Source organism: Marmota monax, unplaced genomic scaffold (assembly GCF_021218885.2).
Source record: "Marmota monax isolate L192 unplaced genomic scaffold, Marmota_monax_Labrador192_F-V1.1 WCK01_AAM20220418_F8-fsc00101, whole genome shotgun sequence".
Taxonomy (NCBI): Eukaryota; Metazoa; Chordata; class Mammalia; order Rodentia; family Sciuridae; genus Marmota; species Marmota monax.
Genome location: NW_026692786.1, coordinates 318,215 through 376,101, shown reverse-complemented (window position 1 = coordinate 376,101; position 57,887 = coordinate 318,215). Strand labels below are relative to the sequence as shown.

Below are 57,887 nucleotides of genomic sequence, written 5' to 3'. Positions count from 1 at the left end.
GTGACACCATCAGCAAAAATACTCCAGCACTACCACAATTCGCTGTACCAACAGATAGTTCACAATGTATACAGGTGAGCTCACAATGTGTCCAGGCAAGTTCTGCAAGCAGTTCAGTGATGGCTATTGTAGAAGCTGTAGATTGGTTTTATCTTTCACTTCACCAGCACTGGGATGAAGATAGGAATTCTGGCAATAATGGCTAAAGAAAAAATTATGTAACACTACAGAAGGCACTAAAAGAAAACAATTTTCTTAACAATTTACATTATCTTTAAGAGAATTATTAAATATAATGAAAAGGAAAGGTAAAAGTAAACAAATAGATCTGTTAACCTTCTTTTTTGTTTACATATTAAAACAATCCTCAACAGTTGTTTACCCAATTTAAATTAAACCATATAAATCACGTGAAAAAAAAATATTTGGATCCATTTTATCATGAGCGCTCATCATATATGATATATGGACATACGTACATTCAAACATATAACACAAAACACAAGTGTGCACACATAATATAATACATACAACACATAACATTATAGTAAAGGCCTTATAACTTTTTACAGGTGAAATCTCCATTGCAATGTTTAAAAACTCTATAGTCAAAAAATAGAACTGATCAGCAAAACATTAACCTAGGTCTGTATGAGCTCAAAAAACAAAATAGAACTTCATGATATGGCAAAGGGCAATAATAAAATAGATATTGAAAAAAGCATCCTGGTTCTGTTGCAGATGTAAGAATAGCCAAACTGGAGTTTTGGATATCAGTTGTTATGGATTTGAGCCAAATCATCTTCTTTTTGGTCTGTAGAAATCGCTTTAGTTAATCTTTCTGGAATCCAAATCGGCTGCTGTTCTCCCTGTGGAAACACATAAACAGACCCCCGACTCCAGACAATCACTGGGTCAGGACCTTGGTTAATCTCTCTGGAATCCAAATCGGCTGCTGTTCTCCCTGTGGAAACACACAAACAGACCCCCGACTCCAGACAATTACTGGGTCAGGACCTTTCCATTGTCCTGTTAGAATATCCTTCCAAAGTACCTTGGGCTTATGTACATTTTTTGGACACATATGCCTTTCCGCAGCACTAAGTCCTGATGAATCCAAATTTAAAAAGTTTAGAGTAAAAAGGGTTATTTTAAGTTTATCTTTGGGGAATATATACCCCTTCCCAATTCCTTCTTTTTGCTTTAATAAGTACATTTTAATAGTTTGATGAGCTCTTTCAACTATGCCTTGTCCCTGTGGATTGTATGGGATTCCTGTTATATGAGTAATGCCAAATGTTGAGCAAAATTGTTTAAAAGAGGTAGAAGTATAACCAGGGGCATTATCTGTTTTTAACTGTTTTGGAACACCCACAGTGGCAAAATTTTGTAAGCAATGAGCTATAACATCTTTAGTTTTTTCTCCGGCATGAAGGGAGCCCATCAAAAATCCAGAAGAAGTATCAACTGTAACATGCAAATATTTTAATTTTCCAAATTCTGGCAAGTGTGTGACGTCCATCTGCCAAATATGGTTAGGTATCAATCCTCTAGGATTGACTCCAAGATTAACTTGTGGTAAAAAGGTCACACAATTTTGACATTGTTTTATTATTTGTCTAGCTTGTTCCTTAGTTATTTTAAAACGCTTTTGTAAAGTATTAGCATTGACATGGAACTTTTTATGAAAATTTATAGCTTCTTCTAGTGTAGAGAAAATATGTATGTCATGTGTAGTTTTATCTGCTAAATCATTGCCCAAACTAAGGGCTCCAGGCAATCCTGTATGTGCCCTGATATGTCCTATAAAGAATGGATCTTTTCTGTCCCAGATTAGACTTTGTATAGTGGAAAGCAAAGAGAAAACAGTAGAAGAAGGGGAAATCCTACCAGCATCTTCAAGAGATACTATAGCATTAACTACATACTGACTATCAGAAAATAAATTAAATACAGAATCTTTAAACATCACAAAAGCTTGTAAAACTGCATTAAGCTCTACCTTTTGAGCTGATTGTTTGGGTACTAAAAATGTAAAAGTTTGATCAGGGGTAACTACTGCTGCTGTACCATTATTTGACCCATCAGTGAATATATTTGGAGCATTCATGATAGGTGTTTTTCTTGTCATTTTTGGAAAAATTACAGGATGCAATGACCAAAAAGACAATAAAGGATTAGATGGTAAGTGGTTATCAAATGAAACATTAGATTTACACATGATTATTGCCCAAGTATTTAACTCATTAGCTAACTCATCAATTTGATTCATAGTATATGGAGTAATAATTTTATTGGGAGAAATTCCAAACACTCCCTTTGCTGCTTTTATTCCTTTGAGTATTAATTGTCCTACAGCCTCAGGATACCTAGTAAGAATAGTGTTAGGAGAATAAGATAAATGTATCCATAATAATGGACCTTCTTGCCAAAATACTCCTGTAGGAATATTTTTTGTTGGTAGTACAATAAATAATAAAGGCAAACTTATATCAATTCTATCCAAATGCATATTTTCCATATATGTTTCAATGATTTTTAATGCCTTTCTTGCTTCAGGCGTTAACATTCGGGGTGAATTTGGATCTGATGGACCTTGTAGGATATCAAATAAAGGTCCCAACTCTCCTGTTGGTATACCTAAATTAGGCCTTATCCAATTTATGTCTCCTAATAACTTTTGAAAGTCATTAAGTGATTTGAGTTGATCTACTCGTATTTGAATTTTTGGTGGACGGACCATGGTTGAGGATAATAGAACTCCTAAATAATTAATTGGAAAATTTAATTGTACTTTATCTATTGCTATCTCTAGATTATAATTTTTTAATAAGTTTGTAAGTGTGGCATAACATTCTAGCAATGTGTTTTTATCTTTGTGTGCTAATAATACATCATCCATATAGTGAAATATTTGTAGTTCAGGATTTTGATTTCTAAGTGGCTGGATTACTTTGTTAACATAAATTTGACACATAGTTGGGCTGTTAGCCATCCCTTGAGGGAGTACTTTCCATTCATATCTCTGATCAGGACCTTCATGATTCAGTGCAGGGATAGTAAATGCAAAACGTGGACTATCCTCAGGATGAATTGGAATTGAAAAAAAAACAATCTTTAATATCTATAACTAAAACATACCAGGTTTTTGGCAAAGCAGACAACTGAGGAATCCCTGATTGAGCAGGTCCCATAATAACCATCTCATTATTAATGGCTCTTAAATCTTGCAATAATCTCCATTTACCAGATTTCTTTTTGATGACAAAAATGGGAGTATTATGGGGAGATACAGAAGGTTGTATATGTCCTTCTGCTAATTGTTGTTTGACCAGGTCATGGGCTGCTTGTATCTTTTCTTTAGTCAGGGGCCACTGAGGAACCCATACTGGTCTTTCTGATTTCCAAGTAATTTTTATTGTCTCAGTGGCCCTTTCTGAAAATCCAACCCATGTCTGTCTGTTCCTTGATCTATTTGTATTGGTGCTGCTATACCTTGTTCTTGTTTTTCTAATCTTTTTCCTTTCCTAAAACCTTGTCTAGTCATAATAGTGGGTGCATTTTGGTTGATGTTATTTGTTAATGTCAAACCTAATTGATCTAGGACATCTCGTCCCCATAAATTTACGGGAAGATGATCCAATACATATGGCTGTATAGTTCCTTCACATCCTTCAGGATCCTTCCAATCTAATACCATTGCACTTCTATGGGGATTAGTCGCCACTCCTAGGCCTCGAAGCGTTTGAGTGGCTTGTTGTAATGGCCAATGTTTTGGCCATTCTTGACGAGAGATGATGCTAAGGTCTGCACCTGTATCCAGTAGCCCATTAAATTCATGTCCTTGAATATTTAGTTTTAGCATGGGGCGAGAATCTAAATTTAAAGAAAGCATAGCCCAATCTACACCTGTGGAGCCTAATCCCTTGGAACCTCTTTCTACAGTACGACTGGAAAATTTATCATGTAGGCTGGGTATTATTAGTAACTGTGCTATTCTATCTCCTGGTGAAATTACTGATATACCCTTTGGAGAACTGGCTATAATTTTTATTTCACCTTCATAATCGGGATCAATTACCCCAGGACTTATCATAAGTCCTTTTAGAGTAGAAGAGCTGCGTCCCAATAATAAGCCTACTGTTCCTTTGGGAAGAGGTCCTTTCACCCCTGTGGGAATGATTTGAACTCCCATCTCTGGAGTTAGTACTGCTCTGGCGGAGGCGCAGATGTCCAACCCTGCGCTCCCTCTGGTTTGTCTGATGAGGGATCTGATGGACAATGTGTCCTGGGCACTACCCTGATGGGGTTGCTGGGTTCCTCCAGTGCTCCGTATATTTGTGGTTTGGGGCCCCGGAGCATTGGGCCCCCCTGTCCGTTTTTTGGCAATGGAGCCCGATGCCTTTCTCCATGATATTGTGGATAAACACCTGGTCCTTGTTCGTTTTTTGATAATGGAGTACCCTCTATGGTGGTTTGAGAACGGCATTCATTAGCCCAATGTCTCCCTCTACGGCATCGTGGGCAAATACCTGGTATTCTACTCCTTTGATACCTAGTTTTGTTAAACCCTCCTACAATGGGGCAATTCCTTTTAAAATGTCCTGTTTGTTCACAATTGTAGCATGTTCTTGGCCTGGCATCTAAAGCCTGTTTTACTGCAGCTGCCACAATTTGCCCTTGTTCATTAATGTCTCTGGCATCTAAAGCCTGTTTTACTGCAGCTGCCACGACTTGCTCTTGTTCATTAATGTCTTTACATAATTTAATATATGTGTTTAAATCTTCATGTTTCCATGGTCTAATGATATCTCTGCACCAACGATTCACTTGCTCATAAGCCAGGTGTTTTAGTAATGGCATTGCTTGTTCTGTATTCCCCAAAACTCTGGTAGCTGTTTGAATAAGCCTATCTACAAATTCAGCATAAGGTTCATTAGCTCCTTGTATTACCTTAGATAATTGACCTTGTAAACCTCCATGTCCTTGTAAAGTCTTCCATGCCTTAATTGCATCTGCAGCAATTTGTGCGTATACGCCAGGATCATATGCAATTTGTTGCTGCTGATCCTCATAAGGTCCCTTTCCTAACAACATATCTAGATTTCTCTGAGGATAACCAGCTGCTGCATTTCGCCTAGCCGTCTCCTTGCAAAATTCCTCATTGGCAACCTTCCATAACAGGTATTGTCCTCCATTTAGCACAGCTTTACACATATTAGCCCAATCTGCTGGCGTCATGTTCAAGTTGTTAATGGATTCGACCAAGCTTACAGTGAAGGGTGCTTGAGGACCATAGGTTGTTACAGCCTCTTTTAGCTGCTTCACTGTTTTGAAATTTAAAACTTGGTAAAATCGCTGCCCTCCTGCCTCAAATACAGGGCATGTTAATATTTGAGACCTTGTCTCAGGATCCCAACTATCAACTGCGGGGGTTGGGGGCCTCCCAGCATATGGAGGTGGCGCTGTTGGTTGGACACTTACGCCCTCTGGTGATAGAAAGGTGTTAGTAGCAGTCTCCTGTAGAGGTGGTGCTGTTGGTTGGACACTTACACCCTCTGGTGATAGAAAGGTGTTAGTAGCAGTCTCCTGTTGTAACTTTCCCCCTGATGGCTTTTTCTGTTTTACACTTTCTTTCTCTGTCTGACTAGCTTGAGAGGCCTTCTCTTTTACTTGAATCTTTTCCTCTGTCTGACTAACTTGAGAGACCTTCTCTTTTACTTGAATCATTATGTCTTCTCCTTCCTCTACCATTGTCTGAACTGAAGGCTTTGGACTAAGCAAACAAGATACGAATGTCCACAATGGCAATGTGCCAACTGGCAGAGTCCCTGGGCTTTTCTTTTCTATTCTTTTTAAATCTTCACCATGATGGTTCCATTGTGATATATTTAACAACTCCTCCTTAAAAAGCCATGGGCTACATTTTTGTATTGTATCAACGTATGCCCTGATTGTTCTTGATTTTACTGAGATGCCTCCTTCCTCTAACAATTTACTTAACACTCTTTCAGTTTGTTTTTTACTAATTTCTGATCCCATATTTCTAGTATAATACAACCCAACAAGATGACGCCAAACAAAACCGAGACAGAATGAAATAAAAAGGGAACAACAAAAAGTCATTATAGCCTTTCTATCCTCCTGACATGTGCATCCGTCCTTTCTCCCTATCTGTTCCTCAGACGTAAATAGTTTTTCCTCAGATGTGAGCGGTTTTTCTTCCGTCTCACTCATCTCCAGGGACAGGCAACTTAAAACAAAAGTGAAGCAAAATAAAAGAGGAATCTTAAAATGGCTACCCATCCTCTCGCCCCGCCCTCAGGGGCGAGCAGTTTCACTTACCCTCAGTCGCTCCCCGTACGGGCCACCAAATGCCGCAGTCTGGCTGGGCACAATCAGGAGCCACTTGTCAAAAGAAACTAACTTTATTTTTAGAACCACACACGAAAAACAAAATAGCCTCTCAGGAAAAACCCTCAGAGCCTCAACTGCCACCACCGGCTTTCCACAAGCCTCTCTCTCCCACACAAGCTTCTCTCCACCTCCTACAATCCTCCTGCTCTTGAGGCCGATTGGCTGGGTCACGTGGGCGGAGCCAAAAAAGTCCCCCAATGAGCAGCTCCGTGGTCTGAAAGGGCAGGGAAACAGTCCAATGAGCATCACCGCAGAGGAGCCAATCAGCTAGATGTTGCTGGGGCCGAGGAGCCAATCAGCTAGATGTTGCTGGGGCCGCTGTGAGCCAATCATCAGCCAGCAAACCTCCTCATCTTACTCTCCTCCCCATCTCCTGGGGGACACCCTTTGTCTAAATCCTGATACTGCCCTTACCATCTGCTTCCCCAAATGTTGACGTTTAACATCAGAGAAGCGCTGAAGCAAGTGTAGAAAGCAAGAAATTTTATTCAAAGAATTGTAACACAGACTTCTCCCGGTAGGAAGAAGGGGACCCAGAGTTGGAATCCAAGGGAGAAGGAAGTGCTGTCCCTTTTATATATCTTAAGTTTTATTTGTTCTCCTGTGCTCTTCTCCCCTATCTTGTTCCTTTCCCGGATCCTGCATCCTGGGAGATGCAGGTTGGCTGGAAGGGCCAAGGTGGAGTGCCATGTAGGAAGGGAGCAGCAGCCCAGGGGACATTAATTAGCAGCTCCCTATCTGCTCAGGAGTTGCTTCATTAACAACCTTCTTCTGGCTGGGCTCAGGGGCACACACTTGTAATCCCAGTGGCTAGAGGGAGGCTGAGACAGAGGATCGCAAGTTCAAAGCCAGCCTCAGCAAAGGCAAAGCGCTAAGCAATTCAGTGAGACCCTGTCTCTAAATAAAACACAAAATAGGGTTAGGGATGTGGTTCAGTGGTTGAGTACCCCTGAGTTTAATGTCCATACCCCCTTGAAAAAACAAAGGGGCAATATAGGCAAGTAATCTTGGTAATCAAAGGGCTCTGGAGGCATTAACATTCCAATCTCCCAGGGGGCGGGTCTCTCCCAAACTGGCCTTCATTTTCTCCATCTGACCTGATCACCCAGCTACACTAACTGCCTGTCTTTAATTCTTGCTTCAATCCTACTGGAAGCCAGAGAGCGTGGGACAGGGGGCAACAGGGTCAGTACCCCAGGGCATGGAGCAGGGCTGAGCAGGTTAGAGAAGGGCATGGGAAAAATGATGCCTGGAATCATTTTCTTCCCAAATCCATTTTCAGAAGTAACACAGGAACCAGTTGCCCCAGGAGACTTGGTGGTGGGCATAGAGAACTGAGCACCTGAGAAGAAACAAAGCAGCCAGGAGCTGCGGCGACACCCGCGATCCCACTGACTCAGGAGCCTTAGGCAAAAAGATTGCAAGTTCTAGGCTAGCATAGGTAATTTAGTGAGACCCTTCCTCAAAATTTTAAAAAGTAGGGAGCAAAGGATGTAGCTCAGTGGTAAAGCACCACTAGGTTCAATCCACAGTACTGAAAACAGAAAGTAGCTCTTCCCCATCTGCTAGCCACCCTTTGTTGCAACTCACCAGTGTCGCACATCTACCCTTGGCCTCCCCAGTAACTGAAAGGCCAGGAAAACTCCAGCTCCTATGTACTGAGCTGTCAGACCTGCAAAAGGCACACCAGTCATGGTTGTATAAAATCCAGCAACTGTGATGTGGAGGTGCCACTTAAAACAGCATCAACCGGCTGGGCACACGCCTGTAATCCCAGCGGCTCAGAAGGCTGAGACAGGAGGATCGCGAGTTCAAAGCCAGTCTCGGCAATGGTGAGGCAGTAAGCAACTCAGTGAGACCTTATCTCTAAATAAAATACAAAAAAAGGGCTGGGGATGTGGCTCAGTGGTCGAATGCCCTTGAGTTCAATCCCCAGTACCCCAAAAACAAAAAACCAGCATCAACAGACCCACAGCCTTCCTGGCCACTTCACCCCTCAAGGCTTCTTAACCACCCCCACTAACACATCAGCCTCTGCCAGACCCCATGCTAAACACTCTGAATGTGATCTACTTGTGATCTACGGGGAATCTTCAACACAAATCACATCAGGGAGACTCCTTAGTCCCATATTCAGGATGAAGAAACTGAAAGTGAGAAAGCCCAGGTCCAGGAGATTAAATGGCAAAGCTTGATGCACAGACCCACAGTGATGAATCAGGAAGACTGACTCTCAGGGCATGTCGTTAGCACGAATGACAGAGGGCAGGAGGTGGGAAGCCCTTTATTCAGCAGCAGAATCAATGGGTCAAACATTCCATGTGGCTCATTTTGAGGATAGAAAATGGCAGCGGGATAAAATACAGGTCTGGGTTTTATGGGCTTCATTTAGGGTGGGTCAGGAGGGTAGTTCCTGGGGTTCACAATATTAGGGTCAGCTGATCCATTAGGGTAGGACGGGAGTGTGAACAGGGAATTTCTTGGGGCTTATTGTATTGGGGTTCAGCTGACCCATAGGATGAGGGGTCAGATGCCTGTTCAGTCCTTTTGTGTCCCTTCCTTTTGGCTGAGGCCTGGGATTTTAAATGACAAAAGCTTCAATTTTACCCCAGACAAAGCCATAGGGGAGACAGCTGCAGATAGGAGAGATGTTCTTGGACTTATTCTCCATATCCTTCAGATATTCCTTCTCACACTGCCAAGTCTTGGTAGAAGGCTCCCTCTGCCTGGAACACCCTTTCCCTTTCACCAGAAACATCTACTTTCAGGGATCACATCCAGGAAGCCATACCTGAATCCCCACACTTGATCAGGAGTCTCTTCTGGGAACCCCAAAGTCTTCCAGGATTTTTCTGTCACAGCTTGGATGGTTCTGCCTGTTCACTCTCTTCAGTTTATTTACTTATTTTACATTTATTTTTATTTATTTGTTGAACCCAGGACCTGCTAGAAATGCTAAAATATATAAAATAATAATAATAATAATAATAATAATAATAATAATACTGAGCTCCACCCCAGCCTTTTTCATTTGAGGCAGTCTGGTTAAATTGCCCAGGCTGACCTAGAATTTAACAATCCTCCTGCCTCGGCCTCCTGAGTAGCTGGGATTACAGGTGTGAGCCACCACATCTGGGTCCCCTTCACAGCCTTGAGCATCCTGAGCTGTCAATGCTTTATCTTCTGTGGACTTATATGTTCATTTTCAGTGCTGAGCTAGGTTCTGTCTCTAGTTAGAACTTAGAAAATTGTTGGTAAATAAATGAGAGAAAATAATTTCATGAGGAGTGTTCAAAATCCTCAATCCCAGTTCAGAAGTTAGAGAAGAACTGATGTAGAACAGAACCTGAATTTCTGGTAAGGTACAGGGAGCCCCTGGATGTATCAGGTGACCCCCTTTAGTTTCCAGACAGCGGGAAAGGGAAGTCACAGGAAATGATTTATTTAAAAAAAAAAAAAAGGTGTTTTAATGCCTGATACACCTGAATAGAGCTTCTGACTATATCAGCTTTGGGTCTCTGAAGATCAGAGAGGTAAAGCCTCCTTCCTACCTGAGGATGCACAGCCTAGACCTTTATTTTGTCCTTACCTATTGACTCTGCTGACTTCCCTACACCCTCCAGAGCAGGACAATCACAGCCACCCCTTCCCCTGCTTCCTCAGACAGCTGCTGTGATTTGAATAACCAAGCACGCTGTTGGATGTCCGGTGGTGACTGATTTGCCTGACAAACAATGCTCAACTCCTTCTTCCTGCCAGTCCTGGAGCCATGTTTCTCTCCTCTCACCATCCCCCAGAGATGCCTAGGCTCTTTTCCCCTTGCTTGATCCTCTGGGAGTTTTGTCTGTCCCCGAGGGTGCAGAGTACCCTCAGGAACCTGATCTAAAAGAAGGGGGATGAATGACAGGCCTAGGGTCGAGATTACTAGAGCCAGCAAAGTCTGCTCCCTGGGCTTGTCTCAAAATTTGCATAAAAAAGAGGTTCCTCCCCCACATCCCTCCCTTCCCACCTGGGATAGTGGTCCTGGGCTGAGGTCTGACAGCAGGTGGAGGAGGAAACTCTGCTTGTGAGCAACCACCTCTCCATTCCTGAGGTGATGCCTCGTGTCTTCCTGGTCAGGAGTCGGCGTCCACAACCACCTAACTGGGGCCACCTGCCTGACCAGCTCCGAGGAGATGCCTATATTCCAGGTGGGCCCCTCACTGAGCCTGGGGATGAGGGGCAGGGGAAGAGGCAAGGCATCACCACCGGCTTTCTCTCTTCAGACTGCAGCAGCCTGGCCGGGCTACCGGCACATCAGTCTTCCCGCCTTGGGGACCCCTGGGCAGCGGTGAGTCTGCAGCTGACCCTCAGGCCCCAGGTGTTTTGCCCCTTCCAAAAGCTGACAGCCCCTTACTCCTGGGCCTGTTTACACATGCCCTTCAGCCTCAAGACCTGTTTTCCCTGCTGGGAATGCCATTCCTGTCCTAGAAAGAGTTCAGTTAGGTCTCAATGAAGCCCCATATTCCTCGGGTAGGCAGCCGCAGATGTGCTCCAGATATCTCTACGTCCAGTGGGGCAGAGAAGGATCCCAGCAAAAGAGTGGATGGTGATTAATTTTTATGCCAGAACATGGAACAAGGTGATAAGAGCAGGATGGGGGATAAGGGTTACTGGGCCCTCTCAGAAGGGGTATTTCAGCTGTGCATGCAAGGGAAGAAGGAAAGCACTAGCCAGAATGCAAATGTGATCAAGGTTAGTTCACTATTTATTCTGAGCCAGGTGCTAAGCACTTAACAGTAGTAAGACAAAAATCCACACTGTAATCAATTTTTATTTCTGATTGGTGCTGAGGACAAACAATAAAACTAGAAAAATATGTGTTAGTATGTTGGAGGATGATACTTGCTATGGAGAAATGTCAAGCAAGGCAAGCATGATGGGGTTTGGTTAGGAAAGGCCCTGGAAAGAAGGTGGCATGTGTTTGCACTGATCAGACTCCAGCCTTCCTCATCCTGCATTCTGAGTTCTTTGTAAGTATTTTTATGCCAAGTATGGGCAGGGTCCAGATGGAGGGGCTAATTTCTGCATCCCCTTGGCAGCCCATGCAGGGAACCCTGGCCTCTGCTCCCAGGAGCCCTGGGACACTTGGCTGCCCTCTCTGCCCCAAGGCCTTCCCACTGCAGCGCATGCTGACACGACACCTCAAGTGCCACAGTCCAGCTCGCCGCCATGTGTGCCGCTGCTGTGGCAAAGGCTTTCACGATGCCTTCGATCTCAAGCGCCACATGAGGACTCACACTGGTGAGTTGTGGCAAGGACTGTGAGGGGCTTCTGGACCAGTTGGGATGGTGATGGTGCCCTGGATGTGGAATTTCCAGTGTCTGTGTACATAGGGCAGGGACACAGATAACAGGAGGCCTGAGACTTGATGTACCTCAGACCCCAGCAAATGGGTATAAGGTGATGCCATGGTAGTGGAGACAAGATGGACGCTGGCTACAGAACTCAGGTCCTAAATCGCAGGGTGCAAAGGAACATCTGCCACCATCTTCCCCAGGGGAAGGAATTTTCTAGTGAGGGACAGTGGTCACAGGGGTTTGGCCCATGTTTGTACTGGGTGGTGGGTAGCAAATGGGTCATAAATAGAAGTTTGATGAGTTTGGGATAGGGGCAGGAAATGCTCAATTTTGGAGAGGAAGGTGGCAAACCTTTAGTCAGAAGGCCATTTCCCTGCCCGACTCTGCACCCCTTCTTCACAGGAATCCGGCCATTCCGTTGTGGAGCTTGTGGTAAAGCATTTACCCAGCGATGCTCCCTGGAAGCACACCTTGCCAAGGTGCACGGGCAGCCGGCCAGCTATGCTTACCGTGAGCGCAGGGAGAAGCTGCACGTGTGTGAGGACTGTGGCTTCACCAGTTCACGGCCCGATGCCTATGCACAGCACCGCACCCTGCATGGGGCCACCTGAGACTGTACCAGCATCCTACCCATGAAGCAAATAAACACAGGAAACAAACAAACAAACAGAACCTGGCATTTATTAGGAGAAAGAGAGAGGGGTCACTCGGTCCAGCGGTGGCCACAGTGTGGGGCAGTACATACATAATACAGGCGCATGGCATCCTGGTAGAAAGGATAATTGGTTAGAAGGGTCTGGAGCCTCCAGAGCACAGCATAGGACCCTCCATCCAGCAGGGCCTCATCCCAAAAGAACAGCCAAGGAAACTTTCCCAATATTAATGATCCAATCCAGGATTCAGGGAAGGGCAAGATCACCCCGATATTTATATCTCCACCCATAGGGAAAGACCAAGCCCCAGGTTCCCAGGAAACTTCCCCCCCAACTCACTTCGGCCCGGGCACTATGTGACTGGAAGAACACCGCCTCCTTGTGGCCGCACCTGAAGGAAAGCCCCAGTCACCCAGTTTAATACACCTTTCCCACCTCTCTCCACCACCCAGTAGGACAAGCCATGCTCCCGCCCCATTGCTAGCTGCGAACTCACTTCTGGCATGGATGGTCCTCGGTCCGTGGTAACGTGGGGTCCTGGGACACATCAGCAATGATCTGGGTCAGTTCGCTGCAGGAATGGGGAGGTGAATAAATAAGCTCAGTCCCGGACTCCCAAGACAACACCCTTGCTTGCCCCAATCCCTGGTCACGACACTCACTCCACTTCGTGAGTGATTTTGTTGACGTAGATGCAGCTGTTATCGGCTTCCTGCTGATAATCACAATTCCGGCACTGTGAAAGGGCGAGTGTGGAGGGTCACCAAGAGACTAGGGGTCACCAATAGGAATGGGAGGGCAGGGAGATTCCCGGAGGGGATGACTACGGGCCGGATGGACAAGAAAGTGATAGGAGGTGAGATCAATACACTTCGGGAGCGAATAGGAAGTGTGCGTCACACTGAGTAGCATGCTGCCACGAGGGGATCCAGTGGGGCGGCTGGAGGCCACGGGGAGGCCTGCGAGCTCGCACTCACCGCATAAAGCAGAATGCGGTTCTCCTTGTCTTCCTTGGGGTACAACATGTTGTTACTGTAGGGAGGAGGAAGTCAGAGGTCAGCCCTTGAGCAAGTCCTTGCTCCCCTTCCGCACCTGCTTCCCTTCTCACCATTCCTGGCAGAATCGAATGCCCACGAAGCCCGGTTCGTAGGTCCCATCTGGTTCCATAGCGACGAACTGCCTGTCAAGCCTTCCGCACTTGCTCCGCCGCGCTACAGGTCGCGGGAAGGGTCAGGCCAAGCAGCGGCGCCAAAGAGGGACGGAGCCGCGCACGTGTATAAGCTGACGGTAGCCCTGTGCTCGGCTCTCTCCACGCTTAGGTTTGGCTGATTGCTTCCCTTGATTTAATTTTTTAAAAATATTCTATGGTAATTGCTTCCAATTTCGGCACTTCGCCTCCCCATTTTACAGAATGGGATGGATATAGTGCAAAATCCGGGAATATGATGCACAAAGTGACCCCCTAGGTGCTGGACATAAATAGAAGCAGCCATTACTCTCTGTTTGGATCCACGCCAGTGCACACGCGCCACGCTTACCCTTCGCGGACCGGGATAACTCCTGCCAGTTCTTCCTCCCAGCTTCAGCTTAGGCCCGACCCGGCCGTTTCCGGTGTGGCTATTGGAAGAATTGTGAACTATGGAAGGCCTCTCGGGATTGGCTGGGTCTAAGAAGAGGGCGAGTCCTTTTCCCGGCAGTGGAGAAGGGACGGCGGCGATTGGTGGATCCTAAAAGTGAGAGCGCGTGGATTGGTCTGGTCAGGGAGTGGGGGCGGGGCTGGTATCCCAGAAGCAGCGGCGGCGGAGCCGGCGTGAGACGGCTGTATCGGGCTGCGGGCCACGGCAAGGCGCGGCGAAATGGAGGTGGCGGGAATATCGGCGCCCACAGTGACCGTTTTCATTAGCAGCTCCCTTAACAGTTTCCGCTCTGAGAAGCGGTACAGTCGGAGTCTCACCATCGCTGAGTTTAAGGTGTGACTGGGGGGCGGGGTCTAGAGGGGTGGGGCAAAAAATGCGGGGTTTCCCGAAGGTGGGGAGGGGCCTGAATGTAAGGGGCGGGGCTAGAGATTTCTGAGGTTGGGGAGCCTGGAGACCCGGCCTATGCAGATGGGGCTAGAGAGAATCTGAGATTGCAGAGAGTAGGGGCGAGGCCAGAGAAAAACCCGATGCTCCAGAAGGCAGGAGCTAGAGTAGAGGAGGTGGGGCCGGGAAGGCCCCTCAGAACCTCCTAGGCCCTGGATGGTCTTTTAGAGAAGCCGGGATAGGGTGATGGTTGCTAATAGTAGGCGGAGCCTCAGGGCAGATGATGGGGTCACTGACACCCTTTCTCCTCATCCCCGCAGTGTAAACTGGAGCTGGTGGTGGGCAGCCCTGCTTCCTGCATGGAACTGGAGCTGTATGGAGTTGATGACAAATTCTACAGCAAGTTGGATCAGGAGGATGCATTGCTGGGCTCCTATCCTGTAGATGACGGCTGCCGCATCCATGTGAGGCCACCCAGCTGGAATCCCATACCTCATTTACTCAACAAATATTTGCTGTGCTTGCCCTGTGTAATAACCCATATAGGCCCTGCCCTCATGGCATCCCCAGTCCAGCACAGATAGACACCAATAGATAGTGACAGTCCAGAGTAGTCTGTGCTAGGATAGTAAAGGCTTAGGGAACTGGGGGTAGAAGTTTTACTTGACTCCACCTGGAGGTTTCAGAAAGAGCTTTCTGGAAGAAGGGACATTTGAGGAGACCTAAAGATGAGCAAAGAGGTAGAAGGGGCATGCCCAAGTAGATGGAAAAAAGTGTACAGAGTTCTAGAGCATGAGGTGAGCCTCTGTGAGCAATGAGGCTAGACAGGTTGGGAGAAGCTAGAATGCAGAGGACCTCTTTGTGCCTACATTGTTCTTTCTCTGCTTAGCATTCACCTCTCCCACCCCAGTCTTTACCTGGCACATTGTTCCTTAGACATCCCAGATGAACTCCACTTTAGGGCCTTTGCATGTGCTATATTATATTTATTATATTTTCTTCATGAATAATTCTCTATATGTCCACATGGCTTCCCCCTTTCTTCTTATGTTTACTTAAAATGTCATCTTTTGCTGGGCAAAGTGGCATGTGCCTATAATTCCAGCAACTCTGGTTGCTGAAGCAGGAGGATCACAAGTTTGAAGACAGCCTCAGCAATTTAGTGAGGCCCCTAAGCAACTTAGTGAGGCCCTGCCTCAAATTTAAAAAATAAAAAGGGGCTGGGGGTTAGCTCAGTGGTGAAGTGCCCCTGGGTTCAATCCCCAGTACCAAAAAAAAAAAAAAAGTCACATTTCAAGTGACACCTTCACCTGCCTAAATATAAAATTATAATTTCATCCCTTCCCCCCTTTTTGTTCTTTATTTTAGATTTTTTTATTTCAACACAGGGGCTTACTGGCTTTGAACTTGGAATCCTCCTCCCTCAGCCTCCCAAGTTTGCTTGGATTACAGATATATTGTCATTGCATCTGAGTATATTTTAAATTTTTGCTCATAGCTCTTATCACTCTCTGACATACTCTGGATTTTTCTCACTGGTCTGGTTTATTTTGTGTCTCCCTGATTTGAGTGTCCAGGAGAGTGGAAATTTTCATCACTCTGTTTCACTGCTGTGTCCTCAGCATCTGGAACAATGCCTGGCACAGAGGATACTCAGTGAATCACTGTTGGATGATGAGTTGACTCTACAAAATAAGACCAAGAGGTCAAGTGCAGGACGCATACCTATATCCCAGAAACTTGGTAGGCTGAGGCAGGAGGATTGCAAGTTCAAGGCCAACCTCAGCAACTTAGCAAGACCCTTGGAAACTTAGTAAGGCCCTCCCCCAAAATAAAAAATAAGAACTGGTAAAGCAGGAGTGCTTCGCCAGTACACCCCCCCCCCCAAAAAAAAAAAGACCAAGAAGATGGTATAATTATCCTCATTTTGCAGAGGACAAAACTCAACTTCAGGATGAAATATACTTTCTTAAGCATGAACTATTGATAGAATTTTTCATTTTGTCTGCACGACTCTAGAAGTTCATGTGTCCAGAGTACTGGTTCTTTATTTTCTGTCCTTTGTTATTCAGTAATTGAACATCTGTATTGTGCCAGGAGTATAGCTGTGAGTCATATCTGAGGAGGTCCCTGTTTTAGCTGTGTCTAGTGTGTGAGGTAGATGTTAGCCAAATGATCACAGGAGCAAATATGAAAGGTAAGTTTTAACTGAGGGCCTTGCAGGAGATCATGGAGCTGGGAGACCCTATACTGGGGTATCTGACCTATCATGAGGTCTGGGAGGATTCCTGGAGCGGGTGCTGTTTGATCAGAGACCTACAGAAAAGGGAAAGTTAACCAAAAAGGGGAAAAGGTGCTCTGGCAGGAGGACATAGCACATGCAAGCACCCTGCAGTGGGAGGGAGCACAGTGGGTGCCGGACTGTGGGTGAAGAAAGTGGAAACTGGGAAGGAGTCAGCCTAAGGGCCCTGCTCTGACTCAGGTTTTCACGAGCTCCCTTGGGCTGCAGGTGAGGAACAGACTGGGGGACAGGAGGAGCAGGGACACCAGGAGGAGGATACTGTAAGAGTCCAGATGAAGTGATGGGCAGGACTAGCAGTTGTGAGTCAGGACTCTGCTGGGCCCACAGAACTGAGACTTGGGGCTGACCAACAGCTACAGCCGAGGGATGCAAGTGGGGTCAGTCATGGGTGGCAGCACCCTCAATCAGGAGGGCTTCACACCCATGTGGTACATCCCAGGCTATTCAAGGATAGTGTCCCAGGGTTGGAACCTCTGGGAATTTTGTTTTTTTCCTAAAATTCCTTTTCTGTTGGTAAATATCAGCTACATGCACTGCTTAAAATGACAGTTTTTCAAACTTTAAAAAAATTCATGACCTAGGGAATAGAAATTCTTAGCGATCCTAGACTTGGAGGTAAGGACCATTTTTATTTTGCCGTGTTAGCCTAGTGGTTCAGACTAAACACTTTAGGATTGTCCTTGATCCCTTTCTTTCCCCACTCTTTTCCCCACTCCCAATCTGTCACAAACCCTGTTGGCTCCACCTACAAAATCATCCCGAATCTAAATTCTTCCCTTACTCCCACTGCACCCACCTTGATCCAGCCTTCACCCCTCCCTCCTGGACATCCCAACCCCTCCCCTGGCCTCATTGCTCCCATCCCTACCCCAACAGTCTGCAGCAGAGGGAGCCTATGAACCCCTGATCCATATGAGAGCCATCTCTGCACCACAATGCAGGTAAAACCCAAAGTCTACAGTGATCTGTTATCTTGCCCATTCTCCCACTAGCTCCCTTCACCGCACCCACACCAACTTCTCCTCCTCCAGAAGGTCAAGGATGTATCTGCTTCTGGTTTTCACACCTGCTGTTCCTTCTCATCCTTTAGGCTTTGGCTCAGACATCCCCTCCTTTTGAAAGCCTGCCCTGGCCACCTTCCCATGCTCCTTATCTTCTTTGTTGTATTTTTGTCTTTCGCCCTGGCCATCAAGTAGTGTTTAGTCCATGTCTCTATTTGTTTGTTTACGGCTGGGTCCCCCAGCACAGCAGAATAAGCACTGCCTGCGGGCACGGGTTGTCTCTTTTTATACCATGTTCCCAGTGCCCAGCTCAGGACCTCCTGGGTACCTTTGGAGGAGCTCCATAAGCAATGAGTGGGTGAACACTTGGAATAGCTCAAGAAGAGGTGTTCTGGAGATGGGGGCCATCCTGCGAGGGTCCCAGAGTCCCAGAGAGGATAGATGTACTGCCTAGAGGGCTATGAGCCAGGTCTGATCTCTGCCAGTTAGATTCATTGACTTCAGGGCTATCAGTGATATGGGTGCTAGTGTGTAGGGTACATCTCGGGGCAGATCCAGCCTCCAGGGTTTTGGATGGCGAGGAGAAAGGAGAGATGGCCAGTGTAGATATCTACACTGCTGGGCTCAGGAGAGGGGAGATAGCTTGGATAAAGGTGAAGGTGTCTTTTTCAAGTCAGGAAAAACTTGAGTGTGTAGAGTGCTCTAGCATGCAGCTGTACCCCAGCATCCCAGGCCTTCCTGGCTAGACTGATTCCTGCTGACCTTCCTCTCCTCACCACAGGTCATTGACCACAGTGGTGCCCGCCTTGGAGAGTATGAGGACGTGTCCAAAGTGGAAAAATTCGAGCTCTCTCAAGAAGCCTATGACCAGAGGCAAGGTACAGAACACATGGGATGGGATGGATGAGGGTGTGTGGTAAGAAGCCAGGTAGGACTGAGAGGACCATCACAGGGAGGTCAGAAATCAGGCAGAGGGCTTGGGAAGATGGAGGAAGGGGTGAGGTTCATTGTGGGTACATATGAGGGCATGGGACTGTGGGTACATGATTAAGGTGAACAGGGCATGGGGTAGGAATGGGGACTCCTAAGTATGTGAGGGGAAGCAAATGAGGGCCTAGGAAGATGAAGGGGGCCTTTGGGGAATGCAGGAGAATGGTTTGTGGGGAGCATTCAGGGCCAGATGGAGGCATGGGGTGGGGCAGATGGGGTATAAGGACAGAATCTAGTGGGCTGTGGAGAGGACAGAATGGCAGTCAGTTCAGGCTTCTGCTGATGGGTCAGAATGTGTGGTGGGAAGGAAGGGGGCTTGCAGCAACTGGCTGAAGGTGAACCTAAGACTGGAGGGATATGTAAGAAGATGGGCACACACGTTACAGGGCACACACCTGTAATCCCAGTGACCCGGGAGGCTGAGTCAGGAGGATTGCAAGTTTGAGGACAATCTCAGCAACTTAGTCAGAACCTGTCTCAAAAAATAAAAAAGGCTGGGATGTGGCTCAGTGGTAAAGCAGTGCCCCTGGGTTACTTCCTCAGTACAAAAAAAAAAAAAAAAAAAGATGGGGTCATGTGAAGGACTGGAGGCTGGTTGCATCCCTTTAGTTTCTAGATTGTAGGGAGACCCCAGGAGTCACGGGAAAAAATCAAAGCTATGGTGGGAGACTTATGGAGCTTGGGGACAGCTCTCTGACACCTAGAAGAAATACTCCATGAATATGGAATATTCTAGCCCCTTGTGGCTGGATGTTATCTGAAGAGGTCAGAGACACATCCCCAGAGATCAGGTCTGACCCTGTCCCCCACCCTGCCCACAGACACAGTTCGCTCCTTCCTGAAGCGCAGCAAGGTAGGCCGATACAATGAAGAGGAGCGAGCACAGCAAGAAGCCGAGACCAACCAGCGCCTTACAGAGGAGAGGGCCCAAGCCAGCACCATTTCTGTGGGCAGCCGCTGTGAGGTGCGGGTACCTGGACAGGCCAGTCGCCGGGGCACTGTCATGTATGTAGGTATGTGGCTCACAGGATTCCTGATCCCAAGATACCATTCATTAATTCAGTTGAGTCTCTGAGACCTTATGCTTTGTCCTGAGGTTGGCAATGCCAGGGCCTTGGCATTCGAGGAAATTCCAATTCCAGCTGACAGTGACAACCCAGAGCGTTGATGGTGGAAAAGTGAGAGGCGCAGATAAAATTCATGGATCGCACAACTCGCTCATTAAGTATATAGTTCACTAGTTTTTAGTATGTTCAGAGAATTGTGCCACATCGCTAGTTGTCAATTTTGGAATATTTCTGTTACCCTCACAGGATATCCTAAAACCATTATCAGCCTTTCCCCATTTCTGAAGCCTTACCTCCCCAGCCCTAGCCAACCACTAATCTACATTCTGTCTCTGTAGATTTGCCTATTCTGGTTGTTTTCTATGAAAGGAATCCTAAATATGCAGTCCTTGGCTGTATTCACATATTGTTTTCAAGGTTCATCCGTATTGTGCATGTATCAGTATTTTGCATTATATAGATATACCATGTTTTATTTGTTCATTCATCAGTTGATGGACATTTGGGTCTTTTCCACTCTTTGGCTATTATGAATAATACTGTATGAACATTCTCATATGGTAAGCTTTTGCATGGACATGTTCTCATTTCTCTATACCTAAGAGGAGAATTTGCCTCACATATAATTCTTTGCTTAACCTTTGGAGGAATTGCCAGCCTATTTCCCAAAGCAGCTGCACCATTTTACATTTCCACCAGCAAGGTTCCAATTTCTTCATATCTTCATCCACACAATTGTTATCTGACATTTTTATTCTAGGTATTCTGGTGGGTGTGAAGTAGAACATCATGTTTTTGGTTTGTATCTTTTTGATAGCTAATAATGTTGAGCATCATTTCATGTCTTCTTGACCATTAGTGTATTTTCTTTGGAGAAATGTCTACTCAGATCCTTTGCCCAATTTTTAATTGGGTTGTGTTGTTTTTTGTTGTTGATTGTGCATAATTTGCTAGGATTTCCCTAACCAGGTACCACACATAGAGTGGTTAAAACATCAGAAGTTGATTTCTTAAGAGTTCTGGAGCCTAGCAACCCAAGGTCAAATGTCAGTGTTTATTCTGAGACCTCTCAGAGCTGTGGCAGTGCCATCCCATCTTAAGTTTTGTGTGTCTGGGGGAATGGAGATTGAACTAAGGGCACTCTGCTACTGAGTCACATCCCCAATCCTTTTTAGTTTGTTTTGAGAAAAAGTCTTGCTGAGGCCTCCCTTGAACTTGAAGTTCTGCCTCAGCCTCTCGAGCCACTGAGATCACAGATGTGTACCACCAAACCCAGCCCCCTTGGGTTTTACAAAGACCTCTTCATGCCTGGTACCATGGTGCACACTTGTAATTCCAGCAGCTTGGGAGGCTGAGGCAGGAGGATCACCAGTTCAAAGCCAGCCTCAGCAACTTAGTGAGGACCTAAGAACTTAGTAAAACCCTGTCTCTAAATGAAATTTTAAGAAAAGGAGCCAGGGTTGTGGCTCAGTGGTTAAGCACCCCTGGGTTCAATCCTGGTAGATTTGCCTAAGTAAATCTACCCAAAAACTCTTGGCTGAGGGAATAGGGGGCAGGGTGGGAGCTAGGAGATCAGCAAAGCTGCAATTATCTTGGTCTGACAGGAGATAAAGGTGGTCCTGGGTGGAAGCAATCAAAGTAGCAAGGAGTGGTTTTCACCAGGACAGGCTTTCCTTGATGAGCAAGCACAGATTCCAGGTGAGATGTGTCCAGAGGTTTCATCAGAATTTCTCTTCTGGGCAGGACTCACAGATTTCAAGCCCGGCTACTGGATTGGTGTCCGCTATGATGAGCCATTAGGGAAAAACGATGGCAGGTAACAAGTGTTCCATTGAGACATCTGTGTATGTGTGTCTGGGAATGCATATGTGAACATGTATGTGTAATTCCACGCATGCTGCTGAGTGAGCCTGTTATAATGTCATACTGCATTTTGAGTGGGAGCCACATGGGATTCTTTGACCACTGCTTCCCCATCATGTTCTGCAGTGTGAATGGGAAACGCTACTTCGAATGCCAGCCCAAGTATGGAGCCTTCGTCAAGCCATCGGTTGTGACAGTGGGGGATTTCCCAGAGGAAGACTATGGGTTGGACGAGATGTGACACCCAGGGAAGGGCATCTCCCTGTTCCAGCTCCTGTCTCAGCCACTCATTGCCCTTCTCTACGTGTGTACCCCTGGCCCTCTGCTCCTGACCTCATTTTAATTTTATTCACCTTTTCCCCTCCCATTGATTTTAGAGATTTGTACATTAAATGCATCAGAAACCTGGGAAGTATGTGGAAGTGGCATGAAGAAGCTGGGTAAATGAGGATTAAATAAGGACCTAGGCAAAGCAGAGTTTGAGTAGGGTGAGACTTTATTTATTTATTTCTTTACTGGAGTGCTCTACCACTGAGATACATCCACAGACCTTATTTTTTATCTGAGACACAGGTTCTCACTAAGTTGCTTAGGGCCTTGCTAAATTGCTGAGGCTAGCCTTGTAACTTGTGATCCTCCTGCCTCAGCCTCCCAGGTCACTCAGATTTCAGGCACACATTGGCACCCAGCAAGTCTTTATCCTTCGAGTGATAGCGAAAGGCCTATGAAATGATTGCTCTTTGTCCTTTGCTATTCAATATAATGTTCTGCAATTTAAACAGAGTCTTCAAATAATAGTAGCTTAAACAGGATGAGAGTTTAATTATTTTTCATTTAAAGTCTCATGCAGCCACACATGGCAGGAAGATTGCAGTTCAAAACCAGTCTCAGAATTTAGCAAGGCCCTAAGCAACTTAGTGAGAACCTATCTCAAAATAGAAAATGAAAAGTTCTGGGAGGTGGGTGCAGCCCATACCTGTAATCCCAGAGGCTCGGGAGGCCGAGGCAGGAAGATAGCAAGTTCAAAGCCAGCCTCAGCAAAATCGAGGGACTAAGCAACTCGCTAAGATCCTGTCGTTAAAGAAAGTACAAAATAGGGCTGAGTCTGTGGCTTCGTGGTCAAGTGCCCCTGAGTTTAATCCCCTGTACAAAAAAAAAAAGTTGTGGGGATGTAGCTCAGCAATAGAGCCCCCTGGGTTCAGTCCCCAGTCCCTCCCCCACAGAAAAAAAAAAGTTTCATGAAATCAAGAGTTTATATATTAATCTCCCCACACTACTTCAGGGCTGCTTTCCATCTCCTTGTGTCTTGCTCTCCCATCTACTCATGATTCCTACCTCATCTGCTACAACCAGGAGGAAGAATAGAAGGGGAGGGGAGATCTTTGCCTTTAAGGAAGATGTACAACTACAAACTATCCTTAATTCATTGATCAGAATTTTTCTACATTACTACATGTGACACTGCAAAGGAGTCTGGGAAGTGTAGTCTTTGTTCAGGGCACCATGTTTCCAGCCAGCTATCAAAAGTTCCTGTAGGGGTTGTGGCTCAGTGGTAGAGTGCTTGCCTAGCAGTAGAGGCCCCAGGCTCAATCTTCAGCACCACATGAAAACAAATAAATAGAGGTATTGTGTTCAACTAAAAGGATATTTTTTAAAAAGCAGGGAGAGGGTGCTGTGGTACATATCTGTAATCCCAGCACCTTGGGAGGCTGAGGCAGGAGTTCAAAGCCACAAGGAAGCACTGATCAACTCAATGAGACCCTGTCTCTAAATAAAAATACAAAATAGGGCTGGGGATGTGGCTCAGTGGTCAAGTGCAGGAGTTAAATCCAAGGTACCAAAAAAAAAAAAAAAAAAAAAGCAGGGAGACAGAAAGGACAATGAGAGCCAACAAGTGGTCTTGTCACAGTCCCTGTGGGTGGAGGCTTTACCTGTTCACTTAATATTTTAAAGAAAAGAATCCACATACTAAAAGTGACATGAAGCCTTAGCATTACAGAGCATGTGACATGCATGTGCATTCAGTGTGTTCTGGGGAGCCTGAATTTTACTATGCATGTGTCTGCAGGTGCAGTGATAACCCTTCATTAGTTTCTGGGAGGGATCCTTCATAGAATGACTATTAATTAGGCAGCTTATTTATTGCAATTACTTAATTATAACTTCTGGAGAAAGGGAAAGCAGCAGCAGGGACAACTACAGTTAAAAAGAATGAAGTTGAACTGCCTGCAGGCTGAGGAGATCCTTAAGAAGCTGTTCACATCTCACATAAAGCCTGATGTTACTCTGATGCCTGTCACAGTAAGATAGAGGACACCCCAAATACCTGGACGCTCCCTCAAACACAGGACAGCCTATAGACTATGACTAGACAACAGAGTTCACGTGCAAAACAGTGTGTACAAATTTCCACACACACTATGGAGTCACACACATGCACACAGAAAACACTCAAGAGACTGACATCAAACACTTGCAAGGGATAGACAGACATACATATCTATACTTGCACCCACACAGAGAGACCAATAAAGTTATCCATCTACAAAAAACAAAGTTACTTTAGAAAAGGACTCCAAGACTTAGAACCCTTTCCTGTCAAGGAATTGTCAAAGCATTGGAGAAGGTAACCCCAGCTTCCCAACCAGCACCACAAGCAAGTTCAGCTAGTGTGTCCAGCAGAATAAGAATCAGCACTGAGGATCTGAGACTCACTTTAAAATTGGGTATCAGGGGCTGGGGTTGTGGCTCAGTGGTGGAGCACTCGCCTAGCACATGCGAAGCCTGGGTTCAATCCTCAGCACCACATAAAAATAAATAAAATAAAGATATTGTGTCCAACTACAACTAAAAAATAAATATTAAAAAAAAACTGGGTGTCAGAGTACATCTCCAGATGATGAAGCCAAAAGTGTGGGAAGCCATCCATGAAGCTACTTGAGTGGTCCTTTACTCGGTACTGAGCCATGGAGGACTTATGTCCTTTCTTGAGAATGATCCCAGTTTTCCCATGTGTAGACTGCCCAAGGCGTGAGATCTCTGTCCCTGTTCTAGTAGTAGGATAGCTCTCCTAGCTCCTCCACAATTGGGCATTGGATCTGGACAGCCCATCTCCTGCCTTATTTGGCAAATAACATTCTATGAAAAACCTTTGATGTTCCCCCACATAAATAAAGCAAGCGCGGGCTCCAGATCTCTCTCTGTCCAGTGTGGAAGCTGGATCACTAATATCGGAGAGCCGTCCTACCCCTGCTTTCTAAAGTTACTTCCTGTGTCCTGTGGTTTCTTTGCCATTTTCTCTTTCTTAGCTTTTATTTCACAGCCAGCTCACTGCACCAAGAGGGACCCCAATTCCGTTGCCTGTGCAGGACGTGGGCAAGACAAATAAGGGGCAAGAGAATCATGTGCTCCCCATAACTGCACTGACCACCCAAAATCATACCTCTGAGCTCCAGGTAAGGTTCACAAGCATGCAGATCTGCCAAACTGAGGTGGAAGGTCTGGACAATCTTCCAAGGTGTGCTTTAACACCTTCCAGTTTTCAACATGGTAAACTGGCAATGGATGGGATCATGCAGATAATTTCCAAATTGGAAACCTAGACATGCTATATGAAAGCTTGGATCATAATTAGAGATTAGAGACTCACTTTACAGAATGACCTGATGCTTACACTTTACTGATATTAGGGTGCCCACAGAGGAGGGGGAATGGTGATCAATGTGTAGGCATAAGGGCTGGGGTGTGTAGTTCAGTAGTAAACACTTGCCTAGCATGTGCAAGGCCCCAAGTTCCATCTCCAACACCACAAAAAAGTGTTGGCATGACACCAGATACTACAACAAATAACCTCTATGTGCTCAGTCCAATGCAGGTGTTCTCAGTGATTGCTAGTAACTTCCATGTGGTTATTCACACTTCCAGGACCTATCAATGGCTTCACAATTTCTGGGGATTTTCAAAATTGTCAACTTTGTGCTGGCAAATGGGAGAAGACAGTGTGAAGTTTTACCATATTCTTAAAAAAAAAAAAAAAAACCTGCCCTAGAAATGATCTATACATTTTAACTTCTCATATCGATGAGCATTCATCAATCCAGCAGATCCCACATATGAAAAGTGTGCCTTGGAACATATTCCTGTGCTAGGCAGCCTCCTTTCATTCACTTTTATTTAAAAAAAACTTTAAAAGGACATGCCTTTTAAATGGTGCACGCCTGTAATCCCAGTGGCTTGGGAAGCTGAGGGATGATCCAGAGTTCAAAGCCAGCCTCAGCAAAAGCAAGGCACTAAGCAACTCAGTGAGACCCTGTCTCTAAATAAAATACAAAAGAGGGCTGGGGATGTGGCTCAGTGGCTGAGTGTTCAATCACCAGTACCAAAAATATAAAAAATAACAAAAAAAAAAGTAAACGGCTGGGTATATAGCTCAGTGCTTGCCTAGCATGTGCAAGGCCCTGAGTTCAATCCCCAATACCTAAAAAAAAAGACCATGGACTTTATCCTTTAACTATGGTCTAGGGTCACTAGATCCAAAACCTCAAGGGGAAGCAGCAGAAAGGAGTTATGGATTTTCTTCTAACAGATCCACTAACTCTTCCTCCTGCAACAGTTGCCCATGCCTGCCCACCCTCCCCTCTTTGAGAGCAAAGTGAACCTTGCTTGATTTCATAAACCCTGAGCATAAACCCAGTGCAGATGGAAGACTGAACATCAACATAATTTCCCCACATTTTTTTTAATCACAGTTTTGAGGCCCCACAGTATATTATATCTGATGCTGGAAACACACCCGTGAATTAGACACAGCCTTTGCCTGGTAGTTTAAAAAACAGATAATTACTGACCATTTTTGTTTTTTAGTAAATTCTATATTAATAAGGTTGTGGGCATGGAGCAAAGAGGAATAAAATCACCAAATCTGCTAGGTAGTGTGGGGGGATGCATTTCAATAAAAATATCGATCATTTTAGGTCTGTAGTAATCCTTTTGGTTATTCATTCTGATCAGAAACCTGATCCCTGTGATAAAGTAATAGTGAAAGCTGCTTTTGTTTGGTAGCTGAGTCAAATTTAAGGATTCACATGGTAACAATAGTCCTTGAGTTGATTTCTGCCATTTACCAAGCAGGGATAACTGAGTTGCTAAAGAGAGGTGGTAATAGCTTTAGTGAGGAAGAGTTCACCTTAGTCTGACACCAACTACCCAGGTTCAAACCTGAGGTGAGTGAATGAATATGTATGTATTCCTCCTGCATGACCAATAATAGCACTTGATACAGGAGACAGGAACCTTTGACACAATGACAACAGAAAAGAAATCAGGCAAGGCTTTAAATGGGATGAGAAAAATGTTCAGGCTGCCTCCCCAGGCCCAAACAATGGAGGAGGCCAGCCTTTTCTCATATTTTTCCACTGTCACAAGTATAATCTTTTTTGGATGTTGATAGACCTTTATTTATATGTGGTGCTAAGAATCGAACTCAGTGCCTCACACATGCTAGGCAAGTGCTCTACCACTGAACCACTACCCCAGCCCACAAGTATAATTTTTCCATTAGTCAGGAATATGATAATTTTTGAAAGGAATTTCTTCCATGTGGAAAATGAGGTCTGCACTCACTCACTGGTCGATTTGATTTAGTGTAGGCGCAGGCAAGAGACCCTGTCCTAAAATAAAAGGGCTGGAATGTATCTTAGAGGTAGAGAACTCCTTGGTTCAATCCCTACTAACACACACATACACAAAAGGTGGGGTGTGGAGGAACGTCCCACAGACTTAGTGGGGAAGGGTATGGGAAGATATTAGCAGATAACAGATTATGAATTAAACTTGAGAGTTTATCCGCCCCTTTGTCCCTGTGGTGGTCCCTGTTGTAAGAACTAAGTGAGCTAATGTAAGTGCCTGGCCGCTAGGTAAATGCTTACGATTAAGTATTAGCTGTACTTATATGTATGGCAACGTGGTAACATATCATAGTGCACGGTAAACGTGCTGATTTCATTTCATCTTCACAGCGGCCCGCCCCAGTTTCTTCACATTTACCTTTCCCACCCTCCTGATGGGTCCACTTTGGAAAGGATTCCCACGGGTTACCAGGATGGCCCTTGCCTCCCAAGTGCCTGCAAGGGGGTGTCCTTAGCTTCAGCCCAAAACGCTCAGCCACCACGAGGGGGCAGCAGCTCACCGCCCAGCCGCTGCCCGTGAGCCGTGCACATTGTGGGGCCCGCAGTCTCTCCGGCGGGACTCCAGTTTAGCGAGCGAACTTCATTCCCAGAGAGCCATGCGACATCTCAACCTCTCCTAGCTCAAAGAGGAGAAGTCTCCCCCAACTTCCAGAGACGCTAGGGGTGGGTGGTGGGTGGAGAGATTCGGCTGCGTGCCGGACGGCGCAGGCGCAGAGGGCCCACGGAACCCTGTGGAGCCGAGTACGGAGGCACCAACGTCCTGGAGGCGGCGCTACAACTGACTTTCTGGCCGCAGGGAAAGGCGGCAGATGACCTCAATTTGCGGCCTTGAGCTTGCTCGGCCGCTTTCCTGTCCCCCTACTTTTCTTGCATCTCAGTAGCTTTCTCCGGCTTTTGCTCGACCCCCAAGCTGGTCAGTGCGCAAGAGGAACCGTTTTAGAGAGGAAAAAAAAATCCCATTTCCTTTTTTTTTTTTTATACTAGTAGTTTTATTATATGATTACTTATAATTTTAGCTGTATTAATATATTAAGAATCAGAAGTGAATGACATTTTATTTTACCAAGAACAATCCCAGTTGCGGCAGCATGTTCAGTGACTATCATTTAGTCCTGCAGCCACCACATGCCTATTTCAGATAATCAGGAAGTCATCATCCAAGCTTGACCCACATGATAGTTACCCCTACGGGCTCAGGCTGTATGACGTAGAAACAAGATACGTTTTCTTTTCCAGTAAATACTGCTTTTTGTCATACATCCCCCCAAGTAATCTTACTTATATAATGTACAAAATTGTAACTTTTTAGCCTTAAGAGTTGTCTCAAGTAGCTTTCATTTTGGAAAGTAATAAAGGCCTCAGACAGCAGCAAAATGATCCTCTGGACTTGGTACTTTTTTAAAAAATATTTGCTTTTTAGTTGTAGTTGGACACAATACCTTTATTTTATTTTTATGTGGTGCTGAGGATCGAACCCAGAGCCTTGCCAGCTAGGCCAGCGTTCTGCCCCTGAGCCACAACCCCAGCCCCTGGACTTGTACTTTTGAATTTTCATTTTTGCTTAGAATAGCAATTTAAAAATTAAAACAAAATGATTCCCACATTATCCTCATGTAGGAAGTCTTTTTATGTTCACATTAACACAAGACAGAAATGTCAAATTGAGTACTTCCAAAGAAACTTTCCCGTTTGTTTCCTTTTTTATTAGCTCACCAATATCTCAGAAGCAGCCTGGGTCAATAAGACACAATTTCTTGCCGCTGGCTCTAGTCTTGCTTTCTATAACCTTCATCAATGACTTGAGCTTTTCCTTCAGCTTCTTCCTTTCATTCACTGGAATGAACCAAAGCCTCCTGTCCACACATTTGATCTTCATTTCTCCCTTCAGCTACTTTATCACTTACAAAGCCTGCTATTCTGTACTCTTGCTGAGTTTGACTGAATACTGGATGTCCTTCATACCTCTCTCAACAAGGATAATGGTGTATGGCTTCTTTGTTTCTGGGTTGACACATTTGTCTGCCACAATGGCTGCCACAGTATCCCTAAACATCTGCTCCAGCTGTGTGTGCCTTTATCTGATATCTGAACCTGTTAGTCAAAATCTGCTTACAGACTTCAGTTTGGGTCATATGTTCCAAATGCACTAATGAGATCTTCCTTCTTTGCAACCTGACCTTTAGAAACATTTACATTGAGTGGATTTGCAGGATTTCATCCAAGGTCTTTTTCCACGCTGCTGCGCCCAAACCTTGTTCTTGAAGCAGGCGATCTCAAAGCACTTACCTGCGCGCTTGAAGCGAACTACCGCCAAGTAGGTCAGACAGATCTGGTTGGTGGGGTGAGGATGGACATATGGGCCACTCACGTCGCGGCTGGGAAATCAGGGCCCACCACACAGGCCCCATTTCCCTCTTGATTCTCCTTCACAGTGGAGACTTTTTAGAACAAGTTTTATTTATCTTGGTACTGGGGGTTGAACCCAGGGGCACTTTAACCACTTTACATACATCCCCATCCCCGCCCCTTTTGTGTGTGTGTGGGCACCAGGGATTGAACTCAGGAGCACTGGACCACTGAGCCGCATCCCCAGCCTTATTTTTTTATTTTATTTTTTAATTTTTATTTTTTTAGAGACAGAGTCTCAATGAGTTGCTTAACGTCTTGCCATTGTTGAGGCTGGATTTGAACTCGGGATCCTCCTATCTCAGCCTCTCTGGGATTCAGGCCAAGCCATCATGTCCGGCCCTTTTTTATTTTGAGACAGGGTCCCACTAAATTGTTGAGACTGGCCTTGAACTAACTTGAGATCCTCCTACCCCAGCTTGAGAGTTGCTGGAGTTACAAACTTGGACCACCTGGCCCAGCAAGAATGGGGCTTTCCAATACCCCTGACCCAGTTTCAGTAATTGTCAACATATGGCCAACCTTATTTTGTTTATTCCTCCTAACCCCATTATTTAAATCAAATCTCAGGCAACATAACATCTCATCCAGATTTTATATGTATTTTTTTTTTTCACCAGGGATTGAACCTACAGGCATTTAACCACTGAGTCACATCCCCAAACCATTTTAAATTTATTTTAAGACAGGGTCTTGCTAAATTGCTGAGACTGGCTTCAACTTGCTATCCTCCTGTCTCAGCCTCCTGAGCTGTTGGGATTACAGCCCAGCTAAAATTGAAAAAGGTGAAGGAGACTTAAACATTGCCCTGCTAACTAGTTTTTTATTTCTTTATCTTAGCTTACTACAGGCAATTATGCTTAGAACAGAAGCCAAAGGGAAACTGTTCCCCAAAGCTCTGGTCCCTGGTGCCATGAGGATGCCAATGAACCTGAAGAACCAGATTTACCGCATAACTTTGGCCCTCAAGCCTGACTAAACATAAATGTGCATATCTTTACGAACCCTCCACCTTGGTTCTTCCACCATTTAATGCTTTGGTGGGTTTTTTTTTTTTGGGGGGGGGGACATCAAGGATTGAACTCAGGGGCACTCTACCACTAAGCCACATCCCCAGCCCTATTTTGTATTTTATTTAGAGACAGGGTCTCACTGAGTTGCTTAGCGCCTCGCTTTGCTGAGGTTGGCTTTGAACTCTCCATCCTCCAGTCTTAGCTTCCTGAGCCACTGGGATTACAGGCGTGTACCACCAAGCTCGGCTGCTTCTGTGGGTTTTGGAAAGGCAGAATGGCTGAGACAGAATGTAAACTAGTGGGTATAAAGAAGTCGAAGGAGACCCAGTGATGTTTGGCCTCAATAACTGGAAGAGATACTGTTGATTTAGGGAAGAGTGGGTTTGGGAGAAAGGTCAGAAGCTCAGTTTAGGATGTGCGAAGCCTGAGAACCTCCACTGCCCCAGGATGCAGGATGTAGGAGTCTGGAGTTCAGGGGCTGTGTTTGGGCTGAAGATGGAAATTTAGATGTTGATAGCCTCAAGACAGAGTAATTTATGGCTTGAGTGGGACAGACAGGAAGACCAAAACCTAAGGCTTTGGGATGCCCAGGATTAAGAAATCAAGGAGACAGTACAAATATAATGCACCAATAAAAAAAAAAATGGAAAAAATCAGGAAGACAGAACTAGAGAACGTGACTGTCCTGGATAGTGACTGTTATGAGAAAGTGCAATTAGTTCTGAGATCATAAAACTGACAGCCTCATCTAGTCTTAAGGAGGGGCACAGAGACAAAAGGAGGGCTCCAGGCAGTGGGCACAGCAGTGCAAAGGCCTGGCAGCAAGAAGTAACAGAGCCTAAGGACAAGACAGAGGACTAAAGCTGCTCTGTCTGCCAGGGAGGGGTGTGGTGAGAAGGAAATCCTGATTAGTCATCACCAAAAGATTTATCATCAGCCAAGCCCCGGTTTAGACCTGGTCCTGCCACCCTCTGTGACCCTGCCTTTCAGAGCCTCCATTTTCTCTCCTGTTACATCTTGACTCATACAAAAAGCTTGCATAGCAGTTGCTTTGGCCTAGCCCCAGCAAGCCCTCAGGAAGGATTAGCTGCAACTGCAGCCTCGTGTTCTGTGATCTTGTTATTTGAACTATTATTGTATTAATTATATTATTGAAGAGTCATTGCATAAAGATAGTGGTTAAAGATACAGGCTATGGAGCCTAGCTATTTAGGTTTAACCTCAGTTTACTTATCTGTAAAATGGGGATAATAAATAGCATCCATCCTATAGGACTACTGTGAGAACAAGCTAATATACATGAAGTGCTATAGAAGAGTGCTTATCAGTTTGTGTGTTTGTTTTGGGGGGGGTGTCAGGGATTGAATTTAGGGGCACTCGGCCACTGAGTCACATCCCCAGCACTATTTTGTGTTATTTAAAGACAGGGTCTCACTGAGTTGCTCAGCACCTCACTGTTGTTGAGGCTGGCTTTGAACTTGTTGTGATCCTCCTGTTTCAGCCTCCTTAGCCACTGGGATTACAGGCTTGCACCACTGCACCTGGCCAGTTGTTTGTTTTTGTCAGTATTATTTAAGGATGAGCAAGAGTCAACCAGCTGGGAGTCCAACTGGGCTCTAGGTTACAGGAACAGCATGGGCACACACAGGCTAACAGCTGTCATTTTCTATGTTTATCACTTAATTCGGATAGAAGTAGCAACTCATGCTCCCATTTCACAGATGAATTGATTGTTCAGAGGCATCAAATCAGTTTTTGGGTTGCACAGTTATTATAGGGTTGAGCCAAAATTCAAATTAAAACCTACCCAATCTTCAGGAGAGAGTCTAAGTGCCATATAGACTGCTGAGGAACCCAGAAAAATAACTGGGCACACATAAGTTGGAGGTCCAAATTGTAGGGCAAAAAGGCCTCTAAAGGCAACATCAGCCAGTAGCACTGGCCCATGCCAGTATTCCCAGAGACTCAGGAAGCTGAGGCAGGAGGATCCAAGTTCAATGCCAGCCTCTGTAATGTACAGAGGCCCTAAGCAATTTAGCCAGACCCTACTCAAAATAAAAAGTAAAAAGGGCCGGGAGCTGTGGCGCACACCTGTAATCCCAACGGCTCTGGAAACTGAGACAGGAGGATCCTGTGTTCAAAGCTAGTTTCAGAAAGGGCGAGGCGCTGAGCAACTGAGCCAGACCCTGTCTCTAAATAAAATATAAAATAGGACTGGGGATGTGCTCAGTGGTGGAGTGCACCTGAGTTCAATCTCCGGTACCAAAAATAACAACAACAACAAAAAAAAAACCCCAAAAAACAAAAAAAGGAGTGGGTGGGGATATAGCTCAGTAATAGAGCCCCCCTGGGTTCAATTCCCAGCTTAAAAAAAAAAAAAAGGGCATCAGCTGTAGTCTCAAACGTACCTTCAGGGTCCTTGGAACATATGTACTCAGAAAACTGGCTAAGGCCAAAGGACTTCCTGTATCCGAGCTTTCTTTAGAGACTGTCAGACTGAAGGCGACACTTTAGTGTCGTCCACGAAAAAAAAAAAAAATGGAGATCCACGGACTCGGCTGCAGAAGGCACGGGGTGACCACCATCTGGGATGCGGCAGGGGCCAGCAAAATCCAGTCTGCCTTAGCCCTTGCCACAGTTGCGAGTGTCTGTCCCCAGCTTGTAAGCCAAACAAAACTGGGGGGCTCTAGGTGCTGTTTGTCGCAAAAAAGTCAGGATAGGGGCTACTTGTTGAGTCTCTTTTGGAACGGACTGAACGAGTGAAGTCAGGCCTCGGGGCGAAAATTCACAGGACGCGGGGAAGGTTACCTTGGAGCTCCAGTTCGTTCACGCTGAGCAGTGAGAGAAGGCTCAGCACCTGTCAGGGCGAGGTTCGAACCTCAGCACCGGAAACCTGCTGCGCTGAGTACTACGGGGCAGCCCGTTACGCTGGGGCGAGGCCGCCGCGCGCAGGCGCAGTTTTCAATGCCGGCTCTAGGACAGCGCGGATGACGCCCTGGCGCCTTGCAGTGTCTACCGCGAAAGCTGCGGCCTGAGTCATGGGCCCCGCCCTCCGGAGCCGGACGCAGCGGGAGGCCCTGGAGTAGCAGACCACAGACAACCCGACCTCCGGACGTGTAAGTGAGGCGGTGACCGCCGGGCCCAGACCCCCCACCCCCTGCATACCGCAATCCCGAGTTCAGCAGCCCCCAGACCCAGCAAGACCCTAAAGCCCCGGCTTCAGGGGTCCGAGGACCCATTATCTCAGATTCCAACTCCTAGGCCTGATCTATCCTCATTTTCCCGTCCGGCGGACTCCTCCCCATCCTCGGTCTCAGGATCTAAAATACAAGCCCATAGATTTGAGGTGCACCCCTTAAATTCTCCCTTGGGGCGTCCAGAACCACGGTCTAGGATCCATGCCCCCAGTTCCAGTGCGGATCTTGATGTCTCGGGCCTCTAGACTCTGACTTCGGACTGGAACCCTCAGACCCAGGGTGACTTTGTAGTCCCGTTGCCGAGAGTACCCAATTGCACAAAGCCACATTCGGAATTTCCTAAACCCTGGCCCCCGGTGGCCTCCTGGCCAAGGGTTCCCGATCCGCGAGCTCGACTCGCCGAAAACCCCCAGGTTCAATTCCGGGGCTCTGGATCTCAGATTCGAGCGCCCAGACACACCGGGTACCACTGCCACCACAAGGGGACGCCATCTGGAGATCTCGCGGCAGACCTGTGCCCATCCCCTTAACGATGTCTATACACGCACTCAACCCAAACTCCCTCAAGCTCGACAGGTACCTTTTAGACCCGGGGTTTCAATCCTGAGCCTTCTTCCTCCCTACCCCACCCAAACGAAAACCACCCTCTATCAGAAGCCCAGACCCCTAGCCGTAGGATCGGCCTCCACCCGAGGCCTCAGGTTCTTCTCCTAGGAACTGCAGCCGGAAATGCGTAATTTTGTGGGAGAGGGAGGACTCAAGGGCGAGGCAGCTACCTGACCCCCTTCTCCCCTTCAGGAGCCAGTCGCAGTCATGTTCCTGGTTAACTCGTTCTTGAAAGGCGGAGGCGGCGGCGGCGGAGGAGGGGGCGGGGGCCTAGGTGGGGGCCTGGGGAATGTGCTCGGAGGCCTGATCAGCGGCGCGGGGGGCGGCGGCGGCGGCGGAGGAGGAGGTGGTGGAGGCGGTGGAACTGCCATGCGCATCTTGGGCGGAGTCATTAGCGCTATCAGGTGAGGCGGGGTCTGGAGGGGCGTGGTCCAACACGCATAGAATGGGATAAACGTGGAGAGTGGTCCGGGCGCTTGAATTAGGGTGGGCTGGCCTGGGCAGGAAGATGGCCTTAAGAAGAGGGCCCTAATGAGGCTGATGTCACCTTGTGGTTGCGGGGCTTGTCATGGGCGTGGTCCCCTTATGCGGGTCAATACTTGTGGGCTCTAAGGGGGCCAGTCTGGTGCTGGTGGAGGAGGGGGGTACTTAATGGAAGGTGCAGCTTTTATTAGATAATCTTGAAATTAAAGTTCTAGAGGAAAACCAATGAGTCTGGATGACACTTAGTAGGGGCAGTACTTGACATAGGTAAAATCTGCTGTCCTAGGTGAGTTAGTGGGCCCAGGAGAGGTCAAGATCTAATGGAATAGGGGAAATGGCCAAGAAGGAGCTGGGCCTGTTAGAGAACTGGTTACATTCACAGAGAAAAATGCCCTGGCAGGGTGGGGCAGGTTGTCTGTTGATGCCTAATTAGCCTTCATCAACAAGCAGTGAACCCTCAAAGCAATAGAGCCTAACGGATCTGGGTTAGGATGCTGGGAAAACAGACATTCAGAAGTGATGGAGAAGGGTCCTGGGAAGATAGGACCTGAGGAGGATTAAGCCCTGGGAAGCCGGGGCAGAGCCTTTGTGAAGAGTCTTTGAAGGGGTGTTGTGAATGAAGTGGGCAGGATTTCAGGTTGACAATTGAGTGGGACCAAGATGATTCTGACATCTGCCATTGGATGGATGTGCCTTGGCAGGAATGGATTCCACTGTGGGGGTGGGACTGTGGGATGTGGCTGGCCTGATGGAGTGAGAGGAGAGGCAGAACTAGGGATCTGTGGATTGGGGTAGGTGAAGACAGGGACAGATGAAGATGAAGGGACCAGGTAAGGCGGGTGGGAGGTTGGGATTTCGGGGTTGGGGGTTGGCGTTGGAGATTCTGAGGGCTTTGCCCGTTGGAGGCCCCGCCCCCCCGCACTAACTCCTCCTTATCTCCTCTTAGCGAGGCGGCTGCACAGTACAACCCCGAGCCTCCGGTAAGCGGCCCTCCACAACCAGAGACCCCGCTTCTTCTGGGCTTTTTCCATCCCTGCTCCTATAAATAAGCCTCCCCTCCCCCTCTTATGAAATTTCTCTGTCATTAAGTCCCTCCCTTGCCAAGTCCCCAAACTAGCCATGGGTTTCAGCCGTGCCACATATACTTCCTGTTCACTAACCACTGCTTGTCCTCTGATCTTTAGGCTGCCTGGCCCACTCACTTTCTCACCAGCAGTGCTTGGGTATGGGGAGCCAAGGTACCCTTCCCCATATCTCCTCTGAGATCTTCTCCCTCTGCAGCCCCCGCGCACCCATTACTCCAACATTGAGGCCAACGAGAGTGAGGAGGTCCGGCAGTTCCGGAAACTCTTTGCCCAACTGGCTGGAGATGTAAGTAACCTGGGGACCCTGGCTCTGTCCTATTCCTTCCATGTCTTTCCCTTGGACTATTCTTGTACACATATATTTGATTGACAATCCCAAAGTTCTCGTTCTCCTTCATAACCCATCTAGACCCCTTTCAGTCTTCCCCTGACGTGCCCCTAATTTCTGCCCTCAGGATATGGAGGTCAGTGCCACGGAACTCATGAACATTCTCAACAAGATCGTGACCCGCCGTGAGTGTCCAGGGTCAATGCATGGGGCAGGTTTAGAGGCCTAGGTGCTGGGGTGGCTGTGATCTGTGGCCTCTGATCTTCAACATGTTCCCCACAGACCCTGATTTGAAAACTGATGGTTTTGGCATTGACACATGTCGAAGCATGGTGGCTGTGATGGATGTATCCTTTTGGGCTCAGACTAGGGAAGGACATGGATAAAGAGGGAATTTCTTTTCTCTCTTTCCTTTTTTTTCTCTCTCCTTCTCCCCCCTACCCTTTCTTTCTTTCTTGAACCCAGGGATGCTTTACCACTGAGCTACATCCAACCTTTTGTATTTTTTGAGACAGGGTCTTGCTAAGCTGCTTTGAGCTTCACTAAGTTGCTGAGACTGGCCTTGAACTTACAATCCTCTTGCCTCAGCCTCCTGAGTTGCTGAAATTACAGGTGTGCATCACCAGGCCTGACTTAAGGGGAATTTTCTGAGAGTATGTTTGGGACTGCTTTCATACCCAGTGACATGAACTTGCATATATCAGAAAATACCCCAGAGACACGTAGCAATAAATAACATCACCTGGCACTTTACTTAGGTTAATTGTCTGCCCCTCACAGACACCCTGATGGATGGGAAAATTATTATACTACATTTTATAAGTAAGGAAACTGAGGCTCAAAGAGAAGCAAACATTTGTCTGAAATTATAAAGAAGAGTAAATGAGAGAATAGGAATTTGGACACAGGACTTTTGAGCTTGAGAATCCAAGCTGATAACACTTACATGTACATAAATTCACAACACATGCCATATACCACATATGATGTGGTATATGAAGCATATACACAGAAGTGCATGTGGGCTAGTGATGTAACTCAGTGGTACAGTGCTTTCTTACCATACATGAGACCCTGGATTCAATCTCCAGCACTATGTCACTAGCTGATCTTGGGTACAGGCACACCTAGAACATAGGGCAATATATAAATATGAATTCACATCATGATCATACATATATTCCATAGGGTGAAACAATACCAGCTCTACTTCTTAGCAAGTTCCTGACCCTCTCTGTGCCTTGGTTTTCTTGCCTGCAAAATGGGCACAGTAGTGCATATCTGTAAACCCAGCTACACCAGAAGCTGAGGCAGGAGGATTATAAATTCAAGGCCAGCCTCAGCAATTTAGTGAGACACTGACTCAAAATAAATAAAAGGATTGGGGGCATAGTTCAATGGTAAAGCCCTTCTGGGTTCAATCCCTAGTACCAAAAAAAAGAAAGAAAAAATGATGACTGACACTGGAATTATATGCAAAAGATTGATTCAGCACAGTGTATAGCATAAGTGGTCTATACACATCAGCTGTTACTGTGATCTGACTCTGACTTTTCAGTTTTGAATCTATTTTCTTCTCTGGAAGTAATCCAGGTAGGGCTGGGGTTCTGAGGACTTAGTGAGAAAAGTGATGTTCCTGAATAGCTTACCACAATATCTGGAATATACTAAGTAACTTAATAAGTCTTAACCATTGTTGTTAATTGAGAATTTATTAAATGCCAGGCTCTAAGCTAAGGGCTTTATATCAATATCTCATTCAGTTTTGTGTGTGTGTGTGTGTGTGTGTGTGTGTGTGAGAGAGAGAGAGAGAGAGAGAGAGAGAGAGAGAGAGAGAGACTGGGGAGTGAACCTAGGGCCTCACACATGCTTAGCAAGTGCTCTACCATTGAGCTACATTCCTAACAGATACTTGTTAAAATTTTAAGACACTAGGGGTTTTTTATTTCTGTTTTTTGGTACTAGGGATTGAGCCCAGGGGCATTGTACCACTATGCTGTATCCCTGGCCCTTATTTAATATTTTGAGTCAGGGTCTTCCTAAGTTATTGAGTGCCTCGCTAAATTGCTGAAGTTGGTTTGAACTCATGATCCTCGTGCCTCAGCCTCCTGAGTTTCTGGGATTACAGGCATGCGCCACCATGCCTGTTTTTTACATGTCCTAACACATATTAAATCAAGGTACTATCTAAAATTTTATAAACCAGGCACAGTGGCACACACCTATAATCCCAATGACTCAGGAGGTAGACAGGCAGGAGATCCCAAGTTCAGACTAGCCTGGGCATCTTAGGAAGACCCTATCTCAAAATAAAATGTAAAAGGCTGGGGATGTGGCTCAATGGTAGAGCATTTGCCTGGCTTGCATGAGGCCCTGGGTTTGATCTTAGTACTGGGGGGAAATGGAGCAGAGAGTGCTAGGGATATATATCAGTGGTTGGTCTGGTGTTTGCCTACCATACATGAGGGCATAGGGTAGCTGTGATCTCTGGCCTCTGATCTTCAACCTGTTCCCCCACAGACCCTAATCTGAAAACTGATGGTTTTGGCATTGACACGCCATAGCACGATGTCGATCATATATATAAATGAGGACATAATTCTTTTTAGGTGAAGAATTTGTAGTTTGAAGAAGCACAATATAATTTCCCATGGTTATGTTAAAAGAGAGTCTTGGGGATATAGCTCAATGGTAAAGTGCCCTTGGGTCTAATCCCTAGTATCATGTGAATGTGCGCGCGCGCACACACAGTCACCAAAAAAAAAAAAAAGAGAGAGAGAAAGATGTGTAGATAAAATGAAAAATAAAACCACACCCCATGTGACATGATGGATGTTGAATGGGAGCTGGCATTTTAGTCCAGGTTCCTGAATTTATAATATTGTCATGTGTCTAGTGCATATAGTATGCATATCTGTGTACAGCTGTCATGGTGTTCTTAACAACCTCTTGCCAGAGTGACACCACAGGCAAGCTGGGCTTCGAGGAATTTAAGTATCTGTGGAACAACATAAAAAAGTGGCAGGTGAGTGGCAGTCTTTGAAATTTCCTAGCACCCAAGACCCCCAATCCATGGAAGCACCATGTCCCATGATGCTCAATCAGACTCTATCCTATCTCCACAGGCCATATACAAACAGTTTGACTTTGACAGATCAGGGACCATCTGCAGCTCTGAACTCCCAGGGGCCTTTGAGGCAGCAGGTAGGCCAGGGACATGATGGTGTTGGGGGTGGGATTGATGAGGTAGTTGAATCCTGGGAATTAGAGTAGGTTGGGCCACATGGCCTTCACACCTAAGAGACTGAACCATTTTCAGGATTCCGCCTGAATGATCATCTCTACAACATGATCATCCGGCGCTACTCTGATGAGGAAGGAAATATGGATTTTGACAACTTCATCAGCTGCTTGGTCAGGCTGGATGCCATGTTCCGTGAGTAACACTCCAGCTCTCTTCCCGGGCAGGGATTTGTTAAAGGTCTGTTCTCCAAAGTTTCCTCTAAGCCTGACTTTGAGCTGTGCAGTGCTAGGGGCAGAGCAGTGATGGAAACAGCCCCAGTTCTTGTCCTTAAAGAGCTTATATTCCACTAGTAAGCCACAAGCAGTGACAGTTGAGACTGGTACTGCTGGGATGGGGAGCCTTTTCAGAGTGATCAGGATTATGAGGGGAAGCTCAGGGGAGAGTGTGGTCAGATTGTGCTTGGGGATAGCCCCAGGGAGTGCCTTTCACAATGAGGAGGTACCTGAGGGGGGGGGGGTGTGTGTGTCAGGGAGACCGCCCTGGAGGGGAGGGCACATGTGAGGGAGGGATGAGGAAAAATGAATGTAGTGAGAGCGCAGGGAGCAGTGTTGCAAGCCAAGGAAACAGTCTGTGTAAAAGCTTTGAAGGGAAAGAGGAAATGGTGCTTTGGGTGCTTTTTTGGTAGACTCTTAGTTCAAAGCATGTTGAACAGCGGGTAGTTGAGGGGGGCACGGGAATAGGAGGGTTGGTAGGAAGTAGGGACTAGGTCATGAGGGCTTGCTTTTCTTTTTTTCTTTTTTTTTTGGTGCTGGAAGTCAAACCTGGGACCTTGCACATGCTAAGTACATGCTTTACCACTGAGCTATACCCAGCCTTTTTTGGGGGGAGGGCGGGTACTGGGGATTTAACTTAGGGGCACGTGACCACTGAGCCACAACCCCAGCCCTGTTTTTTCTTTTTTTTTTTGTATTTTATTTAGAGAAAGTGTCTCACTGGGTTGCTTAGCACCTCATTTTTTGCTGAGGCTAACTTTGAATTCGCTATCCTCCTGTCTCAGCCTCCCAAGCCACTGGGATTACAGTTACGTGCCACTGCACCCAGCTTTATGAGCATTAATGTACTGAATCCTTAAGACATTCCTGTAGATGTAGAAATTATTATTCTTATTATTTTTTTTAAAGAGAGAGAGAGAACATTTTTAAAATATTTATTTTTCAGTTTTCGGTGGACACATCTTTATTTTTTATTTTATGTGGTGCTGAGGAACGAACCCAGCACCCCGCGCATGCCAGGCGAGCGAGTTACCGCTTGAGCCACATCTCCAGCCCATATTATTTTTTTGTAAATATTTTTAGTTGATTAATTGACTTTATTTTATTTATTTATTTTTTATATGGTGCTGAGGATCAAACCCAGTGTCTCACATATGCTATGCAAGTATTCTACCACTGAGCTACAACCCCAGCCCTACTGTCCTTATTTTATGGAAGAGGAACCTAGGATTCAGGGAAGCAAAATTATGTAACTGCAGCCACTCAGCTAGGAAGCTGGAAAATCAGAATTTGAACTTGGGTCTGTCTGAGATCTGAACTGAATAGAGTGAGAGGAGGCAGGAGCAACAGGCATGGTCAGGCCATGCAGGGCTGTGAATGCCAAGTCCAGGGGTGACCAGACTCTACCAGTGACATTGGAGAGCTTTGACAAGTTTTAGGCAGGAGAGAGACAGGCTCAGGTTTGGCTTTAGGAAGATCCTTTGGCCTCCCAAGAGCCCAGGGTAGACAGTGCATTAAGAATTGAAAGAGGCTAGGTGCAGTGATGCGGGAGGCCAGGGCAGGAGGATCATGAACTCAAAGCTAATCTCAGCAATTTAGTCAAGCCCTAAGCAACTTAGTGAAGACCTTTTCAAAATAAAAAATAAAAGGGCTCGCTCGGGATGTGGCTCACTGGTTAAGTGCCCCTGGGTTCAATTCCTGGTACCAAAAAAAAAAAAGATTGAAAGAGAAAAAGTAGAAGATAGAGGGAGTGGACAATAGGGCATATAATGTCCAAAGTTATACATGAGAAGGCCCAAACCAGGCACAGTGGTACACACCTGTAATCCAGCTACCAGAAGGCTGAGGCAGGAAGATCTTAAATTGACACCATCCTGGGCAACTTAGCAAGGCCTTGTCTCAAAATGAAATATAAAAGGCTGAAAGTATAATTTATCTCAGTGGTAGAGAGCCCCGGGTTCAGTCCTTAGTACTACCGAGAGAGAGAGAGAAGGCCCAAGAAATGGCCCTTGGATTTTCTAGCAAGAAGACCAGTAGTAACTGTGATGAGTGCAGTGTCCAGGACACCATGTGTGTAGATGCCTGCCTGGTGACAGCTGTGAGTGATGTGAGTGGGGGAAGAGACAATGTGGCCCTGTTTGCATCAGTTTAACTGTAGGTAGGAACCTAAAGTCAGTTTCAGCAGTGGGGATCGCACCAGATTTTGGGGGCAGGAATTGGAGTCTGCAGAGCCTCCCCAATATCCTGTTGGTGGAGACTGGAGAGAATGGAGCATAGATGTTAGTGGGAGGCTTGGGGTTCCAGTCCCAATTTCTTCCCTTTATTTTTCTTTTTTTTTTTTTTTTAAGAGAGAGAGAGAGAATTTTAATATTTATTTTTTAGTTTTCGGCGGACACAACATCTTTGTATGTGGTGCTGAGGATCGAACCTGGGCCGCACGCATGCCAGGCGAGCGCGCTACCGCTTGAGCCACATCCCCAGCTCTCTTCCCTTTCTTATGTTGTGACCCAGAGCATGTCACTTCACTTCTCTGTACTTCATTTTTAAATGACAATCACTGGGCTTGATGGTACATGACTGGGGAGACTAAAGAAGGAGGATTGCAAGAAGGAGGCCAGCCTGGGCAACATAGGGAGTCCCTGCCTAAAAAAAAAGAAAGGATTCGGGATGTAGCTCAGTGGTAGAGTGGCCCTGCTCAATCTCCAATACTAACCACTTATCTCACAGAATTGGATTCAATGAGTTAATATATGAGAAACACTTTGCACAATGTTTGGCACAGAGTAAATGAGCCAGCTATGACTTTTTTATCATCCCATTGAGTAGTATATCATTATCATAATCTCCCCATCCCCCATATAAAAGTATCCTTTCTTTCTCCTCCAGGTGCCTTCAAATCTCTTGACAGAGATGGCACTGGACAAATCCAGGTGAACATCCAGGAGGTAAGAACCCCCTTTCTTAGGTGTGGGTACTTAGAGAGACTCTGTCCCTCAGCCCTGTATACCAGCTCAGAACTCTGCCCCCCCCCATCCTATTTTCCCGACAATCCCTGAGTGTAGGCAGAGAAGGGGGTCTGGTATTCTGGGGTTCCCTGCTCCTTACTCTGTGCCTTTCTCTCTCCAGTGGCTACAGCTGACTATGTATTCCTGAATGGCAATCCCAGACCTGTCCCCTCACTGCCTCGCCATTGGAGCCACCCCAGATCCTGGGTTTCTCCCAAGGCCCAGCCTGTCTGCAGTCACTTCTTCATAGGTCCTGCTACCCACAGACCTTTCCTTCACCCAGTCCTTGAAACCCAGTTTCTTAGGCAATAACCAGGGCCCATCATGCCCCAACATGCCATACCCTGAGTGTTACCCAAGCTCTAAGACATTCTAGTATGTTCTGCCCAAGGGTCACCCAACCCCACCACACCCATCTCACACACTCTCCATTACCTCTTTCCTATATCTGTGCCAAGCCAAATACTCAAGTGGCTTCCATGCCCCAAGGTCCTGTCTCAGTTCTGAGAAGATCACTCCAGTTCCCACACACCCTGGCACACTCATTCAAATTACCACCCAAGCAGCCAAATAAACTCCAGGCCATTGCAGGCCTGCACACCCCAGTGCCTTTGCCTGTACTCTGCTTACAGCCTGCCAGGCCCAGGAGGAAATAAATGTATCTCAGTTGCTGCTCCCTATTCGATCTGCCTCCTGTTCTGGGAGTCAAGGGGTGGTTTGGGCTCTGGGGAAGAGAAAGTCTTGGGAGTAGGATAGGTGGGGTAGGGTGGTTTTGTCTATCTCCATGCCTATCCTCAAGATCTGCATATCGCCCAGAGCCTGGTTCTTGCAGAGAATCCCATACAGGCCCTATGGAGCCTGAGGCTGGGACCCAAAAGCCCAAGTGGTCTCTGCTTCTCCTTCCAGAGCCTGAGCTTGTAGGAGGTGTCAGTGCCCTCTGGATTCTGCCCCCCAGGGTCATGTTTGCTCCTCTTTCAGCTTTGTTCTTTAAGCCAGTCTCTGTCATCACTTCCCTCTGCCTCTTACTATGTCATGGGCTGTGCTCAGTGGCTTCCTCCCTCAGTGGGTCTCTGCAGGGCGAGGGGCTGCCATCTGGGTTACAAAGCCCCTGGATACCATTCCAGGTCCCCAAACCCCAAAAAGCAGTCCAGGGGTGCTGTCTGAAGCCATCAGCAACATCCTGGTCCAGCATGGGAGATCAAGGGCCAGGGTAATGGACTATCCACAGGGCAGACATTCCTGGCTGGTGGGAGGATGGGCTGGGACACACACACACACACAAGAGGCCAGAGCTGCGTTGGGTTCCCAAGAAGCCAATTTATTGATGTTTATCCAAGTCCCTTAGGTCCTCCAAACTTCTTGGTCTCACTTCTTGTGGGGGAAGGAGGCCCAGCCAAGGCAGTACAAGCTGTAGACACTGCCTGGGATGGGAGAGTGGGGGATACAGAGTGAGACCCTAATCTCCCCTCCAGACCTCATCTCCCACTTTTAAGCCCCCCTACAGGTTCCCCAACACCATCCTGGATCCCAGCCCCAGTTCAGAGGTCAGCTCCCTTTCCAAACAGGACCCCTGGTGGAACCCCACCCTACTCCCCACCTCCCACCCTGAAGGCTTTGATCAGGACCAGAGAAGGGGCTTTGTCCTCAGCTTCTACCTGGGCCCCAGACCCATCACTAGTCCAGCTCCCTTTCGGAGACAAACCCAACTCCTAAGTAGCCAGCCTTGACTCCAGTCCCATCCACCAAACCTGGCCAGCTGAGGACTCAACCCCTTCCCAAATTGCTAATCCCCAGCTCAGACACTAGCAAAGGCCCCGCCCAAATGCCAACAGGAACCAGCCCCCTTTTCCACAGGTAGCTCAGGACCAGCAAGCCCAGCACTCACCCCCCAGAGTCAGCGTCATGGTCAGTCGGTACAGGATGTTGTCAGTTCCCCCGCCCTTCAAGTGCACTGGGAGGTCATTGTCTGCCTGAGTGTGGGAGTGAGGAGTGAGAACGGATGCTGGCTGCCTCACTGACCTCAACCCCAGGCCCTGCTCAGAGACCAAGCCTGCAGCCCTGGCTCTTCCCCACCCTGCCTACCTGGAAGAGTTTCTGTTTCTCGGGCACTCGGTTCTGAAAGTGGTGCCTGGTGGTTGAGCTGAAGGAGCGAATCAACGCCTGGGAGACCTGAGGGTACAGCAGGTGGATGGGTTGGAGGCAGCTGGAGGGTCATCCCTAAATGGGGCTGGTGAGGCCTGTACTCGGGGACCAGTCTATCCCTAAAGTGACCTAAAAATAAGATTCAACTGCCAGTGAGGGCAGGGAAGGAGGGGCCTATCAAGAAAGGCCTGGAAGAAGAGTCTTAGTGCCTGGAGAGGACGGCTTAAGGTTAGAAGGCTGGCTGGACGGTCCTGGAAGGCAAGAGGACACAAAAAGGGGACTCCTGTTCTGGAAATCCCAAGTCCTGAGATAATGAGGGGTGGGGGTTAGACTAGGTCCCTCGGACGTTTCTAGGTTGTCTAAGAAATCCCAAGTAGGGGTAGGGGTCTCAGTGATGCAAAGGGAATCCTGAATGAAGGAGGTTTAAATCCGGGGATCTGGGCCATGTTAGAGGTCCTGGCTGTCTCAGAAGATTAGGTTTTGGAGGAGGGTCCCAAACCCTGAAGGGGGCTCACGTTCCAAGACCCCAGATCTTGGAATGTTTAAGGAGTCACGGGTTATGGCAAGGGCTTCTGGGTTGGGGGCTCCGGCCCAGTCCTTGGGGTCCCTCACCCGCAAGGCCCTCATTCTGCGTCCTCCTCTTCAGCTGGAGTCACCTCCCCTCTCCACCCAAGGACACACGGTGCCCTCCTCCTGGTGCCCTCCTCCTGGTGCCCTCCCCCTCCCGGGGAATCCAAGCCACGCCCCCTGCGTACGCGGCGGGGCAGCTGGCTGGGGACCTGGCCTCGCCCAGCTCTTGACAGCTGAGGATGTGACCTCCGCCCGGGCTGCGCTGGGGGCGGGGAGCCCAGCAAATCGGATTTTCCAATAGGCACGCCCGGCCCGCGCCGTGAAGGAAACCTCCCTCTGCTTTCTCGAGATTTCTGTGGGTCCAACAGGAGAGGAAAGCCGCGCCCGGGAATGCACGTTTGGGTGGTTTGCGGGGCCAGGGCAGTTCCCCCCCCCCCCCATCTCTGCCCTGGAGTTTGGTTAGGGAAGAGCGAGTACGGGCAGTGACTGCACCTCAGAGATTTAATACCAGGGCAAGTCGGGATCTTCCTAGAGTTTGTTGAAAGCAGTAAATGAGCTCATATGAGATACGAGAGCATAACTGAGCCTACACAGTAATTGCAGAGAAAAACCATGGCCATTATTTTTAGCGGTAAAGTATATATGTGTGTATGTATGCATATGTGTGTATATGTATTCCTACCCCCCCCCACACACACACTTTCTTTTTCTTTTTCTTCCCCCCCCCACTCCTCCTCCTCCGTTGGAGTCCAGGGTCTAGTGCATAAGGCTGGGCAGGTGCTCCACCACTGACTGAGCTACATGCTCCCAGCCTCACTGCCTGCCCCTCAAAAAAAAAAAAAAAAAAAATTCTTACTTGTAATTGGACCCAGGAGATCACATATACCAGTCAAGCAGTCAAGCTCTCTACCACCAAACTACATCCCCAGTCCTTTTATATGTTTTTAAGAAGACAGAGTCTTCTTAAATTGAACTGCTTGTCCCTGAACTTGTGATCCTCCTGCCTCAGCCTCCCCAGTAGCTGGGGTTACAGATGGGTGTCTAAATGTATTTATACTTGATTTCTTTCTTTTTTGTACTGAGGATTGAACCCAGGTGCACTCTCCCATGGAGCTACATCCCTACTTCTTTTTATTTTGAGTTACCAGGGCTGGCCTAGAACTTGTGATCCTCCTGTCTCAGTCTCCCAAGTGGCCACTGTACCATACTAAACAATGTATTTTAAAGCAAATGCCAATATCATATCTCATATTTAAATGTTACCCTACAGAGTGCAGGCAGGGGAGCAGACAACTGGCCATTGGAAGAGTGGGTGTGTGGTGGGAGTCTGGGTACTTCAGGGCAAAAGGCTTCCTACCATCTGAGTCACAGGATCACTGGGAGTTTGCAGAAGAAACGATTGATCCATGTATGACCTTCTGGATCATAGGTGACCCAAAGGGTAATACATTTTTTCCCAGAACTGGGGATGGAGCCCAGGGGTGCTTTACCTTAGCCATTTTATTCTTAAGGGTTTCACTAAATTGCCAAGTGCTGGCCTCAAACTTGCACTTAGCCTCTCTGAGTCACCGCTTCGGCCTCCCTCCTGGTATTACTGACATGTGCCACCATGTTCAGTAATAAAACTTTCCTTATCTCACCAAGAGGACCATGGTTACAGCCTGGACAAGGATTAACCCATAGGTGCCAGGATGTGTGGAACAATATCTTCATGTAAAAAGCAATGAAGCCCCAAATCTTGGAGGAATCTCTAAGGTTTTGTACACAAAACTTGGAGTGGTTTGTTTACATACCAAGGACTGGAGTGCCAGCCTTTCCAGGAGGGAGGTGACAAATTCCTCTTTATTGTTAATATTATTATCTTTTTTTTTTTTTTTTTGTACAAGGGATCGAACCCAGAGGCACTTAACCAATGAGCCGCATTCCCAGCCCTTTTTTATTTTTTATTTTGAGACAGGGTCTTGTTGAATTGCTGAATCTGGCCTCGAATTTGCGATCCTAAGCCTACCAAATTGCTGGGATTACAGGCGTGGGCCACCACATCTGGCACCTGTGTGTGAGGAGGTAGATTCTAAAAGTCAATGCCTAAGGTGAAAATAACATGTTGTTCAAACTTTTCCTGAGCCAAGTGTGGTGGTGCATACCTGTAAATCCAGTGTCTCAGGAGGGTGAGGCAAGAGCACGGCAAGTTCTTTCATGGGAGAAGACATGTCTTCGGAGAAAGGTTGACAGAATTCCCAGAGATAAGAGGGAACTTGACTCTGTCTGGACCATCAGGGTCATGGCATATGTATTGGAAAAGAATTTCAGCAGCACCAGTCTTTAGAGGTTTATTTAGGAAAATAGATACAAATTCAAGGGAGTATGCAGGATATCTTTAGAGTGAGTGATAGCAACTGTTGATATGGGGTGTTAATGTTTATAGAGATGGTTGCTAGGGGCTGGACTAGAGATGGAGCTACATAGTTTTGGGCCACTTTTATTCTGCACTGTGTATTGCCCGAATCTTACTGGGCAGGGACAAAGGGCATGTTGCTCAGGAGGTGCCATTGTTCCTGGGTGTTTTCAGGAATTCATGGTTCATGGGCACTTCCTTTGAGACTCAGTATCTTTGCCTTTATTCTCAAATTCCTATCTCAGTTCCAGGCCAGCCTCTGCAATTTAGCCAGACTCTGTCTCAAAATAAAAGGGCTGGGTTCCCAGTACCATAAACAACAAACAAGCAAAATATTTCCCTTGAAAACACCTTATAATGGAGCCATTTTGGAAACTAGGGCATCATCTTTTATTATGTCAAACACAGCCCTTTCTCCAGGCTGAAACACCTCACTGTGGCTTTGTCTAAAGATCAGTGTAGGTTTCAGTGTAGAGAACATATTGAATGAAAATGTGCCCCTCATCCAGGTAAGAGATGAGAATCAAGTGTTGAGGTTCAGAATACCCTAAAATAAAGTACCCTGAGCAAATTGCAGAAGCAGAAAGTTCACTCTGACCTACTCCCCACCCCAACCCCAGCCTCTTTCTGTATGAAGCCTGGTCATAAGAAGTCTCTGACTTATTTTGTCTGAAAGTAGGTCATAATCCTCATTTCAGAGTTGTCCTGCCTATACACAGAGGCAAGAATCTGAACAAATAGGCCCTGACAAGTGGCATCCTGCACCTACCTAGCCTCCACCCCGAAGAACTAAGTTCTTCACCCTGGAAGGTAGTGTGGTTGCTCTACGTATCTATATGTTGACTTTATTTTGTTGTTTATTTATTTAGGTGCTGGGGATTGAGCATGCTAAGCACACACTTTACCACTGAATGCTATGAATAGCCCTATCTATATGGTGACTTTAGACTCCATTGTGCCCACAGCACATGGCATATGGGTGGACTTGATAAATATTTGTTAAAGGAAATATAATCCAAATGTTCTTTGACTTGATAGGACATAACTGGGTGGAGAGATGCACAGCTGTAATTCCAGCTACTCAGGGGGCTGAGGCCGAGGCAGAAGGATCACACTTTTTCTTTTTTAATATTTGTTTTTAGTTGGACCCAATATCTTTATTTATTTATTTATTTTTATGTGGTGCTGGGGATCGAACCCAGGGCCTCGCATGTGCTAGGCGAGCACTCTACCACTGAGCCACAACCTCAGCTCTGGATCGCACTTTTTTAGGGGGCGTTTACTAGGGACTGTACCCAGGGGCACTCAACCACTGAGCCACATCCCTAGCCCTATTTTGTATTTTATCTAGAGACACGGACTCACTGAGTTGCTTAGCACCTTGCTTTTGCTGAGGCTGGCTTTGAACTCATGATCCTCCTGCCTCAGCCTCCTAAACTGCTGGGATTACAGTCATGCACCACCATGCCCAGAATCCCCAGACCTTTTTATTTTTTATTTTGAGACAGGGCCTGGTTAAGTTGCTTAGGGACTTGCTAAGTTGCTGAGGCTGACTTTGAACTTGTGTTCCTCCTGCCTCAGGAGAGTGTGGCTATAAAGGAAGCAGATGACTCACTCACACATTGCACATCACTTGACAAGACCCAGTCTCAAAATAAAAAGGACTGGGAATGTGGCTCAGTGGTAGAGTGCCCCTGGGTTCAATCTCCAGTACTAAATAAGTATATTAAGTAAATAAGTAAGATCTCAGTGCTTCTCTTAGCTTCTATCCATCTTGAAGATATTTCTGGGCATGGGCCCACTCACCCATCTGTTCCTTATAATCTGCTCCTGTAGCGTCAACATTTGGGGAAGAAAATAGAAATCTATCTAGAACATGGTGTATACACCCTAGAGGGGGAGCCCCCTCCTTCAAGGTGGCGAGGGGCCCCCTCATTACCTATAATCCCAGCAGCTTGGGAGGCTGAGACAGGAGGATCACTAGTTCAAAAATAGCCTCAGCAATTTAGTGCAACCCTAAGCAACTCAGTGAGACCCTGTCTCTAAATAAAACACAAAAAGGGCTGGGGATGTGGTTCAGTGGTTAAGTGCTCTGAGTTCAATCCTCAGTACCAAAACAAGGAAAAAATCTAAAGTTTGGTGACTTAGTCCATTTTTTGTTGTTGTAACAAAATACCTAAAACAAGGTAATTTATAAAGAACATAATTTTATTTGGCTCATGGACCAAGAGGATGGGAAGTCCAAGAACATGGTGCCAGCTAACTGCTTGACTTCTGGTGAGGCCTTGTGCTGTGTCATAACGTGGCAGAAGGGTAGAAGAGGAGGTGAGCACACAGGAAAGAGAAAGCACAAGGGCAGCTTTGCTTTATAACAATCCTTTCTCAAAATGACTAACCCACTCCTGGGACAAAGACATTAATTCCTTTTTCTTTTTTCTTTTTTTTTTTTTTTTTGGTACTGAGAATTCAACTCGGTCACTGAGCCACATCCTCAGCCTGTTTTGTATTTTATTTAGAGACAGGGTCTCACTGAGTTGCTTAGTGTCTCGCTGTTGCTGGCTTTGAACTGCAATCGTCCTGCCTCAGCCTCCTGAGCCACTGGGATTATAGGTGTGTGCCACCAAGCCTGGCTCAAATTCATTTTTTCTTTTTTTCGTGGTGCTGGGGATGAAACCCAAGAACTTATGCATGCTAGAGAAGTGTTTTACCACTGAGCTATATCCTCAGCCCTTTCAATTTTATTTTTATTTTGAAACAGGGTCTCACTAAATTGCCTAAACCGGCTTTGAGCTTGTGATCCTACTGCCTGAGCCTCTGAAAAGCTGGGATTAACACGTGTACTCCCATGCCAGGCTACAAATCCGTATTTACACTTATGACTTGAGATCTCCCAACACTACCACCAAAACGACCAAATTTCAACATGAATTTTGGAGAGGACAAGCCATATTTGAACCACAGCAACTACATATTTGGTGGAGTCCATACAAAATGGAGACCTTCATTCAAATAGCAGGGGAAATGTGCTATTAAAAATATTAAAATAGTGGGACTGAGGTTGTGGCTCAGCGGTAGGGCGCTTGCCTAGCATGTGCAAGGCACTGGGTTCAATTCTTAACACCACATAAAAATAAACAAATGAAATAAAGGTAGTGTGTCCAATTACGACTAAAGAAATACTTTAAAAAATATTAAAATGGGGGGCTGAGGTTGAGGCTCAGCGGTAGAGTGCATGCCTAGCACGTGGGAGGACCTGGGTTCGATCCTTGGCACCACGTAAAAATAAATAAATAAAATAACAGTATTGTGGCCATCTATAGCATATATATATATATATATAATATATATATATGTATATATTTTAATCTCAAGATAGCAACCCCAGTGGCTTGGGAGACTGAAGCAGGAGGATCATGAGTTCAAAGCCAGCCTCAGCAACTTAGCAAGGCCCTAAAGAACTCAGCAAGACCCTGTCTCTAAATAAAATATGAAAAAGGGCTGGGGGTATAACTAAGTGGTTAAGGCCTCTGGGTTCAATCACTGATAAATAAATAAATAAATAATCTCAAGATGGCAACTGCTTAATGCCCTGGGTGTGGGGCTCTTTCTGCTTCTGGACTGGTCTTCCAGAATAACTCTCAGAACATCTAAAAAACTGAACTACTTGGAGGAAAGCTGTTATTATGAAGGTGCCCTGGAGGAATAAAGTAGTCAACACATCCTTATAAAGTCAGGGAGCCCAAATCAAGGTGCTGCCGCAACCATTGTACAGGTCTCATGTAAGAATGGTTTTTGCCAACTTCTGGGACAAATGGGCTAAAATGCAGTATAGTCATAATAGAAAGATTCAGTTGCCAAAACCAAAAGGCACAAAATACTGTGGTTTAAAGGACACAGTACCTGTATTCCAGCCAAACTCAACATATGGATCTTATTTGAATCTTGATATGAACAGTTTATAAAATTATGACACTTTTCAGACAAGTGGAATGTGAACCATGATTGATTTTTTTCCTCAATATTTTACTATGAAATATTTCAAAGACACAGAAAAGGTAAAGGAATCATAAACACTCATACTCACCACCTGGACTCTACAATATTTTGCTAAATTTGTTTTATCATTATATCGAGCCATGAATGCCTCTGTTTTTTTTTTTCCATTAATCTCTACTCTTTTTTGATGCATTTCAAAGTAAATCAGAGATAACAGTATTCTTCCCCAAGTACTTCAGCATGCGTCATTAATTAAACTGCATGAATATTGGAACAAATTCAATAACCCTCAATTTTTATATGTGACATTGCAATTTTTGTTGTTTTTTTTAAAGAGTCATTTGTTTTACTTTATGCTCATTTTTTTGGTACCAGGGATTGAACCCAGAGGTGTTTAGCTACTGAGCGACATATCCAACACTTTATTTTTTGATACAGGATCTCACTGAGTTGCTTAGGGCCTCACTAAATTGCTAAGGCTGGTTTGAACTTGAGATCTTCCTGTCTCAACCTCCCTAGTTGCTAATTACAGGTGTGCTCCACTGCGTTATATTTTAGAAATACATATTTTAAAAAAAATAATGGGATTAAACCCAGGGGCGCTTAAACCACTAAGCCACATTCCCAGCCCTATTTTGTATTTTATTTGGAGACAGGGTCTGAGTTGCTTAGCGCCTCACTTTTGCTGAGGCTGGCTTTGAACTCTCTTTGATTCTCCTGCTTTATAGCCTCCTGAGCCGCTAGGATTACAGGTGTGCACCACCACACCTGGCTTCAAAAATTTTTTGATGCAATGTTATTATGTACATTAGTTATCTTTTACCCAGTAACAAATTAACCCCAAATGTAGCAGCTCAAAACAATATTTATTATCTCAAAGTTTCTGTAGGTCAGGAATCTAGGGATGATTTAGATCTGCCACAGTCACACAAGACCATGGAGGGAAGCCAGCAGAAAGTTGCCTGTTGACCCCACGCAGCCTTCCAGAGCCCAGAACCTAGCTTTGGTGTCTCTCTGCTGCCATCTTGTGGTATGCGTAGAACAACTTCCTGACCCACTGGACCTTCCCACAATTCTAATCCTTTTGAAGACTTGCTTTTTGAATTCTTTAAATTTTCTGTTTGTGGCACTGGCGCTTGAACCCAGAGTGCCTTACCACTAAGTTACATCCTCATTCCTTTTAATTTTATTTATTTATTTTTATTTTGAGGCAGGGTCTAAGTGCTGAGGCTGGCCTTGAATTTGTGATCCTCCTGCCTGTTTCCCAAGTCTCTGGGATTACAGGCATGCACCAGTGTGTTTGGTAAATTTTTAGTCATTCAGTTGATGAATGGATCACACATTCACATGGTTGAAAATTCATAAAAGAAAAATGGACTTCTTTCTCACGTGAACCTTTGAGTTTCTTTCTAGAGACCAAGAAACCTATGCTGTTTCTTATGTAATCTCCAGGCAAATTTTATATATGTATTCAAAAACAAGCAAATGGTTAGGAAAAAAAAAAAGGCCAACCAGGGGCATAAAGCACCCCTTCCAACATGTTTTTTTCAAATACCATTTGGTAAAGTACCAAAGGAAAGAGGATTTCTTAGAAAATGGTTACGTCAATGGGAAGCAGGAAGTCAGCAAGGTGAATTTAGAACATTTTGTGGCAGATAGCTGGTCTTAGAAATTTATCTTAAAGATATACCACTAGTACGAATTCTTTATGTGCAAGGAAAATGTTTGCTATAAGATTGTTTGGGGGCTGGGGTTGTGGCTCAGCGGTAGAGCGCTCGCCTCGCACGTGCGGGACCCTGGGTTTGATCCTCAGCACCACAAAAAAATAAATAAGTGAAATAAAGGTATTGTGTCCAACTACAACTAAAAAATAAATATTAAAAAAAAGATAGTTTAAAAGAGAAACACACATGAAAAAAGCCTAAATTAATAGGGTTAAATAAATTATAAAACACATATAGAGGAATAATAAGCAGTTGTTATAAAGGAATGAAGTGGGTCATGGGATGTAGCTCGGTGTTACAGTGTGCACTTGGCATATGCAAGGCCCTGGGTTCCATCCCCAGCACTGCACTGACCCCCCCCCCTCCCGCCGAGAGAGAGAGAGAGAGAGAGAGAGAGAGAGAGAGAGAGAGAGAGAGAGAGAGAGAGAGAGAGAGAATGAAGCAATAGCTATGTATGTATTGATATGGTGGCACATACCTATAGGTTATATCCCAGCTATTTGGGAGGCTAAAGCAGGAGGATGTTAGTGAGTTCTAGTCCAGTCTCAGCAATTTAGTGAGACCCTGTCTCAAAATAAAAAATGAAAAAGGCTGGGGTTGTAGCTCAGTGGTAAAGCACCCCTGGGCTCAATCTTCAATACTAAACCAAATCAAAACAAAAAAATCCAAGCAAAACTAATATTTTAGTAAATGTAATCATATATAGAAATTTGCTACCAAGGTGTAAAAAACTTTTATAGAGCATGTTATGTGTATGTCTGTTTATTAAATTTTAAAATCTGGACAACAGTTTGCTCTTAGTGATCATTTGATAAATGGTAACTGAGTGGGAAAGGGGTAAAGAGAGTATCAAGAATCATTCCAGGGTTGGGATTGTGGCTCAGCGGTAGAGCACTCGCCTAGCACAGGCGGGACCCAGGTTCGATCCTCAGCACCACATAGAAAAATAAAATAAAGGCATTGTGTTAAAAAAATGTTTTAAAAAAATAATCACTCCAGGTGCAGTGGTGCATTCCTATAATCCCAGCAGCTCAGGAGGCTGAGGCAGGAGGATCATGAGTTCAAAGCCAGCCTCAACAACAGGGAGGTAGGTGGTAAGCAAGACCCTGTCTCAAAATAATAAAATATAAAAAGGGCTGGGGATGTGGCTCAGTGGTTAAGTGTCCCTGGATTCGATCCCCAGTAGTCCCCTCAAAACAAACAAACAAACAAACAAACAAACAAAAAAAAACCACAAGTACAATAGGACTTTTGCCTCAAATACTGCTGGGCAATCTCAAGAGCTAAAAGGATGAGTTTCTTGACCTTCCTAAGGTTTACTCACACACCTTGATCCAGATGTCATTGGGGTTAAATCAAGGATCTTTTTCTTATTGTTGTAATGTCAAAATTCTGAAAACATAATTAACACAGAACAGGTGAAGTTCCAGACATTCCATTAAGATTTTTTTTTTTTCCTTAGTACTGGGGATTGAACTCAGCCACATCCCAGCCCTTTTATGTATTTTGTTTAGAGACAGGCTCTCGCTGAGTTGCTTAGGACCTTGCTAAGTTGCTGAGGGTGGCTTTTACTCATGATCCTCTTGCCTCAGTCTCCCGAGCCACTGGGATTATAGGATGCACCACCATGCCAGGCTCTAGCTCCTTATTTTTAATAAAGTATTGGATTAGATAAACAGAAATTTTATTTATTTTCACAAATGACAGTGATCTATAATTGCTTTTTGGGAACTGTAGTATATGAAGTTGTCCCCCGTTAGAATAGAACGCTCTAAGAAATCTCTCAAGACAGAGTCTTATTGTCAGAAAGCAAATTTATTGACAGGAGAAGCCTGCCAAGCTGCCCAGTACAGTGGTGCAGCAGCCAGAGTTATGTGAATAGGGTTTTTGTAGCTTTTTTTTCTTTTTCTTTTTCTTTTTTTTAACAAGGAACAAGAGCAAGCTGGAAATGGCCTTGAGTGCAGCAATCTAGAATTGACCTTGAGTGCAGGTGGCTGGGTGATAACAGAATTTTATATTTAGGGACCTTGGAGGAGGGGGTATTATGGGAACAGGGTATCTTCAGTTTCTTTTTCTTGGCAGTTTATAAGTTTTGGTTTTGGGTTAAGATGTAGTTCTAGAATTAAAATTGAGTTACTAACGTGTAGGATATTTCATTATCCTCCCCCGCTTAGTTGGAACTTTATTTAGCTTTGAAAATGAATTGGGAGGTTTTCCTTAGGGATTATCTGTTCCTTGAAGAATTCTTTTGGTTCTAGGGAATGAACCCAGGGACACTTTACCACTTTACCACTAAGCTACATGCCCCAGTCTTTTTCTATTTTTTATTTTGAGACAGGGTTTCACTGAATTACTGAGGATTTTGCTAAGCTGCTGGGACTATCCTTGAACATGTGTTACTGTGAGCAGACTTTTCCCCCACTGCCATCACAACTCTAGGTCACCTTGGCCCATGCTGACTGGTTCTAATTGGATTCTTAGCCATAAATTCTTAGATTTTATGAGTAGGAGGAATTATCCTTATCTCCCTGGGTTTCCGGATCAGTAACAGGCAGGAGTTTATTGAAAGGATAGGAAAAGGGAGAGAGGACATTCACGAGAGAGAGAATGGGTCTTCTCAGAGAGGAGAGGGACAGTGTGCCTCACCTGTAGTCCAGTTTTATTGGGGATCTCAGAGCTAAGTTTCCAGAGTCCTGCCCAGGTCCACTTCTAGACTTCTGACTGACAGCAGGATGACATCAGACTTTCAAGTCCTGACTGCCATGACAACTCAAGGTTACCTTGGCCCATGCTGACTGGTTCTAGTTGCATTCTTAACTGTAATTCTTAACAGATTTTATGGTTAGGAGGAATTATCCTTATCTCCATGAGTTTCCAGATCTAGTCTGTGAAAAGAGTCACAAAAGTCTCCCCACTTCAGGGTAACTTGGGTTCCTCTTGACATTATTTCAGGCCTGAATTTCTCCTGCAGGTAACAGGTAGTTTGCTGAGGAATGTGACACATCCTGTCCCTTTAAGCCAAGCAGGGCTGCAAGTAAATTGCTTCTTGGAAAAGAGCATGTACATGTGGGGGTTGGCACAGTGGGCCCATTTTATAGAATTATTCCCTTAACCTTCCATCTGTCTGCCCCCATCAGTACTAGAATTACTTATTTATTCAGGCATTCCACATCTTCTTGAACCAACTTATATTGTAAAAATACAATCTCTTGAGAGATTGGATTAAAATATATTATCAAATAATTAAAATATTCACAAAGTATTTTTATTTATTTATTTTTATGTGGTGCTGGGGCTCAAATCCAGTGCCTCATGCATGTTAGGCAAGTGCTCTACCACTGAGCCACAACCCCAGGCCCCCACACTTAGTATTTTAAAAGACTTCATCCCCTGCCTAGTCATTATTTTTCCTAGATCACACTTGTAAATAGTCTATTATTATTAAATAAACAACCTTTATATGAAGTCCATTGTTTCTTTCTATTTTTAAAAAATTAATTTATTTATTTTGCAGTACTAGGATTGAACCCAAGGCATGGCACATGCCAGGTAAGTACTCTACCACTTAGCTACACCTGCAGCCCTTTTTGAGACAAGGCCTTGCTCAATTGCCCAGGCTGGCTTTGAATTTGCATCCTCCTGCCTCAGCCTTTGGAGTCCTTCGATTTACAAAGGTGAGCCACCCTGCCTGGCTATTCTGACTTTCTAACCTTTTGAATGAAGGCCTTCTTGTGACAATTATGACTTTGTTACTCTTTTGCAGAATTAATTATCTAAACAAGTGATTATAAATGCTTTTGATAAATTTATAAGCCCTCCTCTAGTATACTCAATAATAATACTGATAATTTTTTTTTTTTTGGTATGGGGATTGGACTCAGGGGCACTCAACAACTGAGCCACATCCCAAGCCCATTTGTATTTCACTTAGAGACAGGGTCTTACTGAATTACTTAGTGCCTCGCTATTGCTGAGGCTGGCTTTGAACTCATGTTCCTCATGCCTCAGCCTCCTGAGCTGCTGGATTATAGACATGTGCCACCCTTTTTATTTTACTTTATTAAAAATTTTTTTTAATTGT

At 45.7% G+C, this 57,887-nt stretch overlaps 5 protein-coding genes and 1 pseudogene across 7 annotated transcripts; 3 read left to right on the top strand and 3 right to left on the bottom strand.

Annotated features, from left to right (window-relative positions):
• The first annotated feature begins 10,401 nt into the window (after window positions 1-10,401).
• Window positions 10,402-12,410, top strand: Ovol3 (ovo like zinc finger 3). Its single transcript, XM_058580494.1, has 3 exons — window positions 10,402-10,747; window positions 11,499-11,700; window positions 12,159-12,410. Exons 1-3 carry the CDS (start codon window positions 10,514-10,516, stop codon window positions 12,365-12,367), a joined length of 645 nt encoding a protein of 214 aa, XP_058436477.1. The 5' UTR covers window positions 10,402-10,513; the 3' UTR covers window positions 12,368-12,410.
• A 7-nt stretch (window positions 12,411-12,417) lies between these two features.
• Polr2i (RNA polymerase II subunit I) lies at window positions 12,418-14,057 on the bottom strand. Of its 3 annotated transcripts, none has more exons than XM_046448126.2 (7): window positions 13,948-14,057; window positions 13,518-13,620; window positions 13,387-13,441; window positions 13,072-13,145; window positions 12,906-12,980; window positions 12,749-12,800; window positions 12,418-12,522 (listed from the first exon to the last, which is right to left on the bottom strand). In XM_046448126.2, the coding sequence occupies exons 2-7, from the start codon at window positions 13,574-13,576 to the stop codon at window positions 12,460-12,462; spliced, it is 378 nt and encodes a 125-aa protein (XP_046304082.1). In that variant the 5' UTR covers window positions 13,577-13,620; window positions 13,948-14,057; the 3' UTR covers window positions 12,418-12,459. The 3 variants fall into 3 exon arrangements, with proteins under 3 accessions (XP_046304082.1, XP_046304080.1, XP_046304081.1); XM_046448124.1 differs by having other exon boundaries at window positions 13,518-13,746; window positions 13,948-14,050; XM_046448125.2 differs by lacking the exon at window positions 13,948-14,057 and having other exon boundaries at window positions 13,518-13,934.
• A 137-nt stretch (window positions 14,058-14,194) lies between these two features.
• On the top strand, window positions 14,195-22,130 carry Tbcb (tubulin folding cofactor B). The gene is made up of 6 exons (XM_046448101.2): window positions 14,195-14,379; window positions 14,751-14,894; window positions 18,515-18,611; window positions 19,545-19,736; window positions 21,534-21,606; window positions 21,780-22,130. Exons 1-6 carry the CDS (start codon window positions 14,266-14,268, stop codon window positions 21,892-21,894), a joined length of 735 nt encoding a protein of 244 aa, XP_046304057.1. The 5' UTR covers window positions 14,195-14,265; the 3' UTR covers window positions 21,895-22,130.
• A 6,072-nt stretch (window positions 22,131-28,202) lies between these two features.
• On the bottom strand, window positions 28,203-34,285 carry LOC124094917 (ribosome maturation protein SBDS-like; annotated as a pseudogene).
• A 469-nt stretch (window positions 34,286-34,754) lies between these two features.
• Window positions 34,755-43,659, top strand: Capns1 (calpain small subunit 1). Its single transcript, XM_046448098.1, has 10 exons — window positions 34,755-34,966; window positions 35,992-36,025; window positions 36,327-36,416; window positions 36,586-36,643; window positions 36,741-36,805; window positions 39,415-39,483; window positions 39,584-39,662; window positions 39,778-39,894; window positions 42,861-42,919; window positions 43,101-43,659. Exons 1-10 carry the CDS (start codon window positions 34,770-34,772, stop codon window positions 43,125-43,127), a joined length of 795 nt encoding a protein of 264 aa, XP_046304054.1. The 5' UTR covers window positions 34,755-34,769; the 3' UTR covers window positions 43,128-43,659.
• Window positions 43,660-44,276: 617 nt separating this feature from the next.
• LOC124095023 (cytochrome c oxidase subunit 7A1, mitochondrial) lies at window positions 44,277-45,857 on the bottom strand. The gene is made up of 4 exons (XM_046448139.2): window positions 45,734-45,857; window positions 45,062-45,148; window positions 44,865-44,949; window positions 44,277-44,400 (listed from the first exon to the last, which is right to left on the bottom strand). The coding sequence occupies exons 1-4, from the start codon at window positions 45,746-45,748 to the stop codon at window positions 44,345-44,347; spliced, it is 243 nt and encodes an 80-aa protein (XP_046304095.1). The 5' UTR covers window positions 45,749-45,857; the 3' UTR covers window positions 44,277-44,344.
• Window positions 45,858-57,887: the final 12,030 nt, after the last annotated feature.

Bases quoted from the DNA above. Each gene is read 5' to 3' on its own strand.
- Ovol3 (XM_058580494.1), top strand. From the start codon at position 10,514: ATGCCTCGTGTCTTCCTGGTCAGGAGTCGGCGTCCACAACCACCTAAC. The intron at 10,748-11,498 runs GTGAGTCTGCAG...TCCCCTTGGCAG, and splicing joins TTGGGGACCCCTGGGCAGCG to CCCATGCAGGGAACCCTGGC. The intron at 11,701-12,158 runs GTGAGTTGTGGC...CCTTCTTCACAG, and splicing joins CCACATGAGGACTCACACTG to GAATCCGGCCATTCCGTTGT.
- Polr2i (XM_046448126.2), bottom strand. From the start codon at position 13,576: ATGGAACCAGATGGGACCTACGAACCGGGCTTCGTGGGCATTCGATTC. The intron at 12,981-13,071 runs GTGAGTGTCGTG...CCATTCCTGCAG, and splicing joins AAAATCACTCACGAAGTGGA to CGAACTGACCCAGATCATTG. The intron at 12,523-12,748 runs GTGAGTTGGGGG...CCTTTCTACCAG, and splicing joins CACATAGTGCCCGGGCCGAA to GATGCCATGCGCCTGTATTA.
- Tbcb (XM_046448101.2), top strand. From the start codon at position 14,266: ATGGAGGTGGCGGGAATATCGGCGCCCACAGTGACCGTTTTCATTAGC. The intron at 14,380-14,750 runs GTGTGACTGGGG...TCATCCCCGCAG, and splicing joins TCACCATCGCTGAGTTTAAG to TGTAAACTGGAGCTGGTGGT. The intron at 19,737-21,533 runs GTATGTGGCTCA...TCTTCTGGGCAG, and splicing joins GGGCACTGTCATGTATGTAG to GACTCACAGATTTCAAGCCC.
- Capns1 (XM_046448098.1), top strand. From the start codon at position 34,770: ATGTTCCTGGTTAACTCGTTCTTGAAAGGCGGAGGCGGCGGCGGCGGA. The intron at 36,644-36,740 runs GTGAGTGTCCAG...TGTTCCCCACAG, and splicing joins CAACAAGATCGTGACCCGCC to ACCCTGATTTGAAAACTGAT. The intron at 39,663-39,777 runs GTAGGCCAGGGA...AACCATTTTCAG, and splicing joins AGGGGCCTTTGAGGCAGCAG to GATTCCGCCTGAATGATCAT.
- LOC124095023 (XM_046448139.2), bottom strand. The intron at 44,950-45,061 runs GTAGGCAGGGTG...TCCCACACTCAG, and splicing joins AGAAACAGAAACTCTTCCAG to GCAGACAATGACCTCCCAGT. The intron at 44,401-44,864 runs GTGAGTGCTGGG...CTCCCATCCCAG, and splicing joins CATGACGCTGACTCTGGGGG to GCAGTGTCTACAGCTTGTAC.